Source organism: Spinacia oleracea, chromosome 4, assembly GCF_020520425.1.
Source record: "Spinacia oleracea cultivar Varoflay chromosome 4, BTI_SOV_V1, whole genome shotgun sequence".
NCBI classification, from domain to species: domain Eukaryota; kingdom Viridiplantae; phylum Streptophyta; class Magnoliopsida; order Caryophyllales; family Amaranthaceae; genus Spinacia; species Spinacia oleracea.
The window spans coordinates 139,051,717-139,119,324 of NC_079490.1; the positions used below are offsets into that span (position 1 = coordinate 139,051,717).

The 67,608-nt window shown below is 35.0% G+C and overlaps 4 protein-coding genes and 1 long non-coding RNA gene across 6 annotated transcripts; 2 read left to right on the plus strand and 3 right to left on the minus strand.

Annotated features, from left to right (window-relative positions):
* Positions 1 to 11,190: 11,190 nt before the first annotated feature.
* LOC110797955 (uncharacterized protein At5g01610) lies at positions 11,191 to 12,510 on the plus strand. Its single transcript, XM_022003088.2, has 2 exons — positions 11,191 to 11,810; positions 12,265 to 12,510. The coding sequence occupies exons 1-2, from the start codon at positions 11,372 to 11,374 to the stop codon at positions 12,315 to 12,317; spliced, it is 492 nt and encodes a 163-aa protein (XP_021858780.1). The 5' UTR covers positions 11,191 to 11,371; the 3' UTR covers positions 12,318 to 12,510.
* A 13,405-nt stretch (positions 12,511 to 25,915) lies between these two features.
* LOC110797954 (uncharacterized) lies at positions 25,916 to 29,190 on the minus strand. Its single transcript, XM_022003087.2, has 4 exons — positions 28,656 to 29,190; positions 27,417 to 27,564; positions 26,523 to 26,616; positions 25,916 to 26,443 (listed from the first exon to the last, which is right to left on the minus strand). Exons 1-4 carry the CDS (start codon positions 28,997 to 28,999, stop codon positions 26,142 to 26,144), a joined length of 888 nt encoding a protein of 295 aa, XP_021858779.1. The 5' UTR covers positions 29,000 to 29,190; the 3' UTR covers positions 25,916 to 26,141.
* Positions 29,191 to 30,715: 1,525 nt separating this feature from the next.
* Positions 30,716 to 32,253, minus strand: LOC130471950 (uncharacterized). The gene is made up of 3 exons (XM_056842314.1): positions 32,083 to 32,253; positions 31,592 to 31,817; positions 30,716 to 31,419 (listed from the first exon to the last, which is right to left on the minus strand). The coding sequence occupies exons 1-3, from the start codon at positions 32,251 to 32,253 to the stop codon at positions 30,716 to 30,718; spliced, it is 1,101 nt and encodes a 366-aa protein (XP_056698292.1).
* Positions 32,254 to 34,341: 2,088 nt separating this feature from the next.
* Positions 34,342 to 42,934, minus strand: LOC110797953 (mRNA cap guanine-N7 methyltransferase 1). The gene is made up of 14 exons (XM_022003086.2): positions 42,818 to 42,934; positions 42,639 to 42,709; positions 41,871 to 42,010; positions 41,722 to 41,790; positions 41,556 to 41,627; positions 41,259 to 41,360; positions 41,022 to 41,078; positions 40,415 to 40,553; positions 38,731 to 38,795; positions 38,593 to 38,643; positions 36,901 to 36,963; positions 35,260 to 35,380; positions 34,993 to 35,054; positions 34,342 to 34,880 (listed from the first exon to the last, which is right to left on the minus strand). Exons 2-14 carry the CDS (start codon positions 42,703 to 42,705, stop codon positions 34,785 to 34,787), a joined length of 1,104 nt encoding a protein of 367 aa, XP_021858778.2. The 5' UTR covers positions 42,706 to 42,709; positions 42,818 to 42,934; the 3' UTR covers positions 34,342 to 34,784.
* Positions 42,935 to 45,635: 2,701 nt separating this feature from the next.
* On the plus strand, positions 45,636 to 49,897 carry LOC130460017 (uncharacterized). Of its 2 annotated transcripts, none has more exons than XR_008919824.1 (6): positions 45,636 to 45,940; positions 46,230 to 46,307; positions 47,087 to 47,165; positions 48,600 to 48,629; positions 49,363 to 49,407; positions 49,494 to 49,897. It is a non-coding gene; the product is annotated as an uncharacterized lncRNA (long non-coding RNA). The 2 variants fall into 2 exon arrangements; XR_008919823.1 differs by having other exon boundaries at positions 46,230 to 46,272.
* Positions 49,898 to 67,608: the final 17,711 nt, after the last annotated feature.

The following is a 67,608-nucleotide window of genomic DNA, read 5'->3' on the forward strand; positions in this document are numbered from 1 at the left end:
TTTAGGACTCCAAGTGTCGTCCCTCCGTAGATAGTCCACAGCACGTCCGGATCCGCCTTAAGATTGACCAACTAGAATCGCCCTTAAGGTACTAGAATTTTCGGCACTCTTAGGTAAGAAATATGACTGAATTTTTCTCTCAAAACTCACTTTGAATACTTGAATTAATCTCTGAAAATATGTGACCCTAGGCACGTATTTATAGAGTTATGGAAAGGGAATTGGAATCCTAGTAGGATACGAATTAATTAAACTTAGAATCCTATACGAACTCTAATTAATTAATTTATCCTTTTAGGAATAGGAATTTAATCATATACCAAATCCTAATAGCTTTAGGAATCGTGCATGAACACAAACACACACACACACACACGCGGCAGCCACGAGGGCCGCCCATGCGTGTGCGTGCGAGCAGCAGCCCACGCCACGAGGCCATGGCCTTGGCGCGCGCTGGGCCTGCCTTGCGGTGGGCCTGGGCGCTGCCTTGGCTGGGCGCGCGTTTGGCTTGCTGGGCGATGGCCCGACTTCGTGCTGGGCCTTCGTCCGGCAGGCCTCGTCCGATGCTAATTCGTACGATACGTTTCCGATTAAATTCCCGGTTCCGAAATTCATTTCCGATACGAACAATATTTAATATTTCCGATTCCGGAATCAATTTCCGTTTCGAACAAATATTTAATATTTCCGTTTCCGGAATTATTTTCCGATTCCGATAATATTTCCGATTCTGACAATATTTCCGTTTCCGGCAATATTTCCGATTCTGGCAATATTTCCATTTCCGATAATATTTTTCGATACGTACCATGTTTCCGTTTCCGGCAACATCTACGACTTGGATAATATTTATATTTCCGATACGATCCATATTTCCGTTTCCAGCAATATCATCGTTTCCGGAGTATTCATTTCTTGCCTGTGACGATCTCAGCTCCCACTGAAACCAAGATCCGTCGATTCCGAATATCCATAGATGGAGTATCTAATGCCATTAAATACTTGATCCGTTTACGTACTATTTGTGTGACCCTACGGGTTCAGTCAAGAGTAAGCTGTGGATTAATATCATTAATTCCACTTGAACTGAAGCGGCCTCTAGCTAGGCATTCAGCTCACTTGATCTCACTGAATTATTAACTTGTTAATTAATAATGAACCGCATTTATTAGACTTAACATAGAATGCATACTTGGACCAAGGGCATTATTTCCTTCAGTCTCCCACTTGTCCTTAGGGACAAATGTGCATTTCCTAATTCCTTTGTCGCTCGATGCTCGCTCTTGAACATAAGGTAAGAGTTGTCATCCTTATTATGTCCAGAGGTGTTCCTCGGTTTCAGAGTTCAACTGATCAAATAAACAGATAATCATAGCCTATGATTCATCCGAGCACGGCCATGCATTTCACAGTTTCTAGCTCTCCGAGTGGCCTTGTACAACTTTTAAGCATCTCATCCCGATTTATGGGAGGACAATCCCAATCTTGCGATCTTGAGATTAGACTTCGTTTGATAGGTGATTACCTGAGCGTTGCCTTTATAGCCTCCTTTTACGGTGCGACGGTTGGTCAACGTCAAAGCAACCAGTTCTCAAAAAAGTAATCTCAAATCACTCAGGTATTGAGGATTTAGTGTCTAATAATTTTAATGAAATTTACTTATGACAGATTTTCATCTCTTACAGTAAAGTTTCATAGGTCTTGTCCGATACTAGTCTTCCCAAAGTAAGTATCTATGCAAATGATTATGACATTGCCATGTCCACATAGTTCAAGAAACAGAATTACTAGTCATCTTGCATTCTAATCGTCTAACGTTTTCTATGCGTCCAATTTTATAGAAAACTCCGACTAGGGACCATTTTCAACCTTTGACATTCAAGTTCACTTGATAGACATTTCTTAGTCACAGGACTGGTCCTGACAGTCTATCTTGAATATATCGTCAAATTGAAGGGACTCATCATTTAATAAACCACAAATTAAATGGAAAAATGAATTCTTTTCATTTATTGTGAATGATTAACCAATAATGTTTTACAAAGATTTAAACTCTAAAACTTTAAAACATTAAACAGAGACATCAAAGTCATTCTCCAATATGCTTGATTCCCATAGCTGCAGTGTGCGAGTTGTGCTTCGCCTGCGGCAGAGGTTTAGTCAATGGATCTGATATGTTGTCATCAGTTCCAATTTTGCTTATCTCGACTTCTTTTCTTTCAACGAACTCTCGTAGAAGGTGAAATCTACGAAGTACATGCTTGACTCTCTGGTGGTGTCTAGGCTCTTTTGCCTGTGCAATAGCTCCGTTATTGTCACAATACAGGGCTATTGGTCCTTTAATGGAGGGGACTACACCAAGTTCACCTATGAACTTCCTTAGCCATATAGCTTCCTTTGCTGCTTCATGTGCAGCAATGTACTCCGCTTCAGTTGTAGAATCCGCAATGGTGCTTTGCTTAGCACTTTTCCAGCTTACTGCTCCTCCGTTGAGGCAGAAGACAAACCCAGACTGTGATCTGAAATCATCTTTGTCGGTTTGGAAACTTGCGTCCGTATAGCCTTTAACAATTAATTCATCATCTCCACCATAGACCAGGAAGTCATCTTTGTGCCTTTTCAGGTACTTCAGAATGTTCTTGGCAGCAGTCCAATGCGCCTCTCCTGGGTTTGACAGGTATCTGCTCGTAGCACTGAGTGCGTACGCAACATCCGGGCGTGTACATATCATAGCATACATTATTGAACCAATCAATGATGCCTATGGAATCCCATTCATTCGTCTACGCTCATCAAGTGTTTTTGGGCACTGAGTCTTGCTTAGAGTCATTCCATGAGACATGGGTAGGTAGCCTCGCTTGGAGTCCGCCATCTTGAACCTATCAAGCACCTTATTAATATAAGTGCTTTGACTAAGTCCAATCATCCTTTTAGATCTATCTCTGTAAATCTTGATGCCCAATATGTACTGTGTTTCTCCTAGATCCTTCATTGAAAAACATTTCCCAAGCCAAATCTTGACAGAATTCAACATAGGAATGTCATTTCCGATAAGCAATATGTCGTCGACATATAATACTAGGAAAGCAATTTTGCTCCCACTGACCTTCTTGTATACACAAGATTCGTCCGCGTTCTTGATGAAACCAAAGTCCTTGACTGCTTCATCAAAACGTATATTCCAGCTCCTGGATGCCTGCTTCAATCCGTAGATTGACTTCTTTAGCTTGCATACCTTTTTAGCATTCTTTGGATCCTCAAAACCTTCAGGCTGTGTCATAAACACAGTTTCTGTTAAAACGCCGTTTAAGAAAGCAGTTTTGACATCCATCTGCCATATTTCGTAATCGTAATATGCAGCGATTGCTAACATTATCCGAATAGACTTTAGCATTGCAACTGGTGAAAAGGTTTCATCGTAGTCCACACCGTGGACTTGCCTGTAACCTTTTGCAACCAATCTAGCTTTGAAAACTTCAAGTTTCCCATCCTTGTCCTTTTTCAGTTTGAAAACCCATTTGCTTCCAATGGCTTGGTAGTCATCTGGCAAATCGACCAAATCCCATACTTGGTTTTCAGACATGGAGTCCAATTCAGATTGCATGGCTTCTTGCCATTGCTTGGAGCTAGGGCTCGTCATAGCTTGTTTGTAAGTCGCAGGTTCATCACTTCCAAGTAATAGAACGTCATAGCTCTCGTTCGTCAAAATACCTAAGTACCTTTCTGGTTGAGATCTATATCTTTGCGATCTACGCGGGGTAACATTTCTAGATTGACCATGATTCTCACCAGATTCTTCTAAAGATCTCTGAGTTTCATCCTGAATGTCATCTTGAGCATTCTCTAGAGTTTGTTGTTCGACTCGAATTTCTTCGAGGTCTATTTTTCTCCCACTTGTCATTTTGGAAATGTGATCTTTCTCCAAAAAGACACCATCTCGGGCAACAAACACTTTGTTCTCAGATGTATTGTAGAAGTAATACCCCTTTGTTTCCTTTGGATAGCCCACAAGGATACATTTGTCAGATTTTGGATGAAGTTTGTCTGAAATTAATCGTTTGACGTATACTTCACATCCCCAAATCTTAAGAAAAGACACATTTGGAGGCTTTCCAAACCATAATTCGTATGGAGTCTTTTCGACAGCTTTAGACGGAGCTCTATTTATAGTGAGTGCAGCTGTATTTAGTGCATGTCCCCAAAATTCTAATGGAAGTTCGGCCTGACCCATCATTGACCTGACCATGTCTAGCAAGGTTCTGTTCCTCCGTTCCGACACACCGTTCCATTGTGGTGTTCCAGGAGGAGTCAATTCTGATAGAATTCCACATTCTTTCAGATGGTCATCAAATTCATAGCTCAGATATTCACCGCCTCTATCAGACCGCAGTGCTTTAATCTTCTTGCCTAATTGATTCTCTACTTCACTCTGAAATTCCTTGAATTTGTCAAAGGATTCAGACTTATGCTTCATTAGGTAGACATAACCATACCTACTGAAGTCATCAGTGAAAGTGATAAAGTAGCTGAAACCACCTCTAGTATTTGTACTCATTGGTCCACATACATCTGTATGGATTAAACCCAATAGTTCATTTGCTCTTTCTCCAACTTTAGAGAAAGGTTGCTTTGTCATTTTGCCAAGTAAACATGATTCGCATTTACCATAATCCTCTAAGTCAAATGGTTCTAGAATTCCTTCCTTTTGAAGTCTTTCTAAGCGTTTCAAGTTTATATGGCCTAATCGACAATACCACAGATAGGTGAGATCTGAATCATCCTTTTTGGCCTTTTTGGTATTTATGTTATAAACTTGTTTGTCGTGATCTAATAAATAAAGTCCATTGACTAATCTAGCAGATCCATAAAACATCTCTTTAAAATAAAACGAACAACTATTGTCTTTTATTAAAAAGGAAAATCCCTTAGCATCTAAGCAAGAAACTGAAATGATGTTTTTAGTAAGACTTGGAACATGGAAACAATCTTCCAGTTCCAAAACTAGCCCGGAGGGCAACGACAAATAGTAAGTTCCTACAGCTAATGCAGCAATCCGTGCTCCATTTCCCACTCGTAGGTCAACTTCACCCTTGCTTAACTTTCTACTTCTTCTTAGTCCCTGTGGATTGGAACATAAGTGTGAGCCACAACCTGTATCTAATACCCAAGAAGTTGAATTAGCAAGTATACAGTCTATAACGAAAATACCTGAAGATGGAACGACTGTTCCGTTCTTCTGATCTTCCTTTAGCTTTGGACATTCTCTTTTGTAATGGCCTATTCCATCACAATAAAGACAGCTTGATGTGGACTTGTCCTGCTTTGATTTAGCATTGCCCTTGGACTTTCCACCTTTCTTGAACGGTCTCCTTCTAGCCTTGAGTAAATCTTTGGCTTCACAGTCCAGTATTATTTCAGCCTTTCTGATAAGGTGAACAAATTCTGCAACTGTTTCTTCTCTTGGTTCACTTAGGTATAGTTGCTTGAAGCGACCAAACCCACTGTGTAGTGAATTGAGCAAGATAGAGACTGCCATCCTTTCGCTTATTGGTGTTCCTAGTAGACTTAGGCGATCAAATTATGAACACATAAGATCCACATGGAACCTCAGTGGGACGCCTACCCTCTGTTTAGTGCGAAGGAGCTGAACATGTGTTTCTTGGACCTCCATCCTATAACACCTGTTGGGAGAACCAACCTTTAGACCAGACGTTGATTCAATCAACTCATGGACGTTCAGGTCCCTGTCCTCCGTACTTCCACGACAGATATCCCTCAGATTCTTGATGAGCGTAAAAGGTTCATAAGCTACAAACCTTTTAGCCCAATCATCAGGGATATTGTTCAGCATGAGACTCATAACCTTTTTGAGATCCGCATCCCAGGCGTAAAATCTCTCAGGGGTCATGTCTCTGGCATAGTAGCTTGGCATGGGATGTGACAATACATACTCAAGTCCATTGAGTTTGACTATTTCAACTAGCTTAGCTTCCCATTCAAGAAAATTTGCCAGGTTCAGCTTGACCATAAGCTCAGAACCCATGATGATGTTTTGATTGTTGTTTGCCATATTAAAACTACAATTGAAAAGAATAAACAAATAAATAACCATTCACAGTTTCTCTTAATAAACTTAAATTCTAGCATACATGCATAATTCAATGTTTATTAAGAATTTTATTCAAGTTATGTGTTCCGGCAGGTGTGAATAAAATGATTCCAAGATCCTAAAATCATTGAAGAACTAAGCACAGTTTGTCGACTTAATCCTAGAACATCTTAGGTAAGCAAAAGCCTTTTGCTAATAGTCTAGAAACTATTCTTGGTTGATAGGTACGTCTAAGAACTTATTAGGTAAACCTATCGATTTTGCCACGACATAAAAGGACTCCTTACTTATATCGTTGAGTTTCACCAAAACTAACATGTACTCACAATTATTTGTGTACCTTGCCCCTTTAGGACCAATAAGTAACACCTCGCTGAGCGAAAACTATTACTAGATTGATGTAAAGGATATCCAAGCAAGTGTATATTTTGGCATGGCACCTTTTAACTCAATTTTTAAGTTTGGAACTTAAGGCTCTTACTATGTTGGTTAGATTTTAAGTGAACTAAAATCCTTAATCATGCAACATAATCAAGCCACAATCTTACGCATAATTAAGACATATTTAAAGCAATAAATAACTTAAAGCATGCATAAGATAAATGTGATCTAGTATGGCCCGACTTCATCTTGAAGCTTTGACTTCAAAGTCCGTCTTGAAAATCTCCGTGGGAGGCACCATTTTCTTCAAATAGGATAAGCTATAACTAATTACAACTATTTGATGGTACGCAGACCATATTTGAATTGAAAAATAACTTTGGTACTTTAGACCAATTACATTCAAATTAATGGTACGCAGACCATATTTTCTATCCTATTTGGGCCATACTAGTCACTTCATAACCTGCAAAACAGTACATGTACAATATATACCATTCACCCATTCATTATCATGAATGGCCCACATAGCTGGTTAGTAAAACACATTATGCATCACGTAAACATTTGCAGCAATTAATCAAGGGCACCAATAATCTACCAATTATTCAGTCCTTATTAATTCTAATCAAGTTGTTTTAACCTTAAGGATTCGTAGACCTAATCAAGAGTTTTATGACTAAAAGGGCTCCCACTTAAACCAATAAATTCATATGCTTTACTAATTTTAAACATAAAAATGTATTTCAAGTCTAACCGGAAACATACAAATTTAATTAAAATTTAAAGCTCATATAAATTTATAATTGAATCCAAAAAGTTCAATTTAATTTCAGTCGTATTTAAATTAATTCATGATTTTAATTTTAGTAAAATAATTAGAATAAATAAAATTTATTATAATTACAATATTCAAAATTAAAATCCAAGAAAATAATTTAAATTATTAATTTTAAAATTAATTAAAATTACGTAAACTGAAAAATTTCAAATTAAACATTCAAAACGATCTAATCGCAACGCAAACACCCTACGTATCGCACGCCCATGGGCCGCACGCACACAGCCATCGCTGGCCATGTGCGCGCAGCCCATGCGCTCGTCGCATAGCTGCTGCATCTTCCATCGCAAGCCATCGCACGCTATGGTGCTCGCTGCGCGCGCGTCAGCGCTCAACGCACGCGAGCCATCGCTCGCTGTGCGCGCTCGCCAGCGCTCGCTGCGCGCGAGCCATCGCTCGCTGTGCGCGCGAGCCATCGCTCGCTGTGCGCGAGCCATCGCTCGCTGTGCGCGCGAGCCATCGCTCGCTGTGCGCGCGAGCAATTGCGCGCGATCAATCGCTGGGCGCAGCGCTCGTGGCACGCGAGCTTGCGCTCGCTGCGCGCGAGGCTGCGCGCGCTTGTGCGAGGCAGTGCGCGTCGTGGCGCAGCTCGCTTGCTGCCCACACGCGACCGCCTTGGCTTGCCTTTCGCCCATGCCCATTTGTTCATAGCTCGTGGCCCACGACACAAGGCAGGGCTGCTGCCCTGTGCTCGTGCACCATGCCCTTGCTCATTGCATTCGTGCCGCACGGGCGACGAGCTCCCTTGCTCGTCGTCGCATGCCCGCACTATACAACACCCCTTAAGGGTAACACGAAGCGTCCATTGCTTTGTGCGTGCAAGTTATATGAACGAATCGCATAAAAATTAAAATTTATATTTAAAATTAATGACAAATTAATAAATAATATTAATTTCATAATTTTAGGGCGAAAAAATCGAAAATTTATTATCCAATTGATTTCCGATTATTATGGATTCAAGTCTAGGTCATAAAAAATTTAAAATTTATCATAAATTTACAATTTTTATGGTGGTTTTTAATCATAGGTTTCTAATTAAATTATAATTAATTATGAAAATCAAATTAATTCTAAATTATTCTAATTTTCAACAAATTAATCATAATTACAAATTAGATTGCATAATTAACAAGGCTAGGCATTCAAACTTGTTAAACATATACATTAGGTCAATCAAAAATTCAAGATTTATTAACAAGAATCGCAAATATTTAATTTAACATCTTAAATTTACGAAATTTTGCATTCGAAAAACTAAAACCTTCGAAAAGTCATAGTTAGGCTTCGAATTTGAGAATTCTGGGTTCGGCAGAAAAAACTATTTTTGTCAAAATTTTAGAATGCCTTTTACATGCGGAATTGACACAAAAATCACTCGATTTGGATGAGTAACGAAGAAACTGCCGAAAAACTGCGTACGTATAATTAAATAAACGCAATTTGCAATTAATTAACAATTACGAAAATTAATCACCCCTTTTAATTCTTGCAAATTTGTAATATTTAACCATGTTCATGCAATTTAGATTATGAAAATAATAAGGGGCTCGTGATACCACTGTTAGGTTATGATACATATGACAATTCATAAATCATGCGGAAACAACCATTTAGCCAGGAATACATATTATTTACACATAATCATATAGCATAATTTAGATGCATACTCTTTGTTGCGTGCCTTCCCTAGCTGCGCCCGAACCGAACAAGAACAAGTCTTTAGGACTCCAAGTGTCGTCCCTCCGTAGATAGTCCACAGCACGTCCGGATCCGCCTTAAGATTGACCAACTAGAATCGCCCTTAAGGTACTAGAATTTTCGGCACTCTTAGGTAAGAAATATGACTGAATTTTTCTCTCAAAACTCACTTTGAATACTTGAATTAATCTCTGAAAATATGTGACCCTAGGCACGTATTTATAGAGTTATGGAAAGGGAATTGGAATCCTAGTAGGATACGAATTAATTAAACTTAGAATCCTATACGAACTCTAATTAATTAATTTATCCTTTTAGGAATAGGAATTTAATCATATACCAAATCCTAATAGATTTAGGAATCGTGCATGAACACAAACACACACACACACACGCGGCAGCCACGAGGGCCGCCCATGCGCGTGCGTGCGAGCAGCAGCCCACGCCACGAGGCCATGGCCTTGGCGCGCGCTGGGCCTGCCTTGCGGTGGGCCTGGGCGCTGCCTTGGCTGGGCGCGCGTTTGGCTTGCTGGGCGATGGCCCGACTTCGTGCTGGGCCTTCGTCCGATGCTAATTCGTACGATACGCTTCCGATTAAATTCCCGGTTCCGGAATTCATTTCCGATACGAACAATATTTAATATTTCCGATTCCGGAATCAATTTCCGTTTCGAACAAATATTTAATATTTCCGTTTCCGGAATTTTTTTCCGATTCCGATAATATTTCCGATTCTGACAATATTTCCGTTTCCGGCAATATTTCCGATTCTGGCAATATTTCCATTTCCGATAATATTTTCCGATACGTACCATGTTTCCGTTTCCGGCAACATCTACGACTTGGATAATATTTATATTTCCGATACGATCCATATTTCCGTTTCCGGCAATATCATCGTTTCAGGAGTATTCATTTCTTGCCTGTGACGATCTCAGCTCCCACTGAAACCAAGATCCGTCGATTCCGAATATCCATAGATGGAGTATCTAATGCCATTAAATACTTGATCCGTTTACGTACTATTTGTGTGACCCTACGGGTTCAGTCAAGAGTAAGCTGTGGATTAATATCATTAATTCCACTTGAACTGAAGCGGCCTCTAGCTAGGCATTCAGCTCACTTGATCTCACTGAATTATTAACTTGTTAATTAATAATGAACCGCATTTATTAGACTTAACATAGAATGCATACTTGGACCAAGGGCATTATTTCCTTCAGTTACCCCCCGACCAAAAAGATTATCACATCCATTTTGCAATATATGGAAAACTTGCAATGCATACAATTTAGACAAATCTCATGTCTCAACGATGAAAAATTATACTCGCGCTTTTAGGATCTTTACGCAGTGGAATTTGTATATATGTCTTGATTTGTTGAATTACAACAATGCTCCTCTGAATCCTACACGTACCATCCGTTAGCGTGGACACCTCCTGTTTCGGGTGTTTTCAAAATTACTTTTGATGGGTCGGTTCGTAGTAACTTTGGAGCAACAAGGGTTGCTATTAGTGATCACCTAGGTAATAATGTTATTAGTCAAAGCTACAATCTTGGAACTTTATCTCCTCTTCTTGCTGAAGCTATTGCTAAACCAATGGTCTTCTTTAAGCAATCGAAAACAATGTACATCATGTTTTATTGAAGGTAACAACTTATTGATTATTAACATTTTACAGGGTCAAGCTTGGTGACGGTGGAAGATTCAAGTGTTGATGAGTGATGTCAAGCAACTTTTAGATTATTTTGATACTTCTTCCTCTCGTCACATTTTTTGAGAAATCAATCGTGCAACAAACTACACTATCGTTTCAGGTCATCACATCCAAACCCATCAAAATATTGATCCCTATCTAGATAGTAAATTTTCTTATGTTATTAAATAAGTGTTTGAGCGTAGTTTTGAAATAAGATTCTCAAACTTTTGTTATATCTTTCTCTGAAAAAACTAAAAATAAAAATCAAGAATTGAATTCCTACCGTCTAAAAAATGAAGATAGAAGTAATATCCAAAATTTCAGGGTATGTGTAGGATATAAATTTGCCTAAATCAATTATCCAAAATACTCTCCACTCCATAAAATAGAAAATAATTGAGATCCCTCAAATAATGCCCCATCAACCAAAGTTAATCAAACAACCCCTTCTTCAATCTTTCCAACTCCATCCATCCACCGCAAAAGGGCAAATCCGTAATCTCACACAACCCGCATATAACACCCTTTTAAACTTTCTCCATTTCTCAACCTCTTTTCCCCCAAAACACACTCCCTCTCTCATTTTCTCTCTCCTCCCAAATAAACTCAAATCAAAACCTCCAAAATCACCCAAAAAATGGCATCAAAACTCCAAAAACTCACCATCCTAACACTAATGATCCTCTGTTCCACACTTTCTCTCTCCTCATCCACCATGACAGTCCACGACCTCCTAAAGAAGAAAGGTTTACCGGCCGGTTTACTCCCTAAAGAAGTAAAATCCTACGAATTCAACGACCGAACCGGTTTACTAGAGGTCTTCATCGACGGTCCATGCTTAACAAAGTTCGAGAACCGGGTTCTCTTCGAAAGTGTCGTTAAGGCTAATCTCACATACGGTGAACTAATGGGTGTTGAAGGTTTGTCACAGGAGGAGCTCTTCATTTGGTTGCCTGTTAAAGAAATCACAGTTTTTGATCCTAAATCTGGGATCATTTTGTTTGATATTGGTATGGCTCAGAAACAGCTTTCTTTGTCACTTTTTGAAGATCCCCCTAGTTGCAGACCTCAACAAGGTATGGATTAATTAATTATGGTGGCTTAATTTTTCTGAGTTCGATTTTTTCCCTCAATTGTTGATTTTTGGGGTTTAATTTAGAAATATTTTGGCAAATATTATCTGGGTGTTTCAAAATTAAGGGGTAATTGATTTTGGTTTAGCTCGAATTTATTAAACTACGTAGTAGTTGTTTAATTGATTTAGATTTAGCTTGAATTTGTAAAATTAGGTTTCTAATTGATCTGGGTTTATCTAATTATTCAAGTTAATGTGCAATTGATTTGGGTTTAGCTCGAATTTGTCAAATTAGGTTTATAATTTGATTATTAATTTAGGTACAAAACATTATTGAGTGCTTTTTTAATTGATTGAGTGTGATTTAGTTTAAGTTTAACTTTACGCTTAATCCAATATTATAATTTTGGTTAAATTAGTAGAGTTTTTATTAATGTTGTTTGAATAAATTGCAGGGTTGATAAACTATAGTGGAAGGAAAGACAAAGGATTTGCAGCTGAAAAATGAAGATAAAAAGATTTGATGAAACAAATGTGATGAAAATCTTCCCCTTATTTTCACACTGTGTGGTTTGATTGATGATGATATTAATTTGTGGTTATGATGATCTAAATGAGTGTGTGAATTTGGGGGGTTTGTTAGATAACTTGTATAGATCCGAAATTTTGGTATCCAATTTTGAATGTTTCAGATTCCTAGATTTTTTGTTCCATTTTTTCACACTGTCTTTTTAGTTACGTTTGTTTTTTTGGGGCAGGTACAAGTACGAGTCTCGAGTCGAAACTCCTATCTCAATATCCGACTAATTTTGACCATTAGTTAAAATTTTCACATGAATGTTTTATACAGAGTATTTTTTAAAGATCAAAGTCGTACTTGTTATGGAGGTAGAGCAAATCCGATGAATTAATGGTTGTATTAAGAGTTAGAATTAAGTGTTTAAGCTAACCGCTTCAAAGACATTCACTTTGAATGGAAGAAAAGGGAATTAAAGGAGATAAAGAGGAATCCTTAATTGGCAATCAATCAACATCGATTCATGAATGTAACAACTAATAGGATTCATATTGTCTGAATGTTTTAGATTCCTTCTCAGCTTAATAAATTATTCTTGAGTACTTGGATTATGAAAAGGGATGAGTAATTGAAGCATAATAATGACATTCATATTCCGAAGCAAGTGTTTAGTATTCTTGTTGATTGTTCCAACATTTTGTTTCAATTTTAATATTCCCTATGGTACAAATAAATCACTCTCTTGTAAAACAAATTTAAAATTTAACCTTTAATGAGGAAAAGGCTAGGGATACACTTGGTGTGCAAAGGTATCTTGCACACCACCAATTAAATGATGCCAACTCACAAATTCCACTAAAAAAAGAGAGGGAAAAAATTTCAGAAAGGAAGATTATGGGCGGCAAAATATTTTAGCCATTTGCGCCATTCGCATATGTTAGGCGGGATGAAATTGCGCCATACTATCCACTTTCATTTTCCGGCCAAACATTTACTGATCTTTTTTCCATTCTTCACCTCTTATTTTCATTCATTCTTCACCGCCAAACATTTCATTTCTTCACCTCTTATTTTCATTCTTTCTTTTTTCTGGTTTCCATTTCTAAAGTAATTGAACATTCATATTTTTCAGTTCGTGATATTGGTTACATGTTGTACTTGATATTTTTTTGTTGTTTCCTTTCTGATTGAGCATTCATATTTATCAGTTCGTGATATTGGTTACATGTTGTTCAGTTCGGGATCATTTCAACTATTGAGCATTCATATTTTATTTACATAAACCTCCCTTTGTGATGCATATAAGGTGTTTGATAAAATGCGTAATTGAATTAATAAATTTAATCTACCTTTTCTAAATTAGTTTCAGTTGCAAAAGTTAGTTATATTGATGGTTGGAAGAAGGTGTAGAAGAAAACTAGCTATACTGATGGTTTGTGCTTGAACGGAAGCCAAAGTTGGACCCTTTAGCGAAGGTTGATGAAGATGGCAATGGCTTTTCAGAACTGACAATGGTCGTTTATTGCAATATGCAATCTGATTATGTATTGTTTATTATGATTCCGTAAATACTAAAAAGAAACCATAAACAATAATAACATAAAACAACAGTTGCCCAAAGAAAAAAAAATCCACGTATAAAGGATCGAACGCAGGTCTAGAGGCAGTGTACAGATGATTATATAAATTTCGTTGTAACCAGTTTGGCAAGGGATATCAGCACATCCATTTGTGCTAGAAAATATATAATATTTTTGAGATTTTGATAATATAGATAAGGTTTTATATGCAGCGAATGTTTAGATTTCATAATAACTGAAATAATCCCACAATATTAAAATATATATAAAATTTATTTTTCACTAAAAAAACATATGGAGTACTTCCTAGTAAAAATATAATAAAAAAAAAACTTTTTCTGCCAATAACCCTTTATTGAATTAGGATCGAATACTGTATTATTATCTACGATTAAAAATGATGATTTAACCTTTAAAGAAATTTTATTCGGAATTCTCAAACTCCGTAAAATTATATTAAAAACTTTCCTTTGGAAAGACATATTTGTTGATACCCTCTTGCTAAAAGGTTCACTACTACACTGCTATAACATCTACTCGATCTAACTGCGAGAACCTGTGCTTGATTCTTGACTAGAGCAAAAAATAACCAAATTTTTAATTGTCAAAAACCAATATATGGGATCATTTTAGTCAATAAAACATCAAACTTAATATTGAATGTTTTTTTCACCTTTAACTATGATTTTTTGGTAAATGGTTATCTTTATGGGGACTATTTGATAATTAATTTACCTCATTATCAAAAAAGAGTTTGTTGTTAAAAATATAATTTATTTTTCCTTAATTATATATATACTACATATTTTTATGATTACACAAAGGCTTACAATAAAACTTAACGATCCCAACAAATGTTTACCAATCTCCAAATGAAATTTTTATTACCGTATATCTAAACCTGTAAAATAGTACGGTATCCAAAAATAATAACTCCGTACGTTGTAAATGAATTATTTAGATCAAACTTCGAACAATTAGCCTTTAATTACTAAGTTTGGCTAAAATTATTTACCATGAAAATTAAGTTTCTACGACACTATTAGTGAGCTCTTGCGACGCTTTTAGTGTACTCCAAAAGGTACGGTAGTGGAAAACGTCAATTAGATATATGGCGGCGCTTAAAAGCGTAATAAGTCTGTAGCGATGCTAATCTTAAGTTTTACCTACGCAAAAGAATAGCGTCGTAATAGGGGGTAGCGGCACAGGCAAAGAGAGCGTTTTGAAAGCGTCGGTAAAAGCACTTGCGGCGATTTTATGCGTCGTAATTGACATTTATAAAGCGTCACTAGAAGCATTTTCCGTACTTGTGAGCTAGATTTAAATAACTAACTAAGTTTGACTACGTTTACACGAGATCATTTAACTTTTGAAGAAATTAAATTTAAATAAAACCAAACTCAAGTAAAACAGATACGTAATTTCTAACATTTTCATAAACATCTAAGTTGTTTGTTTCTTGTTAAAACGCAAAATGACGACCCACCACCAAAATTGGAAAACACAATGTGTTATAACTTTATCTATGATGAAAAGGATCATTTCACCTTTAAAAAAATCACATTCAGAATTTTCAACCTCGGTAAAATTAGACAAAAATATGTTTGTTTACAATGACTTACGTGCTGATACCCCTTGCTACAATTGTCACTACTCTACTGATATAACATATACTCTAACTGTGTGCCAGTGTTCGGTTCTTGTCAAGAGCAAATAAAACAAATTTTTAATTGTGACAAACCATTTTTATGGGATCATTTTGGTCATGAAAAGATCAAATTGTTGATGTTTTTCTTCACCATTAACTATGATTTTTTAAGTTTAAAGATAAGAGTATCAGTACATGCATTTTCTTTCGTTATCCATCGACGAATCATATGAGTACATGCATTTTTTTTCAAGACATAACAAAAAGTTTTCTGATGAAGCTACACATGATAATTAAACTCAAAGTCTAAACTTCATTGTTTACAACAAATATATTTTTTTGAAAACCATTATATTATTCATAATATCTAAAGCTTAAACTACATCTAAGAGTTTCTGATATGCAAAAGATTGTTCGTTTCACGCATCTGTCATTACAGTCCACATCATATATTGTCGAAATAGCATATCGTTACGGCTATATAACTGGATGAAAAGATAAACAAAATTGGATAAAATTTATGAATAAACTCACAAATGATCCCATAAAAAGATTCAATACATAAAGAAAGGAAGTATTGTTTATTATGATTCCGTAAATACTAAAAAGAAACCATAAAAACAATGATAACATAAAACAACAATTGCCCAAAGGAAAAAAAAAGATCCACATATAAAGGATCGAACGCAGGTCTAGGGGCAGTGTGAAGATGATCATATAAACTTCGTTTTAACCAGTTTGGCAAGGGGTATCAGCACATCCATTTGTGCTAGAAAATATATAATATATTTGAGATTTTGAGAATATAGATAAGGTTTTATAAGTAGCGAATGTTTAGATTTCATAATACATATAATGATCCCACGTATTAAAATACGTACTTATAAAATTTAATTTTCATTTAAAAAACACACGGAGTACTTACTAGTAAAAATATAATAAAAAAGCTTTTTTTTGCCAATAACCCCTTATTGAATTAGGACCGAATATTGTATTATAATCTACGATTAAAAAGGATGATTTCACCTTTAAAGAAATCTTATTCGGAATTCTCAAACTCCGTAAAATTATATTAAAAAGTTTCGTTTGAAATGACATAAGTGCTGATCCCTCTTGCTAAGGGGGTCACTACTACACTGCTATAACATCTACTCGATCTAACTGCGAGAACCCGTGCTTGATTCTTGACTAGAGAAAAAATAACCAAAAATTTAAATGTGACAAACCAAATTATGAGATCATTTTAGTAAATAAAACATCAAACTTAATATTGAATATTTTTTTCACCTTTAACTATGATTTTTTGGTAAATCGTTATCTTTATGGGGACTATCTCATAATTAATTTACCTCACTATCAAAAAAGAGTTGGTTGTTAAAAATATAATTTATTTTTAAAAAATTATATACTACATATTTTTTTGATTACACAAAGGCTTACAATAAAACTTAACTAGTCTTATATGCACGCGATGCGTGCGAGATAATATTAGAATTTTAACAAAATGCTGAAAATGTAGATAAACTGCATAAACTTTTACGAAATCCAAACTTTAACTGACAACAGAGCAAGATCCCTAATTAAAAAAAAAATCATTAAGCCAAGAATATTACTAATTCATTACAAAAAGGTCAAAATTACTTGCGTACTTCTTACTTTAATTACTTGTCATATCCAATACATCAACATAAAACCACATTCAATATTTGCAACCCAAAAAAAAAAAAAAAATCAAAACTTGGAGGTGACTGGAGTTGTGTGGTTGTGAGCCTTGGGGTAGAATAGCCAGGCCTTCCCTCGTTGGAGTTGTTCTAAAATCAAGACAAATTCTTGTTTGGTGATTGACCTATGAGGCTGTGAGCCTTGGGGTAGAATAGCCAGACCTTCCCTCATGTTTGGCAGCACTGATTAATGGTTATGGAGATGTTGCTGCAAACTAAACTACCCCTTTTCTGCACATATAGATTCTTCATGCACAAATGAAATAATAAAATATATTTGTTCTCAGACACAGCAATTCATTTCCGATAGACATTATCCCTCAAATATGAACGAAACATTTCAGCCTAAAAGGAAGTTATTACAGACCTGTTTTGGTTTTCCAGAACTGCTACTTTTGGTTAGTTTGAGAACCTGTAAACTGATAAGTAAAGAAAGTATAAGAGTAACAAATTAAGAAAATTTAGTCATCCCAATTAATCACATGCTTAGTTTTCTGGTGAGCACAACCAACTCATTTACTATTTCAGAGAGGACTGAAGATGAGCACAACCAGCTCATCTACTATTTCAGAGAGGACTATCAGCTCTCTGGTACGGAGAGGATACAACTAATACCTAGGTAATAACCCTTTTACAGCAAACTAAAATTTCATATTAATTAAAATGAACAAACCCAGAAAAATTAAAGCAATACCCAAAAAAGAATTAATGGTGAAATAGTATGATCGCCGGCGCCGAAGAATCAAATATACAGGTTATGCACCGGTATAATTATAATCTACACAAAGTGGAAATTAAATCAGCTTCAATATAAGACTATCATTCCCAACTATCATTCACGGCTAACAAACTAATTTTGTGCTAACTATCTTTCAATCACTATATATATATCTTTCAAAATTTGTGGAAATTAAATCAGCTTCAATATAAGACTATCATTCCCAACTATCATTCACAGTTAACAAACTAATTTTATGCTAACAAATTTGTGCTAACTAACAAATTTGTGTTAACAAAGTAAATCATGTAATTATTTCAAAAACTTTGTGCTAGCAAATTTGTACTCTGTAACTACTAAAATCAGGGCGAATATTAGTTTAGGAATTAATAACAAAAAATATGTGTTGATTGCTTGTTAGCAGAGTGTTTTGGATTCTAAAGTTACTTATGTCGTTTTTGTTCGACTAATTGTAGATATGTAGTTTAAGAAAATCTTAATAACCGCTTGGTGGTTTTATAAGGAAAGCGCAGAAAGATTTTTAAATTTGAACTGGTCAACATCCTACTATGTATAACTTTTAAAAAAATATTGCATGAACTAATGAATTTGAAATGACGATTCAAACTACTATGTCATTTGAAATTACTATAACCTTCACTCCTTTTATAATTTCTCAAAGATCCAACTTCCGAAATTTATAACAATGTTATCCATCTCTCCTCCACAATCCCTCTCATATACCCTTCACTTTTTTCATCGAGACTGCTACTGGTAGTCACAAACTCTAGAGGTGGCAACATGTGAGGAAAACTTGAGCCAGTCGTGACTTATATTGAAACAATAGATTATAAAATATAAGACTATCATTCAATAGTTGATTGCTACGGAGTTTGAGGACAAAAACACATTGCAAAGTGATTTTAATTACTAAAGAACTTGAAGTTTCTAAGATCTTTCAAGTTTGAATTCATGGAGTAAACAGAAAAAGGTTAAAAACGGACTTACCGGTATACCAAAGTCCCAAGATTTAGCAGCAAAATGGTAAAAAACGGACTTACCGGCATACAATAAACTATTCGGTACTCCAGTTTAGCATCAGACATCAACCTACTGCATCTAACCTAAAACATTTGAAGGACGTACATATTTGAAGAGTCGAGTAACTAATTCCTGGTGTTTTGGTAATAGAACATCTGAAGTTATGAACATGTTTGAATGATGAAGTGTAACTCTTGGGTGGCCAATAGGAATAGGACAAACTACCATGCAAATAGTATACCCCATCAGTCCATTGGAAGTGTTTAGGAAACTACAATATCCCTAGGAATTCATCACAACTGTCCACCTTAACAGTACATTTATACCATGACAAAACAAAAGTTCCTGAAGAATTTAACAATGAGGTTTTTGAAATGGGAGCACTTGTGCAGAATCTCAATTGAAGTAAATAGAAAATGCTTCATTCAATTTTAATTATATAAGTATTTTCTCCACAAACCATTTTTTAGGCCTCACTTTAAGAGAGTTTATGTAATCAACCAAAAAGAGAATCTAAATAGTCAACTACCCACCAGTTTGTGTTCTTCTCTAGATATCCCCTATAGCCACTGAATTCCTCAAAATCAATAACCCTGACATCCTTTCCGCAAACCATGCCCCAGCATACAACAATCAAGAATACTACACCCAATATGGGGCTACACAAACAGCAACAGCCATTTCAATTACTACAAATCGGGCAATATTCCTTTTTCAATGCCGTATACTACCATAACAGCTTGATGATCAGACAACAGTACCAAATTGATGTTTGTTAATTCTCACAATGGCAATACCAACATCAAAGAAATTACAACAACTTTTAACACTATATAAAAGAAAATAAAACTTAGGGCTAATTATAATGGAGGAGAAAGAAAGAGTACCGGATTAGAAGAGGAAACAGCGGTAGAAGAGAAGAGATCGCGACACAGAAGGCAGGTGAGAAACTCGGCAACCGTGCCACTGGTTGTCGGAATGGAACTGGATGGCGACAGATAGGCGGAAGAAGAACCGTCCGACATGGAAGCTCCCGATCCGATTCATCAGTTTTCATTGCAAAAAATCAACAAATTCCACAAACATTAAGCACAGAATCAGAAAAGTTTGACATAAAATTAACTACCAAAGCCTAGTTGAAATTAGGCAAGTTCAGAAACATTAACCGTTGATTCAAGCCGAGCAAAAGCGAAAAGAAATTGAACGAAGCAATAAAATAGAGAAATTAAAAGAATTACCTGGGATTTAATTGACCCAGGTTTCAATTGGAATTCTTGAACGTTATGGGAGAAAATCCAATAAAAATCGAAACACAAATTGGTCCAGTCTGCAAAGCACCAATAATCAACACTGAAATAAAATTGAAATATGGTATGAAGTTATAAACACCAACAATCAACACTAAAGCCATAGATTGTCATTACAAAACTAAAACTAATTCAATAACAGTCCAATTACAAAACAGTAATTCTAGAACAACCAAATACCCAGTTCAAACATTACCTATGTTTTAAATGAGCTAATGGTGAAAATAATCACAATTTTCCACGAACCCCAAATGCACAATTAAACATCAATTGGTGAACTCCAAAATCAGGAAATTAACACCAAAAAAACTAAATTAACACACCAAAAAAACAAAAAAAAAAAAAGTAAGGAAAAACAAAAAAATTAATTGAGGGGGTAATGATTGAAATTATCAGAAAAGATGAATTCCAAAATCAGAAATTGCAGAATCACCAAATTCGTGGTCTGATTATCTTGCAGATTGTAGAAAGCTTCGATTTTGATAAAAACCCAAATTTGAGGCTTCTGGGTGAAATCGAAAGAAGTTAATACGGATCTGAACCGATGAACAACAAAAACACACAAAAAATAACACAAATAAATTGAAGAAAATTCATTGAAACCGCATGAATACAGCAAAGCAAAAACGAAATGCATAATTACATACAAATATACAATTCAATTCCAATTCCATAGCAAATCGGGAGAAACAATTTGAGCGAGTACCTGAGATTTGAAAGAGAAACCCGTTGAGATGATGAAGTTCAATTCGTCGGGTTGCTCATTCGCCCTTTCTCTGTCATGGAGGGAGGAGAGATCGAAGATGTGAGATTGAGGGAATGGGGGAAAGATTGAGTGAAGGAGATTGAGTGAAGGGAGGAGAGAGAAAGAAGCGGCGGAGGGAGAAAGGGCAGCGAGGGGTTTGAGAGATGCGAAGGGTTTGAGAGACGCGAAGGGTTTGGGAGTTGGAGTGGAGAGGGTATTTTGGTATTTTTCAAGGTGGACACGAAAAGTTAATTTACTTAAAAGCCCTCAGGAGCTGGCTTATATAATAGAGATGATACCAGAAAATGTTTACCAATCTCCAAATGAAATTTTTATTACCGTATGTCTAAACCTATAAAATAGTAACGTTATCCAAAAATATAACTCCGTACGTTGTACATGAACTGTTTAGATCAAACTTCAAAGAGTTAGCCTTTAATTACTAAGTTTGGCTAAGATTACACAAGATTATATAACTTTTGAAGAAATTAAATTTAAATAAAAATAAACTCAAGTAAAATAGATGTGTAACTCCTAACATTTTCAAAAACATCTACTGAATAAGTTGTTTACTTCTTGTTATAATACAAAATTATGACCCACCACCAAGATTAGAAAAAATAGCTAGAACACATGAATGTGTTATAATATTATCTACGATTATAAAGGATCGTTTCATTTTTATATAAATCATATTTAGAATTCTCAAACTCGGTAAAATTAGATTAAAAGATTTATGTTTGCAATGACTTACGTGCTGATACCCCTTGCTACAATGGTCACTACTAAGCTGTTACAACATCTACTCTAACTGCGCAAACCTGTGTTCGATTCTTCTCAAGAGGATAAGTAACCAAATTTTTAATTGCGGATCAAAACCATTTTACTGGATCATTTTAGTCATGAAAAGATCAAAATATTAGATAATTTTTTGGTTATTCGTTTCCTTTATGGGGAATGCACTCATTGCTTTTATGGGGAATTAAAGATAATTAATTGCTGATTGTGTTGGGAACTTAAAACAAATTTGAAATTCAAAATTAAATTTCAAAACACATTTCAAATTTCTGTTTGAAATTTTCAAAAGAGATAGAATCTTTTAAAGTTGAGGTGGCATATTATGAGTGGTGGTGTGCAAGATGCTCTTGCACACCTTGTGTACTTCTATCATCATCCCTTTAATGAAGGCATGTCAAATGGGCAAGTAGAATCAAGCTCAAGTCGGGTCATCAAATGAACTGTATCTTTGTAATATTTAATAGAGTATACTAAGGGTATATTCGTAATTGTACTACTGTACTATATTATTATATATATATGAGTCTAATAGTACAATTACGAGTATACCCTTAGTATCTTCTATTAATATTGATTAATTAGATTTGCGTCGGTTTTTTCAAGTTATATGTTGCTAATTATTTTAGAGTGTCGGGTTTCAGTCTTTTTATGTTTAATATGCCTATTAATGATACGTAGTATATGTGAGCCTTGTGTGGAGCTAAACCCATCTACTATCACTCTTATACACATTCTCACATGAATTTTGCTTTACCTATATAACATCTTTTTTCTTTTTTCTTTTTTCTTTTTTCTTTTTTCTTTTTCATTCTCCACACAATAAGAGGCAAGTGTATAAGAGCATGCAAATAGAAGTTCCCTTTTTAGAAAGTTTTTATATCAATCCACTTTAACGTTGGTGAAATTTCACCATTTTCCCCAAGGAAAGACATTACTATTTATAGTAATAATATACTAGTATAATCTTTAAGCATGTGCAATATAACATCAAATTTGTCGAAAATAAGATTGTTAATTTTTTTTTTTAAAGAAAGATTAAAAACCTTGATGATGATGATGATGATTCATAGGATCCCTTATGAAATTTAATAATTGCAAATTTAGCAAGAAACAATGCATGCTAGAGCGGGAGAGGTAGATGGACAAATGGGCCCAATCAAAGAATTATTTATAGTAATTGAGATGTGGGACCCAAATGACAGCATTTTATGGTGGGACCCAGAGTGGCAAATTGCTGATTAGAGTGGCAAATGGAAGACAGCAAGGTGTACGTAAATTGATTGATGGAAGAGCAAATGCAAGTTTGTTCTCCAGCTATTGGAATTTAGCCATTATATTTTTTGGGGGCTACATATGAACCGGGTTTCAGTTAGCTGCCTCCTACCTCTTGTTTTATTCATGTCTTTCACAAATCTCACTACAAACAAGGACCATGTGAATCCCGGGCCCCTCCTAACCACAACTCACTATTGTCTTTAAACATTATCTAGTTCCTCCGTAATGTAACCCTTCGTTCCCAAAAAACGTGTTCATTTTGGATATGTACACGGTAATTAATAAAATTGAATGGTGTGTAAGAGGTAATGATTGAAATTTTTTATTTTTTTGGAAAAGAAAAAGTAGATAATTGTTTATTGATAAAGTATAAATAAAAGTGGAGGTGGTGATTGAAAAGTGGGAAAAGTATAGAATATGTAAGAAAAGGTAATAATGATGTATAGAAAAGTGGAAAAAGTGGAAAAAGTGTATAGAAAAGTGGAAAAGGTGTATGTTCAAAAACGGAAAGTGGACACATAAAAGGGAACGCCATAAATGGGAACTGGACACGTATTTAGGAACGGAGGGAGTATTATTTTAGGAGTCACATATACTACTTCTAGACGTCTTAAAAAAGGATTACATTTTTATTTTTAGTAACTTTTCTATCCCACCTCCTAATTATTTAATATATCTATTTTTTCTATATGGACCACCACTATAATATATTCAATATCTACTTTGATTAAAATTTTCTTCGTCTTTTTTCTACTCCTTCCGTCCCAAAATTATAGTCCTGTTTTCCAAATCGATGTCCCATAATTATAGTCCAATTTCCTTATTTGAACACAAAAAATTTCTCATGTTACCCTCATTTGGGACTAGCTACAATCTTCTTACGTACGAATCACAAAAAATGGCCAAAGTCGTAGTGTGAATAGTGTAAAAAATAAAATGGTTCGATATTTCTGAAACGGATGAAGTATTATTTTTATAGATATAGTGAACAATGAAAATTTATATAGAGTTTACTATATCTATAAATTTTAACTCACGGTGAATTTATCCATTACACTCAAACTCAAACTTCATACTCTTCCACATCACCTTTTCATTAATGTGTAAAAGAAAAGAGGAAGAGCCTTATATGAGTTTGTTTGAATAATTAAAAAAAAAAAAGTAAATTTAGTGAAAAACTAATGAGTTAGCAAGAGAAGTTAAATTACAAATAATAAGCTTTAAAATAAGAGTCTTTTATAGAGTCTGGAGATTGAAGTTGAGTCTAGGGATAAATTCACCAACTTTTACCTACATTTTCATTATCCAGAGTCATACAACACTTTCCTTATTTTACACGTTATTATGCACATACTCACCTCAGACTCAATTAAACTCCAAAAAAAATTAATTAAGTAGGATAAAATGTGATGATATGACGTGATTTGATTTGATTAGAGAAAAAAGTAGAGTTTTAAGTGAGTCTTGAATTTTGAAACTCACCTCCATATTTGTTGTAGTATTTTACAATATTAAGAGTCTGAATTTTTAAACTCCGTTCTAGACTCTCCTCCAAACTAGGGATAAACTCACTGCAAGGGATCTTTTTGAGTTTTTTTGGAAGTTGGATTGGGCTCGGCGTAGGGTTGTCATAATGGAGCCCTTCTCTTTACCATTATAAACAAACACATAGAGATATAAATACGTAGTTAACTTTTAGAACATAGAAGCAATCTTGTTATTCAATGTTGTACACTCCGTATCAATATTGATACTTTAATCTTACTTTTCCCGTAAATAAGTCATTTTGTCCACACTATCACTAATACAGTTAGTAATGGAGAAAGATCTTTGCGTCAAGAACATTAATAATTAATAATTGAAGTTTATAGACTACGATTATGATTAATTTAGGGGTAATCAATAATCATAGTGAAAAGAATTATTTTAATAAAAAATGATTAATAAAGTATCAATCCACTAAAAATTGCTTAAACATCATGTCGTTTTTGTCTGTCTTTCCACTATGATTAATTTTCAGCTGGCATTAAGGGGCTGTTTGTCCTTAACAATTAAGACACACTCCATGCAGTTTCCCTTGTTGTTTCATTTGTTGTCTTCCTTGCCAATTATTATGAATTATCTTATTTGTAGTTTAAGAAAAATGGATAGAGATTGTTTAACGCACATAGGTACAATACAACGTAAACAGATAAACTACAGGCCATCTCACTTACAACCTGCACTTTCCGGAGATGGTGACAATGTATAAAGGTGGGTTAATCTTTTTAACCTTTTTCGTTAATGACTCGTTTTCATCTGTTCTTTGTTCGGATGATGAATGAGTGAATGACCTATAAATATGGTTAATGCCATAAAATTGTTCGCCTCGTCAAAATAAAAATTGATTTTAACACACCACTACCACTTTCTGATATAAACATACAGTACCTCAATGTGAATAGAGCATAGAAAACTGCACTATCACAGGCTTGAAACCATCTACCAATGATGTATTGGCCTAGTGGTTAAGACTGAGGGCCTGTGTACGATAGGTCTCAGGTTCGAATCCCCCCGCCCCCATTTGTAATTTATATTGCCCTTGTTGCTCATTCGCACCCAAAAAAAACAGGCTTGAAACCATCTTGTCATACTCATTCTTGTGGTTGTGGATATCCAAAAGTTATGGAAGATCCCGTAAAAGAAGCTCCTTAAAGGCCTATCCTTAAACGATCGAGTTTGTAGAATTGCACAAATAAAATGATAACATGAGAATATTCTTGACAACAATTTTGAGTCTCTTCCATTATTCTTCATAAACTTTGCTGTACAATGATGCTTTTTGGCAAACATTCCTCATAAAGCCATACCAAAACGACAAATGTACTTCCGTTTACCACAATAGCACTCAGATGAGAAAACTGACCCTGTTATTAGTCATCAAACCAGAAAACACAGAGATACTGAAGCATCGACGAATTAGACAACCGAGGGTTTCAGATTCTAAGCTCGCTTCATCACCACCACCATGATCACCATCATGGCAAGCGCCATAAATGAACCACCAGCCACATAACTCCTGGAATTATCATTACCAAATTCAGCCTTTTTGTTCCCCTCTGGAACGGCAAACCAGCTTTGGACCATATCAGTCAAGCTTTGAACCATATCGACTACATTAAGTTTCATATTTTCTAGCCAATCCATCAAACCATCAGGCCTTTTGGAATCATTAGAATCCGAACAATCTGCTGCACTCTTTGAAGACTCTTGACCCTCAAACCCGGGACAATCAAGTACAGTAGCTGTAAGTAATAAACTTCAACATCAGACTTCAATAATAACTCTAATTTGAATGGAAGCACGGGTTCGAAAGTTCCTTACATTTTTTCTCTGACTCGAGGAATTCCATGAGAACTCGGTTTTGCATCACAGCACTCCACACGTTAGGATCACAAGCAATTGAAGTAACTACAGTCTGCCAAGAGAAGAAAATGTGTAAAGAATAAAGTCATCAACAAAATACTATACATCACATAAAGTTTCATTCTAAAGTGGGACTTGACACTTGTATCAGGGCATATTGACATTTTCTTAAATTGGAAAGTCCAATGTACACTTGCAAGTCCTTGATTATCCAGTTATTAGTAATAATTTTTTTTGAGAACTAAAGCATTAGAAATAATTTTTTTTGAGAACTAAAGCATTTTGGGACTAAGGCTTTGTTGTTGTTGTTGTTGTAAAGCATTAGAAAGACAAGCTTGGATACTTTTCTCTTCCAGTAACAGTTTCCAGGATTTAACCGTCAGTGCAACAACAACAACAATGTCGGAGCCTTAATCCCAATGACAGGGCCAAGTAGACGGCTAGATGGACCAAGTTATCTCCAACCGTTATCCTCTCCCTACATTCCCTTCTATCAAGTGTTATACTCGGTATGTTCCTGTAAACCTAACTTCTTCATACCATTTTTTATTGCTTCCATCCAAGTAATCTACGGTCTCCCTCGGCTTCCTCTAAGATCCCCATGATCCCAACCATCTATTTTCCCAACAAGGGCAATGGGATCTCTGTTGTTTTATCCTTAATATCCGCTACTCCAACTTTTCTCCGAAATTATTGTTGTTACTTGTTAGCCTTTATGAGTCTGTTGGAATACATGTCTGCCAATATCCTTACAAACTAATATGGCTGTATTACATACAGAGTAATAAATTTAGCTAATGTGCATTTACATGAGAAAAAGGAAAGAGAGAAAGATATGGACGACGAACCAACCTGGACAGCAGGGTTTTCGTTGAACAGCTTAAATGTTTGCATTAAATTTTTTCGCATATGTGGCTCCTGAGTGATGCAAGCTTTTGTCTCCTGAACAACTGGGAAAGACTCCACACTTTCAGCAGATTTTGGCGAAGAGAGATATATCCTACAAATAAGTATCATTTATATGAAAAAGCAAGTATTAGCTTGGAGGGATTTAAGCTTAAAATCCAAATCAATCAACAACGAAATATTAGGGATCAATATGGAGCTAGTGATGTTGAAACCATCTATGGATGGACATAATGAACCGTTCCATACTTTCAAACTGTATAGTTGCTTCAGCATCTCGGTTTGACCTTAACATATCCCTAGGAAAAGCACCTATAAGTCAGACATCCAACGAAGAACTAGCGGCTACACCACAGACTTAACATCCGCAAAGAGCAAGGGAGCTACCTACACGGCTAAAATAGCTGCCTACACGACTAAAATGGTTAAACACCAATAGTTTATGGACTAGACTGCGAAGATACTGATAAGCTCAAATGTATTGCACATGACAGAAAATCAGTCACACTTATCCTACTAAATTACATTCATTATAATCCATAACATTAGTATTTCACAGTCACCTAGCTAATTAACATGGAATAGAACTTTCTGGAACTCCTACGATTATTCAAAAATATAACGGGACACATGAGTTCATTGGAAATGGCATCTGCATCACCAAGTTCATATCAATACATCCAAAGAAACATCCATTTCGATCTACTTATGTAAGTCTATAACATATATCCTGATTAACAACCATCAATAAGCACCTTTTTACAAAATCAGATTAAGATAACAATCAATAATCAGTTCTCAAACCAAAATTCAAAATGAATGACAACATTTGTTACTTGGAAAACTTAAAAAAGAAACAATCTTTCCTTTCCTTTCCTTTCCTTTTGATTATTAAGAAATCAATACTTTACAAAAAGAAAATATCACCATCCAAATTCAAACAACTCCAGAAGTCCAGAACAAAACAGAGAATTACGAATGATAAAAAGAAAAAATTATAATCCACAAGGGTGGTGCTATGGTCTATGGACGGGATTCGAACCCAAATTACGACTAGATTCTGTCCCACCTCCACAAGTATTAAAATTCAACAAGTACGGAGTAATAATGAGTATTTCACAAAACAACAACAAAAATCCAGAAAACAAAAATTTAATAAAATAAAAGCAGAAATTGAAGCATTACTGATCAAGAGCGTCTTTGAGTTCAAAAGTAGCCTCTTTAGCCTCTTCAATTGTCGGAACCGGTCCAAAAACTAATCGCGGGTTACCCGAAACATTCCGGTCCACAACAAATTCATCTTCACTACCAGCAAATTCCCAATCATCAATTTCCCATGCCGGCCTCTGAACCGTATCTTCAACAGTCAAACTGCTGGTCGACGACAACCCTGAAGAAACCGGTCGGACCGCATTCCTAGCCGCTAAGTTAACCGGATTTTCGGCCAATCCACTGGCGCGAAATCCGCCAGAAAAAGCTCCAATTCCGGCCACCTTCGCCGCAGCCCTCATCGCTCCACCGCCGCCCATTAAATTTGTTTTTGCTTTGTTTTTAAGGGGTGATGGGATTGAGAGATTAATGAAATTAGAAATTTTGGGGAATTTACTTTAAATTATGTGAAATACAGAGTATTTATCCAATAAAAAAAAAGTGAGATATTTTCGGTTTTAAGGAGGGAAGTGGATAAGACTCGTAACGTGTGATTGTGTGAATAAATTGTCTTTTGTGTTGTGTGTTTGTTTAAAATGTAGAATCTATACTATATATTAAAAAGCGTTTCTACAAACATTTACATGCCACGTGAAGCTCTTCCTCGATCCATAAATCTATGCTACCAATCCACTTTCATTTAAAAAATGAGAAATATGGTTTGCATAAGATTCGAACTTGTGACCTCAAGTTTCAAAATTAGATCATTATCCAATTGATCTATGACCTTTTACATGTTATCTTTGCAAAATTAATATTAATAATATACAGAAAAAATTTCTGAAAAAAGTCCAAAATAATTTCATTACAAAAACAATAATTAATTATTGTTCACTTACTAATCTGGGGCATCGCCCGGGCCCAAATACTAGTTGTGAATTATACCTTGCTTAGGGAAGGACTTTTTCAGTTTTCTTAAAAAAAAAAAATCTTTTCTAAAAGATGGGGAAATGGGGTATCTATTTATTTAATAGAGTATTAATTTAATTTATGCAGCACCAATATACTTCCTCTGTTCATAAATACTCGCAACGTTTGATTTTTTACACTATTTATATATTTTACTTGACTATTGTTGATGATTTATATGTCAAATAAAACATAATCATGTGGGATCTTGTTAGATTCATCTCAATACGTATTTTCAAAATATCAACTTTTTATAATTTTTGCTTGTAGAGAATTTAAGATATTGACGATCTAAATTGTGCATTGGCATGCGTGAAAGTGACAAACGTTGCGAGTATTTATGAACGGAGGAAGTATATTACCATCTCCTATCAAGACTTACATACATTTAAGCTTGAATAGAGGAAGTATTTTTACATATCTAATATGTGTTTTTTTTTTGGCAAGCAAGTAAGAGATTTTATTAATTACTTCAAGCAACAATACAGCAAGCAAAAGAAGGCAGCAGCCTTCTTTTCAAACCAAAGCTAAAAACACTTAGCTAAAACCGCCCCAACAAACAGTTACAAGGAGAAAAACCAATCTCTATCTCTAGTACTAACTTTAGCACTAATTATGTTCTGGATCCTGTACTTCACATCAGTTTGGACCCTCAAAACCACCTGGGCAACAGTGGGAACCTGCTGCAACCAAACTTCTGCATTTCTTGCCTTCCAGATATGGTAGACAAGGGTAGCTATCACAGTTTAGGCCACTCTTCTTCTGAAATCACCCTTAGAGCATCACTGAACCTTCTTGAGGAGAGAAAGGAGACCAAGAGAGTTGCCCTGAAGACCAAACCAGGAGCAGATCACTTCCTTGCAATTGGCACTAAAACAACACTCAAAGAAAAGGTGATCACTAGTCTCAGGAGCATTACCACATATATGACACAAATTATCAATGCCAATACCAAACTGACGCAGTCTAGCTTTAGTTTTCAGTTGTTCATGGATAGCCAACCATAGGATGAACATTTGCTTAGGAATGGTGAGTCTATTCTAGATGTAGGTGGACCAGCTGACTTTATCTCCACCCTCAATGAGCTTGGTGTACATACCTTTAGAGTAACTAGGGGAAGAGAGCCACTAAGCTGAGAATCTCAAATTGCACCAGTGTTTGACTTGACAAATATACTTCACCACCCAACTTGTTGTGGAGGAGGGGGTGAACTCAGCCCACACTTTTCTCTTGACATAAACTGCATGCACCCATCTGACCCAGAGATTATCTTGTTTCTTTGCCACTGCCCAAGCCAGCTTACCCATTGCAGCTTGATTCCACAAGAGGAGGTTTCTGAAACCTAGACCACCATGAGATTTAGGCCAACAAAGCTTATCCCATGCCACTGCACCAGGTCTACCATCATCATAAGAACCATGCCAAAGGTAGGATCTGCATATAACATTGATCTTTTTCAGTACAGCTTTGGGGAAAATGAACATTTGTGCCCAATAAACACAAATGCTCATCAAAACTGAGTTAATCAACTGAATTCTTCCAGCAAATGAGATATGCCTAGAACTCCAGATTTTAATTCTTAGAGTCATTTTTTCCACAAGGGCTTCACATTCACAACTTTTGAGCTTGCCAGTGCTAATGGGAACCCCCAAGTATTTGAAAGGAAGAGTGCCAAACTTAAACCCAGATAAATGACTGATTGTTTCTTTATCTGCTTGGCTGATACCACAACAGTAAATAGAGGAGTTGGCTGCATTTACTTGCAAGCCAGTTGTACTAGAGAAAAGCTTAAACCCCTCCAACATCACAAAAAAAAACACTTGGATCACCTCTACAGAATATAAGAAGGTCATCAACAAAGCAGAGGTGATTCAAGGAGAGTAATTTGCACCTAGAGTGAAACTTGAAGTGTGGATGTTCCCCCGCAGTTTTCATAGTTCTGGAAAAGTATTTCATGCAAAGGGTGAAAAGGAGAGGGGAGAGAGGGTCACCCTGTCTCAGACCTCTGGTTGGTTGAATCAACTCTGTTGGAACACCATTTATCAAAACTGAATACTGAGTGGTGGTGAGGCAAGTCATAACTAGCTGAATGAAATGAGTAGGAAAACTCAAGTTAGTCATAACTTCCTCCAAGAAGTTCCAATCAACAGTATCATAGGCTTTTTGCAGGTCTAGTTTCATCAAGCAACAAGGGACATGCTGACTGTTCCTATTCATTTTCACAATATCCTGGCAAACCAGAACATTATGCAAAATAGACCTTTCAGCCATAAAGGCACCCTGGTTGTGAGAGATGATATCGGTAGAACAATATTTATCCTTTCACACATCAGCTTGGAAATGCATTTATAAATAGTAGTACAACAAACTATTAGTCTAAAGTCACCCACAGAGGAGGGAACTTTGACCTTATGGACAAGAGTGATGGAGGTGACATTCACTTCCCTTAGAATTTTTCCAGTGGCAAAAAATAATCTGTGATGGCTTTATGAACATCCTCTTTGATGGTACCCCAAACTTCTTTGAAGAAATAGCTATTAAAACCATCCATTCCAAGAGCTTTGGAGCTAGGGATAGCATCTAGAACCCTCTTGATATCCTCAACTGTGAAAGAGCAATCTAATTTCCTCCCGTGTTCATCAGTCAGTCTAGAACCTCTATCCATGATGGAACTTAGAATAGGGGTCCTATTCTCAATATTAGTTCAGAAAAGAGATTTGTAGAATTGAACAAAAGCACCTTGCACCCCATCCTCAGTTTGTATCCATTGACCAGAGTTGTCATGAATGGAGTGGATTATGTTGTGTTTTCTCCTTTGTATAATGCTTTGGTGGAAAACCTTGGTGTTTTCATCCCCATTCTGTAGCTTGTGGATCTTAGCAGTTTGTTTCAGAAAGGACAAGTAATTATCCTTAGCTTTCCTGTATTCAGTAGCAACAGTTTTCTCTGCAACTGCAAGGTCATGGTTACTAGGGTTAGCATGGAGCTGGTTTTGGGTTTCAATCAATAACTTATGGCACCTGTAGTGTTCAATTTTCACATCACTGTAACCCTCCCCGTTGAGTTCCTTAAGATCAACCTTGATCCATCTCAACTTCTGTAACACTCTATACACAGGACACCCATAGACATACTTCCCCCAGTTTGTATCCACAATGGCATTGAACCTAGGAGAAGAAGTCCACATGTTGTAGAACCTAAATGGTCTTTTCTGTGGAGGTTTTTGGTAGCAGTTGAGAATCATTGGGCAATGGTCAAAATCACCTTCTAGCAAGAAAGCATCTTCAGCATCTGATATGTGTTTGCTAATGCATATCATAGCAAAAGACAAAAGTAGGAAAAAGACAAAAAAAACTTTTTAAAACAAAAATGATACTCCCTCCGTCCCATAATTATCTTCCTGTTTGGCCAAAAACACGAATTTTAAGAAAAGTGGAGTATAGTACATGAAAAGGTGGAATAAAGTACAAATGATGATTGAGTTGTATGGAAAAGTAGAATAAAGTACATGTGAAAGAGAATATAGTACATGGAAAAAGTGGAATATAGTACATGGGTGGGGTTTTCAATTCAATTTTAATTAATATAGTACATGAGAAAGTGAGGACCTTAGTAGCCAAAATTAGAAACAGGAAGATAATTTTGGGACGCTCGTTTAGGAAAGCGGGAAGATAATTTTGGGACGGAGGGAGTACTTGTTTTTTACAAAATGGTACTTTTTTTTTACAGAATGGTACTTCATTTTTTGTCTTTTAGCTATTTGTTTTTTAGCTGATATGTGTGTTGCCATACATATCTGGTATCCGAAAAATCGACTCCTACGAAATTAGGACACATACAGAGTACTCGGTAATTTGCCAACTGAATAAATAGGGAGGGCGGAGAGGCCAATATCTGATATGTATTTCAAGATACATATCACTCCACTAAATGACAAAATAGAGATAAGACAAAAATGAAAGCAGATGCCATTTTTCAAAGAACAAATGCATTTTGGAAAAATGAATACCATTTTTCAAAAACCATGCCATTTTCAAAAAAGGATGTCATTTTCAAAAAAAATTGATTTTGTCATTTCGCGTTTGTCTTATCCCTATTTTGTCGTTTAGTCGATGATATGTATTTGTGAAATACATATCAGATATTGATTTATACTTCCTCATAAATAGGTGGTTGATACCATGACATGGCATAGACCGATCCGACCGTTTACAAAATATTAGGCGGTATTTTTTCAGGAATTTGTGCATAGTAAATCGGTAATTGATAGTCATATATTCTAACAAGGCATTCCGTATCATTTTAAGAAATTAGTGACGCATATTCCGGCTCAACAACTGTATTATTTATTAATGTGAAATTAATACTTCGGTGAAGAATGGTGAAAGTGAAAAGGATGAGACTTTAAGGTGAAAAGGGAAAGAGATTAGATAGTGAGGCGTGTGGGGGTTATGTTGTACTTTGGTGAAGAATGATGGTGGCAACTTGAACTTCCTGGAGCTCTTAAATTCAATCGTGTTCTCAACCTAGAAAGATAAGTTTAGTTCAGCTTCATGGGGAATAATTTGAGTTCGAATCAGACTCTAGTTATGCTCCATAATCAATTGGAAATCTGGCTTTGTTGTAAAGGATAAACAACATTTGCATCAAATTCCATCATTACTTAATAATGTGGGCCACAGTGGAAAGTATGAGCACTACTATCATACTATCAGGCATGAAGATATGGGGGGGAAAAAAAACACAAACATAATTGTGTTTTTAACAAAAAAAGATCTCCTATAATCATGTTTTATTTAATGATTAAACATACAACAAAAGCACTAGTTGTTTTAGCAAGTAGACAAAAACAAATGAAACAAAAGAGTTACATTATCATTATCATTATCATTATCATTATCATCATCATCATCATCATCAGTATCCTACCACCTTATTTAAGTGTTAAAACTGGGGTGATCCGAGGCGTAATCATGGAGAAGTAGAGTTTCTCCGATCCTGGTCTGCTATCTCTAAAAGGAGAGAGGCTTATGACACTCGTACACTAATCTACATTCAGCAAAGCATGGAACTGAAAGAAAGCACACCCCCGAGTTGTAGGTCTGAACGTCTGCCTGTAGTTTGGCATCTTGAATAGGACTTGTCCCAGCTTGGCAGTTGTGTTTTGAGAGTCAAATAAATGTTATCCTGTTAAACTCAACTAGTAATGTACATTATGTCTTCCTTTTTAATGGGCGTATCATTGTCGCCCTTTTTCATACTCCACTTCTGCGTTGGGTCCGGTTGCCCTCGCTGATATGGAACAGATGTTTAATTTTAGAATAATATCACCTGATTTATCAAACAGTGGGCATTCCATAAAAAATTAAAAACAAAAAAGCAATATTCATAGTGTACCAATCACCTTTCTCAGCACAAAAGCCAAATATAAATAAGCTACTTCCCACTCATCTGGTGTCAATGTGCCTGAAATCAGAAAACTGGAGGAATCAACAACATGGAAAGTGTAAAACCAAAATGAGGACCTCAGAAGCATGCAGAAACTGTATCATTCAACGTCTAACGAGCATAGCTCCTTTTTTTTTTTTTTTTTTTTTTAATCTGTACCTTACAAGTTACAATTAGAGAGGGGAGCACGAGGGAAAACAACTACCAAAATACATTTACTCACTCTTATCATGGGTATCACCCAAAGCACCCAACCTCCTCATAAGATCACCAAATTCTGGCTTTTTCAAGTATTCTTCAACAAATTGATGATTGTTTTTTGCAAACACTAGCTCGAAGTCATACTGCAAACAGAACCAGTAACATCAATGTCACTTATCTTCCACAAGACAAGATATATATATTTCATGACCAGGCTTTCTAACAGTATCAAAATCTTCCAAAATGCAGAAATTTGAACAACCGTATTGTCAAATAAGAAAAAGCTAGTGAAAAGATCAAGTTCTGTAACAGTATCGACAGTGCTACAGCCAAAACCACAAGGGAGCACATCAGATATCTCAGTAATTTCCCTCCATCGTAGAGAGATAGCGGGCAAAATGGCCAACTAAATAGTTAATGCTTGTCTGATCACGCTTGTTCTGGACTCTGGAGACAGGCCCTCTCAACAATCAGAGACTATTGTGTTTGTGTATATTTGTACTCTGTAATAAACGTCTCCTCCAACACCAATTTTAAATTTTAAAATCCCTTGTCAAATCCCTACTTGGTAACATTGCCGTTGTAATTGGCTAGTATTATGGCCCTACAGTCATAAATAATATTTTCTTTAGAGCCTGGAAACCGCAGCAGATCAATCTGAATCACGAAACTCATTACTACATGACCACCATATCTCAAGTTCAGGGCTAGTAAGTTCAGATTAGTTCATGTAAAAAGTTAAGTTCAAGGCTCAGTTCAGATTAGTTCATGTACTAAGTTCAGGGCCAAGTTCAGATTAGATCATGTAAATAAGTTCAAGCCTAAGTTCAGATTAGCTGAATTAAAAGTTAGTTCAGGACTAATAAGTTCAAATAAGTTAAAGTCCAGGGTCAATAACGGCTACCCAAGTTCACTTCACAACAACAAAAAGTTATGATAACTTATGAGAAGTTCAGTTAGGGTTTAAATAAGCTCAAACAAGTAAAGTAATAAAATTTGCATGAGAGCATTCATAGAGGTAAATTGCAAAATTAAGAAAATGGATAACCAAAACAATTCACCGTAAGATATGTAAATAGAGGTTTGCAGGAGATGCAGTGATGAGGTGTAAGCTAGGACACGTAATGAAGACGATCAAACTAAATTCACTGAAGCTATGGTGAGTCAAATTACTCAAATAACAGAATAGGATAACATCCATGGAAGAAATTCTCATGCATAAGAAAGGGGTGAGATTGGAATTATCTTTACTGTCATTGATGAAGTTGTAATAGAGTTTCATGGTCAGAGAGTTTACAATGGAAAAGAGCTTAACAAATTAAATAGTATCATCGACATAAGAGAAAACAGATATCATCTCCCTTCCCATATTTATTACCTATTTAGAGATTCTCCTCTATGCTAATAAGTTTTCTTTCTACATTTAACATCACTTCAAAAGTTAATGTCACATTCCTTACACCTTTTTAAAATATTACTGAGAGGTCAGCAAAATGAAGCTACCCGTAGGCCATGGAAGATCCAATAACAAACTGCATTCAAAACGGCAAGTTTGCTATTGGTCTAACAACCAACACTTTTCTTAATGTGATCTGATGGCTAGAAAGCCAAACAAATGATATACTGATTGAAGAAAGCCAGAAAGTAATTCATATAATCATACCTCTTCTGCCAGTGACTTGAAGACGTGGAAAGGGACAACCCATTCAGGACAATCGACAGCATCCTACAAAGGAGGATTAAGCATTTCATAAGACACAATTTTAAGAAAGGCAAGAATGTTATAATGTGGCTGTGAATTATAAAAGCGATGGATCCTCAAAGCCCAAACCCGAAGAAAAGCACTCCAATTCGTGCAAAATGTTGGTAGATAAAAAGAATTGTCCACTAAAATGTAGTTAGGTCAAAGACATGTTCCCCAACGAACACTACAAAAATGGATATTTGCAGCACGCAGTCATATAAAATGACCTACCTTTGGTCATATCGAGGCTAGATAGTATTGATTGTTAGTTAATGGAACTAAATGAATAGTTTTGATGATTTTTTAGGAAAAAACGTCAGAAAGGATATTTTACAGCGGACCTTTTGTCACAAACGACCTTTTCAAGAACAGGTGGCAGGCAAAAAGGGACTTTTATAGCAATTTGTTTACGAAGGACCTCTACCGGATTCTGACCATTGACTCTGATTTTTTGGCGTTGACTTACACGTGCAACACACATGACACTGGAAATCCCTAAAATATCCCCTTTTCCAGCATTTTCCTCCTTATCACCCCCCTTCCTCTCTGATTTTGCTTTCATCCAATCCTTAACAGGTACGTGCGTTCCATATCCCCATGATCAAACCCCCACCACCCTATTAAAACCAATTTTCAACAAATGCAACAACCAAAGGCCATCCGGTAGATTGGAACACACCAGCCAGCATTTGTACCAAATAGTAGTAAAAAATATGAATGTTGAACCAATACCCCAATCCAAATAATGTTGTAAATAAGTCAGTTTCCAATATCCCAGTGCTTACAGAGTATAAACACTCTTAAATGCATTCGATCTCCGAGGTGCCCAAAGAAAACATTCTTGCAGTCATAAACTCCAAGAAAAGCCACATCATGGTAACTGAACATAGCCACGCCATCAGTCCAATTAAAGGGATCCCATCCACCATCACCAGTACCCAATAATGCCGCATTTCCATTCGTTAAGTTAAGGTAGTTTCTTTGAATGGTAGGGTTTAATTCCAATGATGGTGATGTCGGTGTTTGAGGATCAAGGGCACTCTTCACTATACTTGAGGTTCTTTGGGTTAGATGGTATGTTGCGTATGATAAGAATGTAGCAACTATTTTTTTTAGGGAGAATGAGCCGCAATGGGTGAGGGGGATTTTGAACGTGTGACCTATCATATGTTACAACTGATACAAGTCCTTGTGCATGGTATGAAAGGGATCTTTTTTTCTTTCTTTCGGCATAAGTGCAAGGTATCTTTTCGCAATAGAGGAAATAGAAGGGAAATGAGAGACGAAGGGAAGAAAAGGAGGGAAATGCCAGGAAAGATGGGGACTTTGGGGGTTTTTCAATGTCTGACTTGTTTTACGTGCAAGTCAACGCCGGAGAATTGGGGTCAACGGTCGGAACCCTGCAAAAGGTACCTCTTCAAAACCAATGCTATAAAAGGTCATTTATTGTCACCTTTTTGTAGGTTTTTGTGACAAAGAGTCCACTACAAAAGGTCCTTCTGACAAATTTTCTGATTTTTATGAAGTATTACCTGAACAGATTACAGATTAACGCAAGCAGAGTTCTAATAAAATAGCAATGCCAAAAGAAAAACTGTGACAAACCAATACCTCTAGGTGAAACTTGTATCGGATTCCAAAAGGACTCGATGCTTTGAATTTCTGAATCCAAAACCAGTAAGTCATGGGGGGGAGCAATTTCCAGAAACCAGAAAAGCAGCATCAGAACAGAAAATTAAAAAACAGCACCTTATCAGCAGAGTCCTCATCAAAACGTATCCAATAGACACTGTTTCCAAATTCTAGACCTTCAGCTGCATGTAATTTAAAGAAAATTAGGATCTCCCCAAAAAATAGTAATAATTTGGGATGACTAAGACCATCACATGAAGCACAAAAGCACTCTCTAAAAAAAATCCGATTCTGCAACTCCGCCAACCCCAATCCCTTCTCGCAGCTGTATACTCCCTCTGTTTTTTTTACTTGCATCACTTTGATATTCATATACTAAGTTTGACTTGATTTTTTTAGCAATATATAATAATCAAATGTTATTATGTAAAATGTTGTTGGATTAGTCACGATACATATTTTCATAATATTACCTTTTATAGTTTTTACAAATACAAAATTAGAGATATCTAATGGTTAAAATGATGCATTGGCAAGGGTGCCAGTCCAAGTGATGAAAGTATAAAAAAACGGAGGGAGTATTATTATTCTCTTTATTGTCTAATCAATTTATTACAGTCATAAACGATAACAAGTTTATTCGGTATTCACTTCAATTTCAGGGCAAAATTTTCCACCCACAACAACATGAAGGAGGGCTTTAACTCTTTAAGTAAGGTAAAGTAAGGTAGAGAATAGAAACCAATTTAACATATATGATAACTGCACATATAAAGATATAGTAGATTCTTTAAACCTAGGAGGTTGTGACCACTTGAAAACCATTGTATGATTATCATTTAAATCAAGAAACGCAACATATTGAATTCTCATAGACCTCAGAAGACGGTATTGTCTTCAAAGAGAAATCCAGACTTCATTTCCTTAAAAAAAAATCTAACTCCATGTCATACTTTTGTCGAACAACTTGAAAAATGTCATGGATCTGACATTCAGGACATTCTCCTCTATGATGTACCATCATAAATATGTAAGGAAATGTTCCTATAACAAATTTGATGTACAAGGACATTAAAACAAATAAGCATTCAGGTCAAGCTTGTAACTGTATTGTAAACAAAATTGTCCATTGGACCATCTTCTGGAGCTACTGAATTTGATTCTTATTGGTTGTTTCGTTGAACATAGGAAGTAGTTTTTCCCATGTAATCCCATATCATTGGACGTGGAAAGGTTGTTTAGTTAAGGAAGTTTTACTTGCCTAGGAAGGGCTAGGTATTAGGTAAGAAACATCCCTCATTTTGTGGGAAGTATATATTCCTATGTTTTTGTCAACTAAAAACTCCGCAGTTTTCCACTTCTCATGCTTTTTTATGTAAATAAGAAAGCACTTAAGACAGCAGTGCTCCAGAAATATCCAGAGAAAAGAAAATGATAACCTAAGCTGTCGGCATTAGCATACCACCTTCTTTCAGAAAATAGAGAGCCATGGTCAACATATTAGCTGGTTCATATAAGCATACAGTTGTTTGGTCAAAGCAAGAATTATTCGAATTGAATCTTTCTGAATTTCAAAAGTGTTAAAATGGTAACCTCATTTGCTTACAATGCTCAGCGTGAGAGATGCTAAAAAGCACTGCACTTAGGATCTCCTTTGCGAAACAATCCCAGTTTGAAAAGTGCTAAAAGTTTGAAAAAAATACCTCGTATATAAATATATATGTATGCATGGGATTTCACTATTTCTCATGTATACAAAGCCACAAACCAAAGCAAAGATTTATACAATAAAAGAAGAAACCTTCTCTGAACTTCTTGACAATAACATTGGCATCAGGCATCGTTCCAATTAGGATGCCACCTGGTCGAAGTAATGCTGAAATATTAGCCAATGCTCGTCGTGCACGTGCCTCAGTAGACCATGAATAATGCAAGGCAAACTGCAGATTCAAAGAGTTGCAAGGGGAAAAAGGTGTTCAATTTACCAACACAAAAGCATCTTCCACAAACACTATTCAAAACAGTCATGGTCCATGACTCCATGAGAAAAAACAAGGACCAGACTTTAAAGTCTAAATCTAAGATAAGAGGGATGCAATTTACTATCAATATGTTCATCCCAAAGTAAGACGAGCCTAGGTTTAAAGTTCCCATGCAATGAAAAAATTCCACTTCATTAGAACTACGCAAAAAAAAAAAAAAAAAAAAAAAAAACAGAACCAAAAAAAAAAAAAGAAAAAGAAACAGGAGCAAATCTTCCGTAGCAGGTCCATTCATTAGCAATAAGTTACGCTGACTTAACTCAATTAAGTTATTAAAAGAAAACCCTAGAACTGATGAAATGTAAATTGAAATCTAAATTCGACAAGTTCGGATAAAAAGTGACTCAGCTGTTTCACATAACTCACCTGGCAACTGCAAAGGTCAAAAGGGCCATCGTCTGCCAATTCTCTGTCCAGCCGAACCTGAAATTATCCGCATATACCAAGAAGTAATCAGTATTTTTTTATCCATTAAAAATTCAGTAGTTGATGATATCGTCAGCTGCTAATAGGTTCATGAAAGTTAGAAAACATAACTAATCATATCACATAACTATAAATATAGTTCATAATTCATAATAACTCGTTGCCTGTCAAAACTACCTCAAAGCAATCTCCACATAAGAGGCGGGCGGGAAATTTGAATTTCTTACGACGCTGATTCTGATCCGCATCACCGTTATACCGCGTACGGCAATCTTCTATCTGCACAGTCTCTAAATTTAAGCTATATGGCAATATATGGAAAAGGCATTGGGGTAACGATAATGAATGGTTGCAATACGTAGAAAAGGAGCTTGAGCATAGTAGTCAGACTAGTTACTCATCAGCAGCTTATATCACAGAAAAGTAAAAAAAAAAAAAAAAAGAACTGCTAAATGCTAAGATTCTATGCCATACCGAGCCTTCCGCAATATCAATTCCAACATAGTATCCAATCCTTGCCTTGTCCCACTTTATAAGATCCCCACCCTGACACATGGTGAGGTAGAGAAACAATCAGAACTTTGTTGTACAATCACATCATCAGACAATGATCACTAACCAGACAAAACCAAAAAATTACCTTTCCACATGCGAGATCAAGAACAGCATTCCCAGGCCGGGCATAAAGCTGAATTAAGACACTTTTTATCTGAACAATTAGAAACAAAGTAAGACATTTTTATTACAAAAATACTACAAAAAATCCCAATTTGAGTTCACAAAGAATACCCAGTTGTTAAGTTTCTTCAAATGGATAATCGGACTAGCTTCTCGTTCTTCTAATGTCTGGTTTGTTCTTGCACTGTAATGATCAGCTACATCCCGTGCATAAATTTTCGTACTCTCATCTTCAAGAAATTCTCCATCCCCTGAATTAACATCAATTTTTTATTTGTATTCAATGGACTAATATACAAAGCATTACCCTGTATAAAATTACACCATCCCACAGTCTCACATGGTAACACGGTATGCAACATGATCATGTGGGGAGGAGAATGTGAGAGGGCACAAAATTACACCCGAGAGTAAGACAGAAATTGCCCATAAAAGGAGAATAGTTCTCTTTAATCAAAGAACTATAATTAAAATTTACATTAACTTTATTAAGCCTTACATATCAGTGTATAATGAAGATTGTCCCATAAAGGCGAATCGTACATGAAAAAAATAACTATAATTCTAATTTGCACAACTTCTTCTATGCCTTACAAAGTTATAATTCCAAATTACATTCAAGTGTAGGATGAAAATTGCCAGTAAAAGGCGAATTATTCACTAATTCCCACACTTCCCTAACTAAGCTTAGCTGAGATAACATTCAATCAATTGTAAAACATGAAAACCAAATCAACAGCAAAAATCAGAAGAAACAAAAAATTGCAAAAATTAATCATAGAAACATAAAACATAGCCCTAAATAAATAAATAAAACCAATAACCCAGATCAAAATTTGTCGCATGAAATTAAAACATTATATTATATCAGAAAATTACCTTCTGGGTTGGGTTTGAATCGAGATTGAGGAGGTCCGGATGGAGAACCTTGGTGCCCCCGTTTCATGACTCTAAAATTCAACAAAATTTTGAAGTGTTTAATTCAATCTTAATCGAATGCGAGAAATTGAAAAAATAAATAAATTTGGATTAATCGAAGCTGAGTAGAAGTGAGTTACGACAGATAGTGAATTGGAGGGAAAGAAGGTTAGAAATTGTGGAAGAACGGCTGTGAATGTGATAGAGAGAGAAAGAGAGAAAAAACTAAATTTATGTGTTCGTTAAATTTGGGGAAAAAAATACGCCGCATTTAGCTCATGTGTTTTGCTAGGAAAACTTTATCTATTACTTCTATTACTATATACTTCCTCCATTCTTTGTTATTACTTCCTCCATTCTTTTTTAAATAACACAATTGTACTTTTGACACTATTCATATACTCCCTCCGTATTTATTTAAAAGATACACTTGCCTTTTCCGGTCGTATTTATTTAAGAGATACACTTGTCATTTTTAGTAACTTATCAACCCCACCATCTAATTAAATAATACATCTAATATACCCTATCACCCACCATCCTATTAAACAAATATTTTCATAAACCCACCCCACCCTCCACCCACCAAAATGACATGGTTCCCACATATTTAATTATTAAAATATCTATCCAACCCCACTTGCTTTATTATTTTATTTCATTCAATTATTTTTCTTAATTCCCGTGCCTGGCCAAGTGTATCTCTTAAAAAAATACGGAGGGAGTAATATAATTTGACTATCAATTGTGATTTATACTTAACAAATATAGTCATGTGGGGTCTTGTTATAATCGTCTCATCCTATAGTTTTATAATATCAAACTTTTATAATTTTTAACCATTGATAATTAAAGGTATTAATGGTTGAAATATTACATTGGCAAACGTGACAAAAAAATTGTGTCATTTAATAAAGAATGGAGTAAGTACTAAAAGACACATCAGGAATGACACATGTCAATTCCTGGTGCGATTTTTCCCCGTCAAAAATCACTTTCCCAAAAAAGAGAATCTATTTTATTTTATTTTTATTCTCTACCATTTTTTTATAAACTATTTATGTATGAAAACAAATTTTAGTTTATAAATTATGGCAATAATAAATACGACGTAATAATAATTATTCTAAATTGGTAATATTTTAGTCAAATCGCTATATCACTCAATATTTTGGTCAAATTGTCATATTAGCATTTTAAATATGCATATTAGATGAATAAATTTAAACAATTATGTTAAAAATGTTATAACTATACAGAAGTTTGGGAGATATTCAGTTAAATATTTTGTGAAAAAAATATCAAAATCCGTGCATGCACGGGATCTAATCTAGTTTACACTATAATAAACCCGGTCTATGCTAAGTTAGCGTAGACCAGGGTATTATAGTTTGCGTGTTGGTATGTTGGGTAACTGTCACATGCTGTTTCTTTCCATATATATATATATGTATTTTTTTTTTGTTTTTCAGACTTTTGACCTTCCCACTCAACTTCTCTCTAAACTGCTCACTGCAATTCTCTCTCCATTTCAAATTTAATTTCAGTGTTTGCACGATCAATTGTCATTAAATTACTCCTCAAATCTTCGTTTTCGTTCCAATGGTGAAGAAAGCGGTAGTCAAAAAAGCAGTAGTTGAAGGTCCTAAATGCGATAATGTCGCCGTTTCGAAGTTAGAAACGGCAGTTGAAGGTCCGCGAAGGCGAGGAAGACGGCCAAATCAAGCTTCTGAGACAATTCCTGGTATATTTGAACTTATTTTATGTTTTTGATTTTGAATTATTGAAATGTTTGTGGTTTTGTTGAAATTAGGGTTAGTGTTTCATACAGTTAGTGTATATTTGATATAGTTACCTTTACTTATTTTACGGAGTTTTTTAGTGTTTTTATTAGTGACTAGAATGTTCGTAATGTTTATATTAGTAGTAGTTTTTTAGAGAGTAACTATATTTTTTAAAAGGTTACTTTTTGTTTAAAACAGAAACTATATTTTTAAAATAGTTACTATCTTTTTTAGAAAGTTATTATAACTTTATAACAGTAAATATTTACTATCTTTTTTAGAAAGCTATTATAAGTTTATAACAGTAACTATGTGTTATAAATATTTACTATCTTTTTTAGAAAGCTATTATAAGTTTATAACAGTAACTATGTGTTATAAATAGTTACTATATTTTTTAGAAAGTTATTATAACTTTAAAACAGTAACTATCACTACTAGAAATGATGCCTACAACGACCACTAAATAACGACCAACAACATAAATACGTCGTTAAAGAAGTTAAAAGGTAAATCTAGTCAAAAGGAGCGCATATCCTGTTAGATGATTTAAATTAAAAAAAAACCAGATTTTTCAATTTTTTTTGTCGTCGTTAATGTGCAAAGCGGTTTTAAATAAACTCTCCAAAACCTTGTGAAGTTTTCCTGGCTTGAATCCCTAATTAAAAAAATCCCTAATTTTGGATTGCATTTCCCAAAAATTCAGCCTAGATAATCAATCAATTACTCAATCAGCAATCAAAAAGAATTTCGCAGGAAATGGGGGTAGATTACTACAACATTTGGAAAGTGAATCGAAATGCAAGCGAAGATGACCTCCGGAAATCATATCGTCGATTAGCAATGACATGGCACCCAGATAAGAACCCTAACAACAAGCGTGAAGCTGAAGCTAAATTCAAGCAGATTTTTGAAGCGTACGATGTTCTCAGCGATCCTCAGAAGCGTCAGATCTACGATCTTTACGGCGAAGAATTTCTCAAATCAGGGCAATTCCCTCCTCCGCCTTCCGCCTCTCATGGTGGCGCTTCGGCCTCGCACCACCGTCAGCGCAATCATCATAGTGGAAACCCTAACCCTAATTTCTCGTCATTTTGGTTTAATCCCCGAGACACGGATGATATTTATGCGGAATTGTTTGGGGAAGGAGGGGGTGGTGGGAGAGCTACTAGTAATTAAAAAATAAACACTCTACCAAACCTAGGTCAGACAAAAAACCCCTAGAATGTTTCCTCTTCTCAAGTTCCAGTTATGGCGATCCATAGGCAATACTGGGAAACTCCTTTATATACTCTGAATTAGCATATGGTTTTAAGTAGTCATGAAATTAACAAGATTTGCTTGATCTTAATCATTAGTCTGTATGTTGTTCTCTTACAGGAAATTGGCGCCTCTGCAACAATTGACAATCGGCTTAGCTATAGCGGCACCGGCACCACGGCGGTATGACCCATTAGCACTGTCGCTAAGAAGACCAAGGTCTGAATAAGCATATGTTTGAATCACGCTTTTTGAAATTGTAGTTTTCAGAATTCTTAACTATGTTTCATCTAATTGGTGTATTACAGTTCAATTATTGTCAAATAGTTCAATTATTTTAGAAACAATTATGATAAATTTTATTAATATGATCAATATTCTGTGATTATCCTATATATGAAATTAACAATGTTTTATTTTTTAAAAAATTTTCTTTTCATCGTCCTTGATTGTTTTGATGGATTATGTTAGGTTAAATCTGTATATTTCTATTTTTTCATGTTCTCAGATTGGAGGTTTGGGCTTTTTTAGCAAAATTTCGAGGCTTGAAGGTAGGATTCTCTCAATCGGGAAGTTAATCGTTCTGGTATATTGATCTTACCCTTTGTTTTACTGAATTGACTTGTGTATTGATCCCAATTTGAGTTTTTTTTATTCTTCATTGGCTCAAGAGTTCAGAAACAGAAAATCAGGACCGAGTTAGGCAAACCGTAGCTATAGATGTCAGGTCATTGGTTTTGGTTAGCATGAATTATTGCGTATGATTGTATGAAGCTCAAATTTGGACGAGATCACGTCAATGCGTTAAACATTGGATCCCACATGAATCAAAATCCTTCCTCTACTTGATTTACTTGTTGATCTTGCCAGAATTGGTGATCTGATAGTCTTCCACTCTTTCTTTTCATTACACTTTGCATACTTATTTTTGAATTTGGTCAACTACTATACGCTTCACAGAATGAATCCCTTGATACTATTACAATGCTGGCTTCAAGTACTAAACAATGGATAATTGAAGCCTTTCTTAAAATACATTAAGGGTACAAATTTCCTTAAACTAACTGCTTCACTCATGGTTTCTTAGAACAAGCTGTTAGTTGTTCCCGTCTTCAGGGGGGCTAGAGAAAACCCAAATTATGCAGTATATAAGGGGGGTGGAGTTAACACAACAATTAGATAAGTTGTTGGTTCCGTCTTCTTAGGTGGTGCTAGAGGTTTATTGGGTGAGTTAACGCAACAGTTGGTTTGCCGTCTGGGGGGCCTCTTGAATTTGATCCGTTGAAGTGCATGACAAGTAGTATCTGTGAGACTGTGAGTTTGATTTGCTATAAGATTCTAATTTCCTTTTCTTGAATGGAGTAGAGAAAGTCGTAGAAAGGCACTTCGACATCTTGCTGTTGACTTTCTTGGTGTGGAGATCCAGACTGGAGAGCATTGTCCTGTGAGTATCTTAACCTGATGCATTCATGCATCAATTCTTATTTTATATACTTTCCCTTGATTGTAGCGATTAGGAACTAGGGAGTCAACACTCAATGGATATAGTTTTTCGTGTTTCTGTTGAGAAAAGGATTATGCATATCTAAAGATGATACTCTTGCTACTCTCTCTCTTGTTAAGATATGCATCGCAAATTCATTGATCTGTTGGGTGGCTCTGTTCTGGACGGAAACTAGCACTCACTAGTTACACTACCTTCATGCTTTTTATTTTAGTGTAGGTGACTTGTTCTTTACTTGAGATGTGTTATGTATCTTACGGTTCTACAACAGTGTTAGAATCTCTTCCTGTATTACCCTGTGGAGACTCAGATTCTGGTCTTTATTTATATAGGATTCTAACGGCCTGACGGCCTGAATTAAGTTTATAAAGTCACTTGAATCAATTCTTGCAGCTGAAAAGGCTTTGGCTAAAATTTTGGTTGATATGATTCTTGGAAACTTTGTAATGTACTTTTGGGCTCTCATTATTTGGTTTTTATCTCCATGAGCTCGTGAGCTGTTTATTCAGTCAAGCTATCAAACATTCAAACTACTATAACTTTAGTAGAAGTTAGAACATATAAAATGTGCTTTTGCATAGGTCAGATTGGCTCTTCTGAGTTCTGACCACGAGGGCTCTTCCGAAGTTCAAGGGAAGAATCTGTAGACATATAGGCTTATGACTTATGAGCCTAATATGGCTAGCAACCTTGCGAGTCGTGTGGGTTTTTGTTGACTGGAGTTTTATTTCTCAATCACATGTCTGTCTCCCTTTCACCCTTGGGTTTCCCCTTACGGTTTTCTACACTTGATATATGTCAACCTAGTGCATAGGGATAAGTCAGATAACAACATTGATAGGCTTGATGGAACTGGAAGGGACTGATGGTTCATGGCTCTGAATTTGGCTTGTGAGAAAGCAGAATGTCAAGGCTTTGTAGCCTTGAGATTCAGCCAAGTAATGCCCTCTTAAAGGTTTATGAAAAAAATGATGATTGTTTGTGTTGGAGTGTCGATTATTAGACCGAAATATTTATGTTATATTGCAATAGTTATTAACATAAGCCATCTGACATTAGCAAAAAATTGTCCCTTGAGGCTTGGATAGTAATCAATTGCCAGTATGTTGCTATAACCTGCGACTTTGCGAGACTATATAGGGATGACACTTCTTGTGCATTGATTTTGCTGATTTTGTCATTAGTTTGAATAAATTGTTTACAAGTTGCAGGAGTAATGGTAACTTATAAAAGCGTGATGGTTATGTGAAGTACTGGATTTTACTTTTTATTCTTAACTTTAGTTTGGTCATAAGATAAGTTTTAAATATTGTACTGTGATTTCAGTGTTTGTGATGTTAATAAGCGGCTTTACATTGATTTTTATTTGTACAGGAGTAATTGAGAGCATATGCAGAAGTTCAGGTATATACCTCATTTTATTTTACGTGTTAAGGATTGCCCTTATGTATATGCAGATACCATTTCTAAATTTCATAGTTAGGAAGGGGATTTGGTGACGCACATATATAGTTGTGTGTGCCTTGTTTGGTGACGCACATATTGACCTGGGTTATTTGCTGAAAGTTCGCTTCCTTAAATTCTCATAACATGGAGAGAGAGTGTGCTAGGCATTACGTTGCATGTGAATTAAAAACCTTTTCTACTGTATTTCTATCTAGCTTGAGCATTGAAAGATAGAAATCCCTGAATGTATCTATTTAGCTTACAGGGAGATTTTCAACATACAACTCTTGATTGCTGCAAATATTAATCAGTGTTTCAACTAACTAAAACCAGCCTTTTTAAAATCAGCAGCACATTAACGCAGAAATTTCAGTTGCCCTTAACTACAACACACACGACACAAATTAGCAGCAGCAGAGCAGCGGAAACAAATCAACTTTTCATGAATCTGATGCTGATGTTACTAAATCAGGGGTTGTTTTTAAACTGATGCTGCTGCAGTTTACACTCCAATTTTTTTTTCTTCTCCTACATAATGCAGAATCTGTCTTAATGTTCCTCTAAACTTCCTCTAGTTTTAAGCTTATTTCTTGAGAGTCAATTAAAAGATCAGAACTTTAACAGTTGGTCTTAGTTTTTAAGCTTCTCATGTATGATATTAATTTTTTCATGGTTATATATGTTGCAAAAGGAACTTCAGAAAATAATTGAAGAACGAACATTTTTCCATGTCTAGGTAACTTTTCTTCTTCTATATCCTTTTCGGTTTTATGTTTACTTTCCCTTCCCATGATATTTAACTTTTTCTTCTTCTTTATATAGGCAGCACAAAAGGTGCTTAAGTCGAAGTCTCGTAATCAAGTTGTGGACTTGAGGGTTTAGGGAGGTACTTCAATCTAAGTTGAATGAAGCAAACGAACAAAATCAGGTGCTTACCAATCGCGTGGATACGGTACATGAAGAAAACAATGCACTTAAGAGCCGCTTGAGTTCAGTTGAAGATGAACTTAAATCATTTAAAGACGTGTTACTACAACGGCTCGAGGCTCCAAGAGAGGACACTTAATCTATTTAGATTTTATTTTGTTATTTTAGATTGAACATGAGTTATTTATTTATTAGTTTTTTTAGAATTTAAAGACAAGGGGATGTGATTGTTGGGCTTACATAACTTGAAGTTGTATTGTCAATTATTTTTTGAGTAATGAAATTTTCATTTGTTATAATTGATTGATTTATGGTTTTGTTTATTGTTTCATAGTGAACATGTAGGCGTTTTGAAGAATTTAAATAATGTTACTATGATTTGCAATATTAAATACATAATATATCGTAGGTATTGCCATGATTCATTTTTTTTAACCGTTGGAGTGACGTTTTACGAAGGTATTTTCGGTCGTTATTGCTCAATTGTTCATTGTGAATAAGTATTTAACGACGAAATATCATGTCGTTATTTTTTAACGACGAAATAATAATTCGTCGTTAACTTTTAACGATGAAACATTAGTTTGTCGTTAACTTTTAACTATGAAATCTTGAATTCGTCGTTATTTTTTAACGACGAAACAATAATCCGTCGTTAATTGTTAACGACGAACCGATAATTCGTCGTTAATTCTTAACGACGAAACAATAATTTGTCGTTAATAAGCGTTAATTATTAACGACGAACATCGTCGTTAAAGCCAATAACGACGGAACCTGTTACAACGAACATCATGACTGTCGTTGAAGGTTTTAACGACGAAAATTGAGGCTTTTAACGACGAAATTGTTCGTCGTTAAATGTCCTTTTTCTAGTAGTGTATGTATTACTTTATTTTTTCAGTTACCTTTTATATATTATAGTTTCTTTTTATACTCTATAGTATCCTTTTATTTACTGTAGTTATCTTTTATACTCTATAGTACTCCGTATCCTTTAGTGTAATATAGTTACCTTTTATATACTATAGTGACTTTTTATTTATTATAGTAACCTTTTATATACTGTAGTTACCTTTTATACTCTATAGTGTCCTTTAGTATACTATAGTTACCTTTTGTATACTATAGTGACTTTTTATTTATTATAGTAACCTTATATTATTTCTGACATAGTTACTTTTTCTTATTTATGTTTTTCAGTGATAAAATTATTGAATACAATCCTTTTATTGCGGTAGCAAGAGATGATATGTGGACACTTCCTTCTACATTTGATATTCTGTTGATTCATATTGAATGGGCTTTTTTACTAAATGAAAATGAAAGGAAGCCTGATGGTTGTCCTCAGAAGTTGTTTTTAGGTGGCACGTATTGTGTAAGTTGCATTTTTAACTAGATTAGGTCCCGTGCATGCACGGTTATTTGAAAATTATTAATTGACCATCTTTTTTAACTGAAATATTTATCCCTTAAATATATTGCGTAATTAATAAATCTCGAACATACTCATTTTTTCATATAATATTCAATTTTCGCTCTATTACGTATTATATATTTTATATGTTTAATATGCTGATTTGACCAAATTAAATATTAGATATGCTTAATATGAACAAAATATTGAGTAAGAATGTTTTTTATTATTGACATGACGATCTGACTAAATATTACCAAAATTGTCTAATAATGTCATATTTAATACTCCGTAATCCTATAATTTTTTCTATTTATAAACATTTATACAAAAGCAGAGAAGATAAAAATAGAATAAAGTAATTTGTTTTTAGGAAAGGGTTTTTGGCGGGAAAAAAACGCACCAAGAAAATTGACACGTGTCATTCACGGTGTCTCTTTTAGTATATAGTAATAGATAATATAGAATGTAAATTATTTTATATTTTTCTTTGACCTTTGTTTAATTTTTCTTTTATTAATCTTTTGCAGAAATATGTTGCTCGATTGATTAATAAACCAGACAGTCAGAAAATCGAGTCTGAATTGTCTGTTTGTCTTCAATATGGTGTGAAAGATATTAATGGAATTAAGTCTTTGAAAGACTGTAATATGGTATGATTTTTTTTATATAACCTTTTTATTTTTTTTATTTTTTTTTGTCTTCTTTGTTGTAGTTGTAATTTGTTGTTTTTCTTTTTTATATAGATTTTTGTTCCTGTTCTGATTGAAGACACGAAGCATTACTACCTGTTTGTGGTTAGTATGAAAAACAAAAGAGTATACTTCATGGATAATTTGCTTCTTGATGAAATCAGTTGGAAGGAAGGAAGAAATCTTTTTCTGTCTTGGTAAGTATTATTATAGTTATCTTATATTTTGTTGTAGTTACTTTATATATGTTATAGTTACCCTTATATTCCTAGTCCTTATTGAAACCAAATACTTATCTTTTGTATAGTGTTCTTCATTGGAAAAGCTATTGAAGGATTTGGATAACATTCATCATCAAGATATTAGAAGTTTCATATTTATCCCTGTCGGTGGTAATTGGAAGCGAGGAGGTTATGTTACAGATTGTTGTGTTTATTTGATGATGTTTATGATGGTCTTTCATGGTGTTGAAACTGTACAAGATGGTGTTGGCATTTTTGACTTTGATCCCTTGGCAAATGTAAGTTTTTGTGTTAAAATTAATTAATGTTTTTTATATTTCCTGTTCATTCTTTATAGTTATTATTTTGTTGTTATAGTTACTGTTTTTATTCTAATAGTTACTGTTCAAATATTTGCAGGAAGATTTCAGGAAGTTCCTCAGGGCTTGTTTGTGTAGTACCATTGTACTGTTAGATTTGAATTTTTGCAGGGATGAATTTCTTAAAAAAATGGTTACATTCAGGGAATATAGGCAAGAAGATGTTTTGGAGGCACTTGTCAAAGAGAGGGAAAAGTTGCTTCAGAAACACATGAATGATCCTGAAAAAATTGAAGTTGTGCAAAGAATTAGTTCAGCAAGGAAATCAAAACCTGAAGAAGCAGAAGAATCTGAGAAATTTTTTATAGTTGAAGATTGTGGTAAAGGACGCGGTAGAGGACGCGGACGCGGTAAAGGACGCGGACGTGGAAAGAAACGAGGTGCTTCACGTGGTCAATGATTTTTAGAGTTGAAAAAACAATTTGATCTTTAATGTTAATGTTTTGTAAAATTACAACTAATTCTACTTTTGATATAGTTACTCTATCTGACTTAGAAATTGTTTGATATATGAGAGTGACTATAACTTCTGCAGTATCTGTGTGATATTTTTCATTTATAAATATAGTAGTTGTTTTACAGATATAGTTTACATTTTCTTAACATATAGTTACTCTATGGATATTCTACTTTTTTCAAATGAAATTATCTTTCTTCAAAGTTACTAATCTGAAAATATATTTAATTTACATAGCATATAGTGACTATCATAAATTAAGTATTTTATTGACATTAATCGTGGAATATAATGAAAATAAATACATAGTTTCTATTTTAAAGAAATAGTTACCTTTAAAAACATATAGTTACTCTTATAAATTTATAATACAGGTTAATTGGATACAAATAGTTACTATATTTATAGAATAGTAAAGCTATAGCTATCCGGTTTTACTTTACATGATTTACCAATTAATACTGTTATGACTCACCAACAACATCAATAACACAATCAAACAATCAAAACTTTTTTTTTTATCTTAGGATTAAATGAATGATCACAAAACTTTCAATCTAGGATCACTTCCAACTTTAATTCAATATTTCCTTAATCAATGATCAACTACCTTTCATAGGTGTAAAATATCAACTTACTAAACAAGACTCACGATCCTAATAAAGTAGTGAAATCCTAAAAAGGGAACAATGATCAATCATGATCCATGCCAATATATAAATAATATAAAGTTCTCAATCAACATGATTGCATCAATCATTCATGCCAACATACTATAAATATCATAATATAATTTTCATGCTCAATATGTTTAGACAACGGCATCAAACATGCAAACTCAACGTAATCAAGATCATATATATATATTCAATATAGTTCATATTCATGGTACTACTTCCATCGACACATAAGTATGTACGTACCTTGTGTAAATAAATTGAGAGGCCACTTTAACAATCTCAAAAGTCGCCTACAAAGAATTCTCCACCGGCCTAAAGACAACCAATATAATTCACCATCAAACCTCCATGAATTTACAGCAACAAAAAGGTACTTTAAACCCTTCCTAAACATGTTTAGAAAATTCCCCAATATTAAAACTTGGTTACTAAACCTCATAGCATAATACTTACCACAATAGTGGTCACAAATCATCATAACCCCAATAAAACATCCCTTTTAAAATTTTCAGCAATATGAAATAATTTAAACTTATCAAAACATATTCATGTGCATAAAATCATAAAAAGAAATAACTTTTATAATATATAATAATCCTAATATGATTTTCTAACTTTTAAAACCCTAAAATTCATGCTTTGATACAAACCCTTATTTAAACCAAATTAATAAATCTGGAAATTAATAAATTTATTATACAAAGTATACAATCTGGATTCTACATTAAATTATCAAAACTATAAATTTAAACCATGAAAACATTAATTAAATTATTAAAACATTAAATAATTTAAGGTTGAAGAAATAACCAAGAGAGAGAGGTGAGGGACATCGGCAGGACAAGGAGCAGCGACGGCGGGGTGCAGGTGGTGCGACGCGACAAGGACAACAGCGGCACCGGTGGTCAGTGGTGGTGGCAGCGGTGGTCGGTGGTGGTTGTGTGAGGGAACAAGAAGAAAAGAAAAGAGGAAGAAGAGAAGGAGTACGTGAAAGAGTGAGAGAGAGAGAGAGAGAAATAAGAGAGCCGTGTGTTTTGCTGAGTGAGGGAGGAGAGAGAAAATAATTGTGCGGGTAAATTTTGGGGTTTAGGGGATTTACGTATTTTATGGGTTTAGGAAATATAACTAGTATAATACCCGTGCGATGCACAATTTATGATATGATATTAAATTTGCATATCTAAACTTTTACTAAACTATAGCTATAGACCATTATCGCCAAAATAGAGCTTATAGATAATCTTCTTATTAAAACTAATGATAGATAGATCTCTTACTCCCCCAATTTGTGTCTTATTTATTTACCAAATTTAAAAATAAAATAAGGGTACATAGATAAATTCATGTTCTTCCCTTTCATAACCCATGCCAAACATAAATTTATTCTCATCCGCTCTTTACTTCGATAGTCATACCCACATAATACTTCCCTACGATTTACATCATTAACCGGTCATTTAACACCTACCCCCATCGAAGCGGGGTGGAGCTGATCCTTCAACACTTGTACCTGCCTAAAATTCCCATACTCATGTCCGTCACCACGGTAGGTATGATACTCATCCACGTCCATAATCCCCGCCTTGCGGGCGGAAAATAATATTAACCCCGCTTCATCACTCATCCATGTATCCACACCCGCCTCAAACCAACCATATACGGCTTGACCCGACATTATTTTTTGATAAGTGAGTTTTTAATTTTAAAAGTCTAAGAGTATTTTGACAATTTTGGTTGTCTGATTACGGGTGCGTTCTGTTCAACTTATTTGACCTGAACTTATCTGAACTTATTTGATCTTATCTGAACTTATCTGAACTTATCTGATCTGAACTTATCTGAACTTATCTGAACTTATTGGAACTTATTGAAACTTATTGGAACTTATCTAAACTTATCTGAACTTATTGAAACTTATTGGAACTTCTTGAAACTTATAATAATAATAATAGTAAATAGTAAATAGTAAATAGTAAATAGTAAATAGTAAATAGTAAATAATAAATAATAAATAATAAATAATAAATAATAAATAATAAATAATAAATAATAAATAATAAATAATAAATAATAAATAATAAATAATAAATAATAAATAATAAATAATAAATAATAAATAATAAATAATAAATAATAAATAATAAATAATAAATAATAAATAATAAATAATAAATAATAAATAATAAATAATAAATAATAAATAATAAATAATAAATAATAAATAATAAATAATAAATAATAAATAATAAATAATAAATAATAAATAATAAATAATAAATAATAAATAATAAATAATAAATAATAAATAATAAATAATAAATAATAAATAATAAATAATAAATAATAAATAATAAATAATAAATAATAAATAATAAATAATAAATAATAAATAATAAATAATAAATAATAAATGATAAATGATAAATAATAAATAATAAATAATAAATAATAAATAATAAATAATAAATAATAAATAATAAATAATAAATAATAAAAAATAAATAATAAAAAAATAAAAATAATAAAAAATAAATAATAAATAATAAATAATAAATAATAAATAATAAATAATAAAAAATAAAAAATAAAAAATAGTAAATAGTAAATAGTAAATAGTAAATAGTAAATAGTAAATAGTAAATAGTAAATAGTAAATAGTAAATAGTAAATAGTAAATAGTAAATAGTAAATAGTAAATAGTAAATAGTAAATAGTAAATAGTAAATAGTAAATAGTAAATAGTAAATAGTAAATAGTAAATAGTAAATAGTAAATAGTAAATAGTAAATAATAAATAGTAAATAATAAATAATAAATAATAAATAATAAATAATAAATAATAAATAATAAATAATAAATAATAAATAATAAATAATAAATAATAAATAATAAATAATAAATAATAAATAATAAAAAATAAATAATAAATAATAAATAATAAATAATAAATAATAAATAATAAATAATAAATAATAAATTATAAATTATAAATAATAAATAATAAATAACAAATAATAAATAATAAAAAAAATATATTAATAATAATAAATAATATTATTATTATTAATATTGGAACTTATTGAAACTTATATGAACTTATCTGAACTTATTGGAACTTATTGGAACTTATCTGAACTTATCTGAACTTATTGGAACTTATTGAAACTTATTGAAACTTATCTGAACTTATCTGAACTTATCTGAACTTATTGGACCTGAAACTTATTTTTTTAAGGTGAACATAACGCACCCTACATTATACTTTAGGCACATATAGCTTATAGAAATTTTCCTAATTAAAATTAATGATAGATAAATTTGTTATTGCTTCATTCCATGTCTTACTTATTAAAAAAACAAAAAACAAATAAGGGTACAAAGACAAAATTATTTTCCTCCACATTCATCTCATGTAAAAATTATTAGGTACACCCGGGTGCACCGTGCACCCAATAGTATTTTAATACTCATTGGTGATCCTAATCACATTTTCTCCTCACATGTATGGAGAAAATGTGAGAATGTGCACCGTGCACCCGGGTGCATTTAATATGGTCTACATCACATGCACGTGTCAAACCTAGCCCGAAACGGTTGGGCTCGACATTATTTTCTGGTAAGAAAGTTTTTGAAATTTAAAATTATACTGTAGAGTATTTGACAATTTGATTGTCTAATTAAATTATACTTTGGACACATATAGCTTATAGATATTTTCCTAATTAAAATAAATGATTGACAAATTTGTTATTGCCCATTCGTTATCTTATTTATTAAAAACAGAAAACAAATAAGAGTACATAGTCAAAAGTATTTTTTATCCCCACTCATCACTTGTGTAAAACCTAGCCATTAACGGTTGGACCCGACATTATTTTTTAGTAAGAGAGTTTTGAATTTTAAAAATCTATTCACAATTTGGTTGTCTGATTACACTATGTTTTGGACACATGTACCTTATAGATATTCTCCTACTTAAAGTTACTGATGTATAAATTTGTTATTTCCCCATTTAGTGTCTTATGTATTAAAAAAACAAAAACAAATAAGGGTACATAAACAAAATTGTTTTCATCTATTTATCACATTGTTAATCATAGTGTTATTCTCATCCACCCTTCACTTCGATAGTTACTTAATCATTTTATATTTATATCATTTACCTGATCACTTAACACATACTCCATTATTTCCTGACTCTGAGGCTGGTCGGGATCTCCCCACTCGTACTCATCTAAATTCTCATCCATATCTCAATCATATCACTCACAATAGGAAAGATACTCACCCCTCCCATTCTCCTTATTAACGGGTACAAAATAAAACTCATCCCCGATATATCACCGAACCGTGTATCCAAACTCACCTCAAACCCACCCTTGGACCAACATTCTTTTTGTAGGAGAGTTTTAAATTTTAAAATTCTACTATAGAGTCTTATACAATTCCAGTGTTTTATTAGAATAATTGAGTAAAAAAAACAAAACATTATACTATTTATTCTCTCCGTCCAAATTTAATCTTTGCAATATTCTTTTCACGGAGTTTTATGCGATAAGTTATTGTAAGCTTATATTGAAGGAAATAATGCCCTTGGTCCAAGTATGCATTCAATGTTAAGTCTAATAAATGCGGTTCAGTAATAATTAACAAGTTAATAATTCAGTGAGATCAAGTGAGCTGAATGCCTAGCTAGAGGCCGCTTCAGTTCAAGTGGATTTAATGATATTAATCCACAGCTTACTCTTGACTGAACCCGTAGGGTCACACAAATAGTACGTAAACGGATCAAGTATTTAATGGCATTAAATACTCTATCTATGGATATTCGGAATCGACGGATCTTGGTTTCAGTGGGAGCTGAGATCGTCACAAGCAAGAAATGAATACTCCGGAAACGATGATATTGCCGGAAACGGAAATATGGATCGTATCGAAAATATAAATATTATCCAAGTCGTAGATGTTGCCGGAAACGGAAACATGGTACGTATCGGAAAATATTATCGGAAATGGAAATATTGCCGGAATCGGAAATATTATCGGAATCGAAAAATAATTCCGGAAACGGAAATATTAAATATTTGTTCGAAACGGAAATTAATTCCGGAATCGGAAATATTAAATATTGCTCGTATCGGAAATGAATTCCGAAATCGGGAATTTTATCGGAAGCATATCGTACGAATTAGCGTTGGACGAGGCTCGCTAGACGAAGGCCCAGCACGAAGCCAGGCCATCGCCCAGCAAGCCACACGCATCACCAACACACGCCAAGCCTCGACCAGGCCCAGCGCAAGCCAGGCCCAGCCGAAGCCATGGGCTCGCGCGGACAGCTGCATGGGCCGAGCGCTGTGTGCTCAGCGTGGGCCGCAAGGCCTGCGCGGGTGTACGGTGCTCGTGCGATGCTCGTGTGCGAATCCTAAAGCTATCGGGATTCGATAAAAGATTAAATCCTAAACCTATTAGATAAAGTTTATTTAATAGAGTACGTCCTAGCAGGATTCTAATTAAATTAATTAGTATCCTAATAGGATTCCAGTTCCTTTTCCATACCTCTATAAATAAGTGCCTAGGGTCATTATTTACAGATACGATTGAAGTATTCAAAGGGTAAGTTTTTAAAAGAAAATTCAGCCATACACTTGCACAACAATAGCCGAAAATTCCTAGCACCTTAAGGGCGATTCTAGTTGGTCAATCTTGAGGCGGATCCGGACGTACTGTGGACTATCTACGGAGGGACGACACTTGGAGTCCTAAAGACTTGTTCTTGTTCGGTTCGGGCGCAGCTAGGGAAGGCACGCTACAAAGTGTATGCATCTATACTATGCTAAATGATTATGTGTAAATAATATGCTTTCCTGGCTTTATGGTTTTTTCCGCATGATTTATGTATTGTCATATGTATCATAACCTAACAGTGGTATCACGAGCCTCTTATTATTTTCATAATCTAAATTGCATAAACATGGTTAAATATTACAAATTTGCAAGAATTAAAAGGGGTGATTAATTTTCGTAATTGTTAATTAATTGTAAATTGCGTTTATTTAATTATATGTACGTAGTTTTTCGGCAGTTTCTTCGTTACTCATCCAAATCGAGTGATTTTTGTGTCAATTCCGCATGTAAAAGGCATTCTAAAATTTTGACAAAATTAGTATTTTTCGGCCGAACCCAGAATTCTCAAATTCGAAGCCTAACTATGACTTTTCGGAAGTTTTAGTTTTTCGAACGCAAAATTTTGTAAATTTAAGATGTTAAATTAAATATTTGCGATTCTTGTTGTTAAATCTTGAATTTTTGATTGGCCTGCTGTATATGTTTAACAAGTTTGAATGCCTAGCCTTGTTAATTATGCAATCTAATTTGTAATTATGATTAATTTGTTGAAAATTGGAATAATTTAGAATTAATTTGATTTTCATAATTAGTTAGTAATTTAATTAGATACCTATGATTAAAAACCACCATAAAAATTGTAAATTTGTGTTAAATTTTAAATTTTTATGACCTAGACTTGAATCCATGTTAATCGGAAATCAATTAATTAATAAGTTTTCGATTTTTCGCCCTAAAATTTTGAAATTAATACGATTTATTAATTTATCATTAATTTTGAAAATAATTTTTTTTAATTTTTATGCGATTCGCTCATATGACTTGCACGCACAAAGCAATTGACGCTACGTGTTACCCTTAAGTGTGTTGTAAAGTGCGGGCATGCGACGACGAGCAAGGGAGCTCGTCGCCCATGCGGTACGAATGCAATGAGCAAGGCTATGGTGCACGAGCACAAGGCAGCAGCCCTGCCTTGTGTCGTGTGCTGTGAGCGATGGGCGAGTGGGCAAGGGCGAGAGCAAGGCAGCGAGCAGTCGCGTGCAACGCGCACTGCCTCGCGCAGCGATCGAAGCCTCGCGCGCAGCGAGCTCTGGCTCGCGTGCGACGAGCGCTACGAAGCATCGAAGCCTCGCGCGCAGCGAGCGCTGGCTCGCGTGCGACGAGCGCTGGCGCGCGCCCAGCGATGGTGAGCAGCGAGCGTGCTTCGACGATGCCTTGCGATGGTGAGCAGCAGATGCGACGCAGCACATAGGCTGCGCGCACATGGCCAGCGATGGCTGCGTGCTTGTGGCCTATGGCTGTGCATTGCGTGGTGATGTTGCGTGCCTTGAGTTACGATTAGATCGTTTTAAAATTTTAATTTGAAATTTTCAGTTAATGTAATTTTAATTAATTTTCAAATTAATAATTTAAATTATTTTCTTGGATTTTAATTTTGAATATTATAATTATAATAAATTTCATTTATTCTAATTATTTTACTAAAATTAAAATCATGAATTAATTTAAATACGACTGAAAATAAATTAAATATGTGGGTTCAATTATAAATTTATATGAGCTTTAAATTTTAATTAAATTTGTATGTTTCCGGTTAGACTAGAAATACATTTTTATGTTTAAAATTAGTAAAGCATATGAATTTATTGGTTTAAGTGGGAGCCCTTTTAGTCATAAACTCTTGATTAGGTCTACAAATCCTTAAGGATAAAACAACTTGATTAGAATTAATAAGGACTGAATAATTTGTAGATTATTGGTGCCCTTGATTAATTGCTGCAAATATTTATGTGATGCATAACGTGTTTTACTAACCAGCTATGTGGGCCATTCATGATAATGAATGGGTGAATGGTATATATTGTATATGTACTGTTTTGCAGGTTATGAAGTGACTAGTATGGCCCAAATAGGATAGAAAATATGGTATGCGTACCATTAATTTGAATGTAATTGGTCTAAAGTACCAAAATTGTTTTTCAATTCAAATATGGTCTGCGTACCATCAAATAGTGGTAATTAGTTTATCCTATTTGAAGAAAATGGTGCCTCCCACGGAGATTTTCGAGACGGACTTTGAAGTTGAAGCTTCAAGATGAAGTCGGTCCATACTAGATCACATTTATCTTATGCATGCTTTAAGTTATTTATTGCTTTAAATATGTCTTAATTATGCATGAGATTGTGGCTTGATTATGTTGCATGATTAAGGATTTTAGTTCACTTAAAATCTAACCAACATAGTAAGAGCCTTAAGTTCCAAACTTAAAAATTGAGTTAAAAGGTGCCATGCCAAAATATACACTTGCTTGGATATCCTTTACATCAATCTAGTAATAGTTTTCGCTCAGCGAGGTGTTACTTATTGGTCCTAAAGGGGCAAGGTACACAAATAATTGTGAGTACATGTTAGTTTTGGTGAAACTCAACGATATAAGTAAGGAGTCCTTTTATGTCGTGGAAAAATCGATAGGTTTACCTAATAAGTTCTTAGATGAGCCTATCAACCAAGAATAGTTTCTAGACTATTAGCAAAAGGTTTTTGCTTACCTAAGATGTTTTAGGATTGAGTCGACAAACTGTGCTTAATTCTTCAATGGATTTTAGGATCTTGGAATCATTTTATTCACAACTGCCGGAACACATAACTTGAATAAAATGCTTAATGAACATTGAATTATGCATGTATGCTAGAATTTAAGTTTATTAAGAGAAACTGTGAATGGTTATTTATTTGTTTATTCTTTTCAATTGTAGTTTTAATTATGGCAAACAACAATTCATTCAACATTCGATCAATTCTCGAAAAGGAGAAGTTGAGTGGGAAAAACTTCCTTGACTGGCAAAGGAACTTGCAAATAGTTCTTATGCAGGAAGAAAAGGAGTATGTCCTGGAAGAGGCGATGCCCGAAGCCGCAGGCAACGGGGTCACTTAGGCAGCCCTCAATCGTTGGATTGATGCCAACAAGGATGTGAAATGTCTAATGCTCGCCACCATGAGTGCAGATCTGCAGAAAACGTTCATCAACTCAGATGCTTTCACGATCATCAGTGAGTTAAAGAACATGTTCCAAGATCTGGCTCGAGTTGAAAGATTCGAGACTCATAGGCAAATTCTTGAGACCAAGCTTAAGAAAGGCGAGCCCGTAAGTCCACATGTTCTCAAAATGATTGGACTCATTGAGAATATGAGTCGGCTGGATCAGCAATTCTCTCAGGAAATGGCTGTAGACACCATCCTCCATTCTCTTCATAACAGGTATGATCAGTTCAAACTGAACTACAGTATGAATAGTCTGGAAAAAACGCTCACTGAGCTTCACGGTATGCTAAAGACCGCTGAAAAGACGCTCAAAAGTGATAAGCAAGATGTGCTTATGGTGCGTGGGGGCAAGTTCAAGAAATCTGGAAAGAAGAGGAATGCTAAGAAAGGTGGCAACAAGGCCAGCCCAACTAAGCAAACTGGCGCCAAGTCTGAAAAGAGGAAGGTCAGTCAACCCACTTCTGAATCCGAATGCTTCTACTGCAAGAAGAAGGGGCATTGGAAGAGAGATTGCTTGAAGCTAAAGGAAGATCAGAAGAACGGAACAGTCGTTCCATCTTCAGGTATTTTTGTTATAGACTGTATACTTGCTAATTCAACTTCTTGGGTATTAGATACAGGTTGTGGCTCACACTTATGTTCCAATCCACAGGGACTAAGAAGAAGTAGAAAGTTAAGCAAGGGTGAAGTCGACCTACGAGTGGGAAATGGAGCACGGATGGCTGCATTAGCTGTAGGAACTTATGATTTGTCGTTGCCCTCTGGGCTAGTTTTGGAACTGGAAGAGTGTTTCCATGTTCCAAGTCTTACTAAAAACATCATTTCAGTTTCTTGCTTAGATGCTAAGGGATTTTTCTTTTTAACGACAATAGTTGTTCGTTTTATTTTAAAGAGATGTTTTATGGATCTGCTAGATTAGTCAATGGACTTTATTTATTAGATCACGACAAACAAGTTTATAACATAAATACCAAAAAGGCCAAAAAGGATGATTCAGATCTCACCTATCTATGGAATTGTCGATTAGGCCATATTAACTTGAAACGCATGGAAAGACTTCAAAAGGAAGGAATTATAGAACCATTTGACTTAGAGGATTATGGTAAATGCGAATCATGTTTACTTGGCAAAATGACAAAGCAACCTTTCTCTAAGGTTGGAGAAAGAGCAACTGAACTATTGGGTTTAATCCATACAGATGTATGTGGACCAATGAGTACAAATGCTAGAGGTGGTTTCAGCTACTTTATCACTTTCACTGATGACTTCAGTAGATATGGTTATGTCTACCTAATGAAGCATAAGTCTGAATCCTTTGACAAATTCAAGGAATTTCAGAGTGAAGTAGAGAATCAATTAGGCAAGAAGATTAAGGCACTGCGGTCTGATAGAGGCGGTGAATATCTGAGCTATTAATTTGATGACCATCTGAAAGAATGTGGAATTCTATCAGAATTGACTCCTCCTGGAACACCACAATGGAACGGTGTGTCGGAACGGAGGAACAGAACCTTGCTAGACATGGTCAGGTCAATGATGGGTCAGGCCGAACTTCCATTAGAATTTTGGGGACATGCACTAAATACAGCTGCACTCACTATAAATAGAGCTCCGTCTAAAGCTGTCGAAAAGACTCCATATGAGTTATGATTTGGAAAGCCTCCAAATGTGTCTTTTCTTAAGATTTGGGGATGTGAAGTATACGTCAAACGATTAATTTCAGACAAACTTCATCCGAAATCTGACAAATGTATCCTTGTGGGCTATCCAAAGGAAACAAAGGGGTATTACTTCTACAATAAATCTGAGAACAAGGTGTTTGTTGCTCGAGATGGTGTCTTTTTGGAGAAAGATCACATTTCCAAAATGACAAGTGGGAGAAAAGTAGACCTCGAAGAAATTCGAGTCGAACAACAAACTCTAGAGAATGCTCAAGATGACATTCAAGATGAAACTCAGAGATCTTTAGAAGAATCTGGTGAGAATCATGGTCAATCTAGAAATGTTACCCCGCGTAGATCGCAAAGATATAGATCTCAACCGGAAAGGTACTTAGGTATTTTGACGAACGAGAGCTATGACGTTCTATTACTTGAAAGTGATGAACCTGCGACTTACAAACAAGCTATGACGAGCCCTAGCTCCAAGCAATGGCAAGAAGCCATGCAATCTGAATTAGACTCCATGTCTGAAAACCAAGTATGGGATTTGGTCGATTTGCCAGATGGCTACCAAGCCATTGGAAGCAAATGGGTTTTCAAACTGAAAAAGGACAAGGATGGGAAACTTGAAGTTTTCAAAGCTAGATTGGTTGCAAAAGGTTACAGGCAAGTCCACGGTGTCGATTACGATGAAACCTTTTCACCAGTTGCAATGCTAAAGTCTATTCGGATAATGTTAGCAATCGCTGCATATTACGATTACGAAATATGGCAGATGGATGTCAAAACCGCTTTCTTAAACGGCGTTTTAACAGAAACTGTGTTCATGACACAGCCTGAAGGTTTTGAGGATCCAAAGAATGCTAAAAGGTATGCAAGCTAAAGAAATCAATCTACGGATTGAAGCAGGCATCCAGGAGCTGGAATATACGTTTTGATGAAGCAGTCAGTGACTTTGGTTTCATCAAGAACGCAGACGAATCTTGTGTATACAAGAAGGTCAGTGGGAGCAAAATTGCTTTCCTAGTATTATATGTCGACGACATATTATTTATCGGAAATGACATTCCTATGTTGAACTCTGTCAAGATTTAGCTTGGGAAATGTTTTTCGATGAAGGATCTAGGAGAAGCACAGTACATATTGGGCATCAAGATTTACAGAGATAGATCTAAAAAGATGATTGGACTTAGTCAAAGCACTTATATCAATAAGGTGCTTGATAGGTTCAAGATGGAAGACTCCAAGCGAGGCTACCTACCCATGTCTCATGGAATAACTCTAAGCAAGACTCAGTGCCCAAAAACACTTGATGAGCATAGACGAATGAATGGGATTCCATATGCATCATTGATTGGTTCAATAATGTATGGTATGATATGTACACGCCCGGATGTTGCGTACGCACTCAGTGCTACGAGCAGATACCAGTCAGACCCAGGAGAGGCACATTGGACTGCTGCCAAGAATATTTTGAAGTACCTAAAAAGGCACAAAGATGACTTCCTGGTCTATGGTGGAGATGATGAATTAATTGTTAAAGGCTATACGGACGCAGGTTTCCAAACCGACAAAGATGATTTCAGATCACAGTCTGGGTTTGTCTTCTGCCTCAACGGAGGTGTAGTAAGCTGGAAAAGTGCTAAGCAAAGCACCATTGTGGATTCTACAACTGAAGCGGAGTACATTGCTGCACATGAAGCAGCAAAGGAAGCTATATGGCTAAGGAAGTTCATAGGTGAACTAGGTGTAGTCCCCTCCATTAAAGGACCAATAGCCCTGTATTGTGATAATAACGGAGCTATTGCACAGGCAAAGGAGCCTAGACACCACCAAAGAGTCAAGCATGTACTTCGTAGATTTCACCTTCTACGAGAGTTCGTTGAAAGAAAAGAAGTCGAGATAAGCAAAATTGGAATTGATGACAACATATCAGATCCATTGACTAAACCTCTGCCGCAGGCGAAGCACAACTCGCACACTGCAGCCATGGGAATCAAGCATATTGGAGAATGGATTTGATGTCCTTATTTAATGTTTTAAAGTTTTAGAGTTTAAATCTTTGTAAAACATTATTGGTTAATCATTCACAATAAATGAATAGAATTCATTTTTCCATTTAATTTGTGGTTTATTAAATGATAAGTCCCTTCAATTTGACGATATATTCAAGATAGACTGTCAGGACCAGTCCTGTGACTAAGAAATGTCTATCAAGTGAACTTGAATGTCAAAAGTTGAAAATGGTCCCTGATCGGAGTTTTCTATAAAATTGGACGCATAGAAAACGTTAGACGACTAGAATGCAAGATGACTAGTAGTTCTGTTTCTTGAACTATGTGGACATGGCAATGTCATAATCATTTGCATAGATACTTACTTTGGGAAGACTAGTATCGGGCAGACCTATGAAACTTTACTGTAAGAGATGAAAATCTGTCATAAGTAAATTTCATTAAAATTATTAGACACTAAATCCTCAATACCTGAGTGATTTGAGATTACTTGTTTGAGAACTGGTTGCTTTGACGTTGACCAACCGTCGCACCGTAAAAGGAGGCTATAAAGGCAACGCTCAGGTAATCACCTATCAAACGAAGTCTAATCTCAAGATCGCAAGATTGGGATTGTCCTCCCATAAATCGGGATGAGATGCTTAAAAGTTGTACAAGGCCACTCGGAGAGCTAGAAACTCTGAAATGCATGGCCGTGCTCAGATGAATCATAGGTTATGATTATCTGCTTATTTGATCAGTTGAACTCTGAAACCGAGAAAAACCTCTAGACATAATAAGGATGACAACTCTTACCTTATGTTCAAGAGCAAGCATCGAGCGACAAAGGAATTAGGAAATGCACACTTGTCCCTAAGGACAAGTGGGAGACTGAAGGAAATAATGCCCTTGGTCCAAGTATACATTCAATGTTAAGTCTAATAAATGCGGTTCAGTATTAATTAACAAGTTAATAATTCAGTGAGATCAAGTGAGCTGAATGCCTAGCTAGAGGCCGCTTCAGTTCAAGTGGAATTAATGATATTAATCCACAGCTTACTCTTGACTGAACCCGTAGGGTCACACAAATAGTACGTAAACGGATCAAGTATTTAATGGCATTAAATACTCTATCTATGGATATTCGGAATCGACGGATCTTGGTTTCAGTGGGAGCTGAGATCGTCACAAGCAAGAAATGAATACTCCGGAAACGATGATATTGCCGGAAACGGAAATATGGATCGTATCGGAAATATAAATATTATCCAAGTCGTAGATATTGCCGGAAACGGAAACATGGTACGTATCGGAAAATATTATCGGAAATGGAAATATTGCCGGAATCGGAAATATTATCGGAATCGGAAAATAATTCCGGAAACGGAAATATTAAATATTTGTTCGAAACGGAAATTAATTCCGGAATCGGAAATATTAAATATTGCTCGTATCGGAAATGAATTCCGAAATCGGGAATTTAATCGGAAGCGTATCGTACGAATTAGCGTCGGACGAGGCTCGCTAGACGAAGGCCCAGCACGAAGCCAGGCCATCGCCCAGCAAGCCACACGCATCACCAACACAAGCCAAGCCTCGACCAGGCCCAGCGCAAGCCAGG

Excerpts from the sequence above, each read along its gene's own strand:
- LOC130471950 (XM_056842314.1), bottom strand. The coding sequence starts at position 32,253 with ATGGATAGAGGTTCTAGACTGACTGATGAACACGGGAGGAAATTAGAT. Across the intron at positions 31,818-32,082 it reads GGGGTACCATCAAAGAGGAT|GATATTGTGAAAATGAATAG; the intron begins GTTCATAAAGCC and ends CTGGTTTGCCAG. Across the intron at positions 31,420-31,591 it reads GTTGATTCAACCAACCAGAG|AGGTGATCCAAGTGTTTTTT; the intron begins GTCTGAGACAGG and ends TATATTCTGTAG.
- LOC110797955 (XM_022003088.2), top strand. The coding sequence starts at position 11,372 with ATGGCATCAAAACTCCAAAAACTCACCATCCTAACACTAATGATCCTC. Across the intron at positions 11,811-12,264 it reads TAGTTGCAGACCTCAACAAG|GGTTGATAAACTATAGTGGA; the intron begins GTATGGATTAAT and ends AATAAATTGCAG.
- LOC110797953 (XM_022003086.2), bottom strand. The coding sequence starts at position 42,705 with ATGAAACGGGGGCACCAAGGTTCTCCATCCGGACCTCCTCAATCTCGA. Across the intron at positions 41,361-41,555 it reads TTGATATTGCGGAAGGCTCG|ATAGAAGATTGCCGTACGCG; the intron begins GTATGGCATAGA and ends GAGACTGTGCAG. Across the intron at positions 34,881-34,992 it reads TGGCTTTTGTGCTGAGAAAG|CGAGGGCAACCGGACCCAAC; the intron begins GTGATTGGTACA and ends GTTCCATATCAG.
- LOC110797954 (XM_022003087.2), bottom strand. The coding sequence starts at position 28,999 with ATGGGCGGCGGTGGAGCGATGAGGGCTGCGGCGAAGGTGGCCGGAATT. Across the intron at positions 27,565-28,655 it reads CTCAAAGACGCTCTTGATCA|GATATATCTCTCTTCGCCAA; the intron begins GTAATGCTTCAA and ends ACTTATTTGTAG. Across the intron at positions 26,617-27,416 it reads ACGAAAACCCTGCTGTCCAG|ACTGTAGTTACTTCAATTGC; the intron begins GTTGGTTCGTCG and ends TTCTCTTGGCAG.